General features: G+C 44.4%; 7 protein-coding genes, 2 long non-coding RNA genes and 1 pseudogene across 9 annotated transcripts; 4 read left to right on the forward strand and 6 right to left on the reverse strand.

The window, feature by feature from the left end:
- The first annotated feature begins 6,205 nt into the window (after positions 1-6,205).
- LOC124670394 lies at positions 6,206-7,141 on the forward strand. The gene has a single exon (XM_047206903.1). It carries the CDS (start codon positions 6,206-6,208, stop codon positions 7,139-7,141), a length of 936 nt encoding a protein of 311 aa, XP_047062859.1.
- A 553-nt stretch (positions 7,142-7,694) lies between these two features.
- Positions 7,695-14,054, reverse strand: LOC124674521 (NADH dehydrogenase [ubiquinone] iron-sulfur protein 4, mitochondrial-like). The gene is made up of 5 exons (XM_047210567.1): positions 13,853-14,054; positions 13,003-13,091; positions 10,794-10,923; positions 9,242-9,271; positions 7,695-7,961 (listed from the first exon to the last, which is right to left on the reverse strand). The coding sequence occupies exons 1-5, from the start codon at positions 14,015-14,017 to the stop codon at positions 7,899-7,901; spliced, it is 477 nt and encodes a 158-aa protein (XP_047066523.1). The 5' UTR covers positions 14,018-14,054; the 3' UTR covers positions 7,695-7,898.
- LOC124674522 lies at positions 11,333-11,632 on the forward strand. Its single transcript, XR_006993041.1, has 2 exons — positions 11,333-11,405; positions 11,482-11,632. It is a non-coding gene; the product is annotated as an uncharacterized LOC124674522 (long non-coding RNA).
- Positions 14,055-19,403: 5,349 nt separating the features above from the next.
- On the forward strand, positions 19,404-22,050 carry LOC124677316. Its single transcript, XR_006994018.1, has 3 exons — positions 19,404-19,566; positions 20,555-20,585; positions 21,635-22,050. It is a non-coding gene; the product is annotated as an uncharacterized LOC124677316 (long non-coding RNA).
- A 3,481-nt stretch (positions 22,051-25,531) lies between these two features.
- On the reverse strand, positions 25,532-31,004 carry LOC124676411 (A-kinase anchor protein 17A-like). The gene is made up of 5 exons (XM_047212482.1): positions 30,473-31,004; positions 30,248-30,392; positions 29,563-29,722; positions 26,431-26,604; positions 25,532-25,724 (listed from the first exon to the last, which is right to left on the reverse strand). The coding sequence occupies exons 1-5, from the start codon at positions 31,002-31,004 to the stop codon at positions 25,719-25,721; spliced, it is 1,017 nt and encodes a 338-aa protein (XP_047068438.1). The 3' UTR covers positions 25,532-25,718.
- A 2,640-nt stretch (positions 31,005-33,644) lies between these two features.
- On the reverse strand, positions 33,645-38,056 carry LOC124675263 (GDSL esterase/lipase ACHE-like). The gene is made up of 6 exons (XM_047211330.1): positions 37,858-38,056; positions 34,828-35,040; positions 34,576-34,745; positions 34,230-34,500; positions 33,841-34,135; positions 33,645-33,740 (listed from the first exon to the last, which is right to left on the reverse strand). Exons 1-5 carry the CDS (start codon positions 38,054-38,056, stop codon positions 33,867-33,869), a joined length of 1,122 nt encoding a protein of 373 aa, XP_047067286.1. The 3' UTR covers positions 33,645-33,740; positions 33,841-33,866.
- Positions 38,057-41,642: 3,586 nt separating this feature from the next.
- Positions 41,643-43,947, reverse strand: LOC124673626 (annotated as a pseudogene).
- A 52-nt stretch (positions 43,948-43,999) lies between these two features.
- On the forward strand, positions 44,000-50,523 carry LOC124676920 (SUMO-activating enzyme subunit 2-like). Its single transcript, XM_047212933.1, has 11 exons — positions 44,000-44,094; positions 44,248-44,337; positions 44,851-44,934; positions 45,037-45,255; positions 47,084-47,185; positions 47,740-48,183; positions 48,256-48,485; positions 48,718-48,811; positions 48,900-49,082; positions 49,242-49,339; positions 49,874-50,523. The coding sequence occupies exons 1-11, from the start codon at positions 44,059-44,061 to the stop codon at positions 50,166-50,168; spliced, it is 1,875 nt and encodes a 624-aa protein (XP_047068889.1). The 5' UTR covers positions 44,000-44,058; the 3' UTR covers positions 50,169-50,523.
- A 277-nt stretch (positions 50,524-50,800) lies between these two features.
- LOC124670444 lies at positions 50,801-51,474 on the reverse strand. Its single transcript, XM_047206941.1, has one exon. It carries the CDS (start codon positions 51,472-51,474, stop codon positions 50,953-50,955), a length of 522 nt encoding a protein of 173 aa, XP_047062897.1. The 3' UTR covers positions 50,801-50,952.
- Positions 51,475-52,020: 546 nt separating this feature from the next.
- On the reverse strand, positions 52,021-58,727 carry LOC124673627 (protein EFFECTOR OF TRANSCRIPTION 2-like). The gene is made up of 3 exons (XM_047209673.1): positions 58,611-58,727; positions 54,191-54,553; positions 52,021-53,229 (listed from the first exon to the last, which is right to left on the reverse strand). Exons 1-3 carry the CDS (start codon positions 58,695-58,697, stop codon positions 52,021-52,023), a joined length of 1,659 nt encoding a protein of 552 aa, XP_047065629.1. The 5' UTR covers positions 58,698-58,727.
- Positions 58,728-69,653: the final 10,926 nt, after the last annotated feature.

Here is a 69,653-nt window from a genome sequence, read left to right on the forward strand (position 1 = left end):
GCATCAACATTGCACTTTATCCACCCTTCCGCGGGTTTCATCCAGGTGTTATTTTCATTATTTTCCTTCAAGCTTGGGCCCTGTCTATGAACATTTCCTTGTGAAATTGTACCTTTTCCTTTCCGATCAGCAACAATATGACCTGCAGATATACCTTGAAACGTAGTGAGATAGTTTTGTAAAAACCGAATCGAATTATCCACCGAAGCCTGGCCATTATCAAAGATGATATTGTTTCTATGGTGCCAAGCCCTCCACCATAGGAACATCATTTTACTTCTTTGGTCATGAGTTAGGCTGTCCAGAAGAACCAAAACCTAGTCGGGACCGAGTGTGAATTAACTTTGATTCCGGTGGAAGATTCCAGGATTTTTCCGAGGCCTTGTCTCAAGGCAATAGCTTTTGTACAAACCATTGTAGCATGGTATCCCGTCTCCTCCTCCATCCCACAGATAGTACACATAGGCAGGATATTTGGAAGTCTGCGAGCTCTATTAACTTGTACAGCAATATTATTAGTAGCAAGCTTCCAAGTAAAGATTTTTACCTTTGGAGGCACATTTGTACTCCAAATGACTTTCCAAAGATTCCTATCACCATTTTGGCAGCTGCTTGAATTAGGCGGTGTTCCATTTTTCAGGTCGAGCGCAAGGTTGTACGCGCTCCTGACAGTGAACATGCCATGATTTTCAAGTGTCCAGGAAATAAAATCCTCCTCATCATAGGATGGTAGTCTAATACGTAAGACAACATCAGCATCATGAGGCATAAAGATATCACGGATAACATCTTCCTTCCAGGTGTGGTCATGGTTGTTTATCAATTGAGAGACTCTTCTTAACCGTGAGTTGTTTACATTAGTAGATATTTTCATATTTCCCCTTGGCACCCAGTTGTCTCTCCAAATACGTACTTTGGCCCCATTACCAATTCTCCACATAGCCCCTTTCTTCAAGAGCTCTAGGCCATGCATTATTCCTTGCCATCCAGGGGATGGGTTCTGGATAAAAGTTGTGTCCATTAGTTCCCCATCCGGGTAGTATTTTGCTTTCAGCAATTTCGCACAAAGACTATCAGGGAAGACAATCAACCTCCAGGACTGTTTTGCTAGCAGAGCTTGGTTAAAAAGATGGAGATCTTTAAAACCCATGCCACCTTGTCTTTTCCTTTTTGTTATTTTATCCCAGCTCATCCAGTGCATCCGTCTTCTCTCTTTTTCATCACCCCACCAGAAGTCTCTAGTTAATTTCATCAAATCTTCACAAAGCCCTTCAGAGAATTTAAAAACACTCATTGGGTAAGTGGGGATGACCTGGATAACAGATTTTATCAGAACATCCTTCGCTCCACTAGACGCATATTTTTCAGCATAGTCAGAGAACTTCTTTTTTAATTTCTCTTTAACCGGCTGAAATTTACCATCTTTCATGCGCCCTTCTGGCACTGGCAAACCTAGGTACTTTTCCTCAAAACCTATAGTTTGGATGTCCAGAATGGAAGCCACTACTTGGCTCGATCCTCGGAACACTTATTTCCAACAAGCAATGAACATTTACCAGGGCTTAGGAGTTGTCCTGTTGCCTTCTCATATTTGTTTAAGACTACTTTGACCTTGCTTGCTTGATCTGAGTTGGCTTCAAAAAACAACGGACTATCATCTGCGAACGAGTAAATGAGAAATACCGGGGCTTCGTCTGCACACTTTCAGCTCTGTAATTCTTCCTTCATCAATTTCTTTCTGGAGAAGTCTTGATAAGCCATCCGCAACAAAAAGGAACAGATAGGGTGATAATGGGTCTCCCTGTCTTAATCCTCTAGAGGGGGTGAATTTATTTAACAGCTCCCCATTGAATCTAACTGAGTAAGATACTGATTTGATGCAAGACATAATCCATCCAATCCATTGTTCAGCAAAACCAAGCTTTAGAAGTACATCTTCCAAATAAGACCAGTCAACTCTATCATAGGCTTTAGCTAAGTCTAGCTTATAAGCACAAAAGTTACCTTTTCTATCATTGCTTTTTTGAAGAGAGTGAATGCATTCAAAAGCAATCAATGCATTGTCAGTGATCATCCTCCCAGGAACGAAAGCGCTCTGGTTTGGTGCAATTATATCCTGAAGAATCGGTCTCAGCCTATTAACCAAACATTTGGAAACCACTTTGTAAATAACATTGCATATGCTTATTGATCTAAAGTCTCTTAGACAAACCGGGTTTTTCTTTTTTGGGATCATCACGATTACAGTATCATTAATACCCTCCGTCTCTTTGTTCTAAAGAATTCTTTTACTGCCTCAGTGATATCCTCTTTGAACACTCCCCAATGTCTGTGGAAAAATCTTGCCGGAAAACCATCCCTGCCAGGCGCTTTTAGTGGGCCTATTTTTTGGAATAAGGCAGTACCTATTTCTTCATCAGAAAAGTCTGCACATAATTTCTCATTAATTTCCTCTGAGATCCGAGGAACAATATCCTCTAAAATGGCTTCAGGTTGCACACCAGGTCCGATGTATATAGGTCTTTGAAAAATTGATTTGTCATCTCTTTCATCTGTTCCTTATCAACAATAACCAAGCCATTATCTTGTTGTAACTTTTCTATTTTATTCTTCTTCGATCTCCAGGTTGCTTTTCTGTGATTTTTTTTTGTATTTCGATCACCTTCTTTTAGCCAGTTTATTCTTGATCTTTGCTTCCAGTACACTTCTTCTTGTTCCAGTAACTTGTCAAGCTCCTTCTCAATATTTCTTCTTGTCTCTTGTTCATTATCAAAGTTCCTTAGATTTAATTTCTTCAGCTTCTTTCTAAGCTTCTTTATTCTATTGTTCACCGATCCAACTGTTCTTTTACTCCAGCTCTGAAGACAGTCCATCACGCCTGCTAGGTTAGAAGCCACTGCTCCCAGATCATGTGGTTTTGCGTGCTTCTCCCAAGCAATTTGTATTTCCTCCATGAGTGATGCCTCTGCCTCCCAAACCGCTTCATACCTTCTCGGGCGAGCTGAAGTATTTCCTCCTCCTTCCTGGTACATATCAAGTAAAATAGGACAGTGATCTGAACGAGAAGAAGTAAGGTGAGTCACTTGGCTTTGAGGGTAAATGTTTGTTCAGCTAGGAGTGGCTACTGCCCTATCTAGCCTAACTTTCACATTATCTTTTCCTTTTTGTTTATTATTAAAAGTCCAAGGCTTTCCACTGAAGCCAAGGTCATGGAGATCACAGTGAGAAAGTACTTCTCTAAAATCTAACATTTGCTTTTCATTTCTTTTCTTTTTTGATAAATGTTCACACTGCCACATGGTTTCATTAAAATCTCCTAACATAAGCCAAGGCAAATTCATCATTGGTTTTATCTTTTTTAACATATCCCACATATGATGTCTCATATGGGTTTTAGGCTCGCCATACACAAACGTGCACCTCCATTTTATTCCTTTTTTCGAATAAAAAACGGTTACATCGATAATTCTATCATTTATTTTAAAAAGCTCGACTTCTAACTCTTCATGCCAGAAGAGGGCTAGACCTCCCCCCTTCCCTTCTTCATGGTAGGAAACCACATGTTTCAGTCCAAGCCTCCACCTGAGGTTTTCAACCACATCCTTTCTTTTCCTATCTTGTTGAGCCTCATGGTGAGTATATATAGACGTACAGGGATCATCTTGGAGTGCAAGACAAGACACGAGAGTCCTATACTCCTATCTCTATCCTAGACTATCCGTTTATACGTACACGAAATATATCTCTAACACAAAGATCAAAAGTGAATTTTTGCGCATGTCTGGTCCGATCTGATTTTCAAAAAGAATTGTATGCATGAATGTGCGAGCGAAATCGAAATCCAGGGATCGATTAGTCGTCACATACTATGGTTGCAACTTTGCGCGCATGCAGCAGCAAGGTAGTAGCGCCATTAACGGTAGAGTCATGGCCATGGCTCGCAGCGGCAGCAGAGAGCAGACCCCGGCCCAGCTGTAGCGCAGCACCGCCACGGAGCCCTGCATGCCGTATCGCAGCGCGGCAGCGTGCTCCGCGCGCTCGCCACTCGCCGGGGCTGCCTCCCCCTGCGCCCGCCAATGGCCGCGCCGCCACTCGTCGCGCCTCCATCCTGTCCGCTCGACACGGCACGCAGCACTTGCCGCGCATGCATGCGCCAACGCGGCCGGGTTAAAATATCATCATCCCTAGCTATAGCTACCAGTAACTAGCGTCCAAAGTTTCGGTTCTCGGGTGGGGCCGGCCGGCCGGGGAAGAAGATGACCAAACAGTAGGACATGCACTGCTCCGCGTGTCAAGACCGACCTCGATCTGGCCAGTGAGGTTTCGTGTACAAAGGAGTATGTATCTACGGGCCGTATACAAGCACGTGACACGCCGGCCTGGATCAACTGTGCCAGTTACTACTGCTCTTCTAGTACGGTGTACTTCCACAGTACGTATGGGCTTTTGTCTAGATTATTATCTGGACGACGCATCTGACGTACGTATGCTAGCGTACGTCGTAGCTTGTAGGTACGCAATGTATGCGGTGCTCCTGTTGGCCACGTGCTAAGTGTGCTTCGTCACCGGCTTTAATTTCTTTGACGATATAGACGCAGGTGATGATCACGGCCGGATTACTCTCGCAAATTTGTACGTATGCATGCAAAGTCTATTTGCCTCATGATCATCGGCACGTGGGGATACATCCAAGATCCAAACGTACCTGTACTCTAAGCGGTCTCGCCGTTGCCGTTGGTTGTTCGTGAGCACATGAAGGTTATACTAAGGGAATCTCCAACGGCAGCCCGACGGTGAACGTCGACGAGGGCACGGCCGTAGAATGGGAGGATGAAGGGGATGAGGACGCTCTCCGACGCTGATGCGCGGTGATCAGGTCACCCTCCTCGAGTCCTTCCATGCCGCATCGCACCAGCGTGCCCAAGAGGCAACCGAGGAGGACATTGATGCGCGCATCGACCAGCTGTCCCGTCAAACGACGGCCATGGTGGAATGCGTCCGCCAGTTTATGACGCAAGAGTGACGCGCCTAGGCACTGCAAGCTTGCTAGGCGGCAGGAGCGAAAGCTCGCCAGCAGGCTCCCCTCCAATCTGCTATGGAGGGAGAATAGACCACCACCGCTTGCTAACGTGTTGTCTTCGTTGTCGTGCCGACGGCTAGGGTGGCCGAGCGTGTGCAGGAAGACATGAAAGCGTTGGCGGCACGTCAGGCAGCTAGGGTTACCAAAATTGAAGCGATATCCTTGACGCAGACGATGCAATTGGGGTGCCTGACTGCTACCCGCATCAAGATGCCGAAGAAGGCCGCCGCTGAGAGGATGTGACGAGCCAACGAAGCAGGCACACCGTGGTGTGCAAGGAGCGGCAGGTACGAGGGCCAAGGAGGCTCCGACGGTACCCAATCCTATGAGGACCAAGGCATCACAGGTGGGGTGGCAAGGAGCTACGGCAGTAGTGGCGTGTCATTTAGGTTTAGCTTAATTACATTTACATTGTAATGCATGTTAAGGAAAACAAAAATAACTACATACAGTAACACCACCAACTTGTAGCCATGGAAGGAAACGTGAACCGTACGTCCACCAAACCGCAAAGCCAGCCCATATTTGTGTTGAGAATGCGCCGAAACGAACCTATCCGATGCCCTAAGGTAAATGATATACGTAGACTGGGAAATTGAAGTACGGAGTAGATTAATTAACTACGTACATTACGGAGTAGATTAATTAAGTACGTACATTGTACCTGCACAAAACTCGTCGTGCAAGGAAAGTGGTGTGAAGTGCTTTGTGTGCTGCAGTAGGAGCATCCGGTTGGCGGCGAGTGTCGCAGTGTCTGACATGGTGACCCAACGACAAGCAGCCACGAGGCACGGCGAGGCGCGGTGCGGCGAACGCGGACCGCGCCGAAGCGGCCAAAAGCTCGCGCATGCACGCCCGCGCGCGGTGCCTCCCCCCGTTGCCCGCTCCGTCCGTCACACGCCTGACGCTCCTCTCACTGGACGCCGCTGGAACCCACGCCAGAGCAGCGACTCGCCTCCGCCTACGTGTCGGCCGCGTCCCCGCCCGCGAGCCCACGTACCCCGCCACTCCGTCCCACGTGCCCCGCCCCCTGCGCCCATCCGATTGGCCGCCCGCGCCTTCTTAACCCGGCCACGCCACCAGCGACCACCAACGCCGTGCTCTCCGCCCGTCTCCTCAGTCCCCATGGCCATGGTGCAGCCGGTCGACATGGCCGTCAAGGCCAACCAGATCCTCGCGCGCTTCCGCCCCATCGCGCCAAAGCCGGCCGCCCTGCCCACATCACCGGCCATCGACGGCGCCGCCGCCGTGGCCGCCAACAGCGTGCTCTGCCACCTGCAGAGCAGGCCGTGCCGGGCCCGCAAGCGAGGGCGCACGACCGTGCCGCCGGTCTCCCCGTCCTCGTCCGCCAAGAGGAATAAGAGGCCCGTGTACCCGATGCCGCTCCGGTGCGCGGCGGCCGCGGCCACCGACGCGGTGGTGGCCACGGCGACGAGGGCGCACGTGTCCGTCGCCATCCCACCCACTGCATGCATGTCCCTGCCATCGCTCTCGCCGGGTGCGGCAGGCGAGGACGACGAGGAGGAGGAGCGGGACGTCCCCGTGGAGCGCGACCTGCTGCGGAAGCTGCTGGAGCCCAAGGTGATCTCGCCGCGGGCGGTGCGCCCCGTGGGATCCACCATCCACATCGCCTCCATCGTCGTCCACGGCGCATGCACCACCACCGCCACCTCGAAGACGGCGGAGGAAGTGGAGGCGGAGCTGGAGGCCGACGCGCTCCCGGCGGTGGTCTCGGACTCGGGCAACCGCGTCCGCCTCGTCAACGACAAGTACAAGGAGATGGTGGGCGCGCCCGAGTGCCCCTGGCTCGGCGCGCTCGCCAGGAGGATCAGCGGCGAGGTTGCCCTTGTGGTGCCGCCCCAGCAGACGGACACCAGCGGGGGCTTCTCGTGCACGGCCAAGATCGAGTGGGAGCGCGGCGGCGGCGAGCGGGCGTCCGTGCATGCGGCGTGCGACGTCACCCGGCTGCACTGCGACTCCAGGGACTACATTTACGCCTGGAGGTTCCGCACCGCCGATGCGTCGTCCTCCGTCAGCAGCCACCGCTCCGGCGACGCATGAGACGACGCTGCTGCCGTCTGTACTGTACATCCTGCGTCGTGGACAACTTCAGACCCAACCAAAGTGCATATGCTATAGTAGATTAAGTCGCATGTTCTTTTGTTTTGTTTTAAGACTAGGTTAAGGGGAAGGTTAAGGTGCATGTTTAGCGGTGCTGGTAAACCTAGGTGACTGAGCTGTTTCCTCTTTTGGTAACTCCATAGGTTGCATGGCCAGGTACTACTAAAGTACATACAGATGATGTTGACTGGAGAATGGAAGGGAAAATATGACATGTGCTTTAGTGAATTGTACATCTGCTGGTGCCTTCTCAGGTTCTTGGTGTTCCATTTGATAACGACCGCTGATTGGTATAGGAGTGCAAAGGACAAGGCAGGATAGACAAAAAGCCTAGTCACAGACTGGCAGTCGGATCTGTCTCGCCTTCTTTGCGTGCAACCGGGGGTGACTGGCTAAGCAAATGTAGGTGTACACAATATAGCAAAAACTATTGCCAAGTTCTTTTGAGTGAGCAGGAACTTTCTGAAGTGATAAACACATGGTAGATGTTTGGTTGATCAGTTAACAAACATTTGATGATAAGATGAACATTGTGTTCGGTTACAATGCGTGCTTATTACACGTTTGATGAAGACATGTTCTAGCTCATATTGCACGACAGGGGTTGATCAAAAGCGAAAACAGTACAGACAGCATATGAAATGACAACATCTCATCACATTCTTCACACACAACATGCAAGTCCACGGCTCAGGGCTCAAGCTGCTTCCTCCGTCTTCGGGGGACCCTTCCACTTGAAGTTTTCTGCGTACGTTTTGGGCTGCATGATTCAACAGCAACCGTTAATTATGCTATACAGAAGACTAGAAGCATGCAAATATCTAGTGCACGACTGTAATCGGGATGCTCATTAATCTTGTTATCTGAATCTGATGTGTAATTTGTTTAAGCAGCTCGTAATCCTGCACACAATGACCAACAAAAACCTCAACTCTTTTTCTTTAGCTGAAAAGTCAAATCCTTGGGACCGTGAAAACAATGCCAAAACAGTGGTCTCGTTCTCAGTATGGTGTAGGTACATCAATTCAACCAGTACGGCAGCATGTACTGACTTAGCTTGTCCTCATCGAGTTTCTAGTAACTAAAAGATAAGGATCGATGAGGACGGTATAACTCTGGCCAAGTTCACATTCGTTGAACTAATAATGTTGAACTCTCCCAGTTCACATTCGATGTGTTTCTAATGTTGATGACAATTTTGGTTTTTCTCTACAAACAGCTGACTTCTAAGTTCTAAGTACCGAGGAAGGCCCCGAACGAAAGGCAAGCTAATTTACATGAAAGAGTGAAGTTCCAGCACACAGTAGACGTGAAAAATGGGAGCGTCACAAACCAAGCAACAGGCTACCCCCGTTAAACGCAGGATTTCCCTCCTCCTTGGTCATCACACCAATTTCCTTCGTGTCCCCCCCAGACCCCAAGTTAGTCCTCGCTAGTCATTACCAAGTTGGTCTTCGCCCATTACTCTTACATGTCCCCTTGCCTCTACATACGCTTAAGAAGCCCTTGCCAGGCTGCCAGTGGCACCATTACCCCCCAGTCCAAAGGTGGAAACACCCAAGTCACCGCCCTCACATCCAAGTTCCAAACATGTCCTAATTTCATCTCCGCTCTATTCCACATATTATAATGCATTGACATGAGTTGTCCTGACTAACAAGGATCACATCACTTGAGGAAATAATCACATTTAGTGCTTAGTACCAAAATCATGACCACTAACGTCTCTTATCAGAAGATTCACTTAATATCTTGCTTGCGACTCGATGTTAAGTACTTCCTATGAGGATATGTCTGTCATATCCGGTAAATCAATGCAGAAGACGTGTAAGAAGATTAGGAAAATTACAAATTCTATAATTAGGGCAAAGTACATGTAAGCACAAACATATTGAGAAGCCATAGTTGCAAGTATTATGCCTAAGCGAAGCAAAAAAAAGTGTATTTGGTTAAAAACTATGGACATGCAAGATATGAACTGTATAAAATAGGAAAATGCATTAACCAAGTCAAAATGAAGGATGTGCATGGGATACGAACCTTCAAAAGAGGTGTATGACGTTTCCTCAGCTGCAAAAAGTACATGTACATGTAAGTATACAGTTCCCATTTTTCCAAGAAAATAAATACAGAAGGCATATTCCAAAACAAACAAAAAACAGCACAGCTCAAGTTAACTGAATACTACACAATAGCCAAAGGAGATTCAACTCAACATACAGAATACTAAAAAACTGCCGCCTAGACGATTAAACGCCCATGTAAACATTGTGTTGAACGCCTGAACCCCACCGTGGCGATTAGGCCATAGTTGGCACATGTGTGGCTAGCCGATTGAACTTCTCACACACAACTCCAGTCGGTCCAAGCCGGACTAATGGGCAAAGAAAGCATTGGTAAAATCGTTTTTTGGGAACACTCGGGGTATTTGGAAGAGGCATGCAGTGAAACAGAATGAGCCGGCAGAGAGGCACCCACGACCATCTATGCCACCACCGCAAGAACAAAGCTGGCACAGCTGACTGCGATAAGACCAGAGACGCACCACCACCTCTGCTTCTGCTTCAACATGCTCCTTCGCCTCTGCTTCTGCTGACCAAGTCGAATCAAACTCCAGCGCTCTTGTAGTCTGCTCCGGTGCTTTGCTATTTATTTGTCAGTTGACTGCTTGCTTCTGCTTGTTTGGGAGTCGGGATTGTCAAATAGTGATTAGTGGCAGCTGGGTTGTGGTTTTTTTAGTACAGTGAGACTTGGTAGTTACGCATCTTTTAGTGTTTTTGGTAGCTGTACGGCCAACTAACAGCTTACCATCTAGATTGATTAATCGTCTGACTACCTCTCTAATCACAAGATAGAGATGATTGACTGCTCCGGCTAGCGCTATTTGGAACATACCAGAAATAAATTTCAAAATTGTTAAAGATAGCTTCACCTTAGTTTAAAAAAAATCATGTGAATTTAGCACCAAAACTTCCTCTGCCACTAAATTGAAAATGATACAGGTAGCTAACGGAGGTTTCAGAGAAGGAACATGGTCAATATTTGACTTTCACAGGCATAATCTATTATCATATGTCTAAGACATAAGGAGGATATGTTAATCAAAAGGCGTGTGACATAAGTGCTTAATTTCATGGCAAAACAGGTGAGAGGTTATTTGTGGAGAAAAAAAAATTCAGCTGACTTAATCGAGCAAAACAAACGAGATAAGAACTGTTCAGCAAATTTTGAAGGAGGCATCAATAGGTAGCAGTAGAACAATACTTGACCGCCTATCTATTAGGCAAATTAAGCTACCAAGAAATAAAATCCAGAATGAGAGAAAATTAAACTTCATATGTGACCAGTTTGAAATCCATCTCCATCTGTAGTTGATTAAATGTGCCTTAACTGGTTTGGAAACTTACCATGGGTTACTGCCTAATTTGAATATTCAAATTAGAGAAGAATCAAGTATCAAACTACTAGATGTTCAAAAGTGTAACCAAATCATGCTTTGCTATTTCCCAATATTCTCGAAGTTAACATCCTGAATAGGATATCTAATTTGTGACTTATCTACCAGAATACCAGGAAGGGGAAAAGGACCCACCACATATTCCCATCCGTGTTTTTCAGCGAATGCCTTTGCTGAGTCAGCACTGTCAAATGAAAGTCCAGCTTCACCAACATTAGCATACGGATCACCAGTAGATGTCCATCCCATTAATGGGTTCTCCCACCTATCATGAATTCAAATGTTAGAACCAGTTTGTCAGAAAAAAAAAGGAAAAAACCTGATATTGTTAGTTTGCTAACCAAAATCTAATTCAAAAAGACAAGAACAGAATAAGTGCACAATCCATGAACCTGAGCCATAGACAACCAAAAAAAAGGCACACTGCAGCACCTAATCAAAGAGACCTGCTTAATCGGAAATCGAATAAATCAGCTGTGATCTTCATGCTTTACAGGTTGCGACAATGAAAATGAAAGCAGCAAAAACAGCAACAGTTTCCAGCTTCTTGCTTGTTTCGTAACTTCAGATTCTACATGAAGTTTAAATTACGTTGCAATCAGCCTATTGGAGCATGCATGATCTACATTCCGCAGTGATAGAGCAGTCCTCATGTTACTTTAGTACTTGTATATACAAAGTATACAAGAGCTAGCGGTTTGTGAGAGATGATTCTAAGAATAAGAGCAGCAAGACAAGGAGCCCAATGTAAGTTGCATGGCTATTCTTCAATATTGTTTATTTATGAAATGCAACACAAATGAATAGCAAAACATCTCTTTAGGTGCAATCAAGACCTGGCGAAGATGTGGCGTTGAGGCTCAGGATGGTTGATCCAGTTCCCAAGACTGTTATTTACTTGTGAAATTCTGTTTGAATGTGTTTTTCCCCTTTTAGCAAGATATTACAGTCTAATTTTTTTTATTTTCGTTCAACTCATGTCATAGGTTCAAAATAGTCAGCCAACCAAAAACGATATTATATAATATGCACCAACAAAAGAATAGCCCAGCACAAAACCTAAACACATTTAGCAGAGGACGGCGCGGCAGGACGCGCTGGGTCCATCTAGTAACAAGTCAAAGAGCACAGTTAGAGGCTTCTAGCATCGAGTGTCTTGCAGAAGCAAACCCGATCACATAGAAAATATTATGGTACCACGACACACGATGAGATGCTACTTAATTGGGGACCTCAAGATCATGTCACATAGGTATTGAGGGCATTATAGACAACAATGCTAGAAGCAAGACGAACAGCCCTACAATAGTTGTGTGATGCCATCAAATGTCTACCCACATGGCATGGTAAGTGGATTGTAAGATGATTTGTCGTGCGCAGAGCACTTCCATATTATATCTATAAATATTATGTTTTAAGTACGACAAGTAAGAACCCATAACACACAGCACCTCTGAAAGGAAAATACAAAAAAAAAAAAAAAAAAAAACTTGTGGTACAAATGTAGGAGCATTAATCTCATTTCTTATACAGTTACAGATACAATAACATCTCTAATCACGCCTTTGCAGTTTTTGCATTGGGTTACCAAAGTGATGGTCTTAACCCAGCTGCGCTCGTTGCTGGTTTATTTCCGATTGGTATGATTTTTTGTTTATATTATATGGTAGGTTATGGTATTCACTTGCACTTGTACTTGTTTCAGTTGGTGCTGCACTTCTCGACCAGCATAATGTGCCTTCAGATCTGTGCACATTCTCCCCCGCTATTGTATGGTAAGAGAATATGCCAGATCTCAAGGCCATTTAATGGTTGAAATAGTGGGAGTTCACCTATGCAAGCACAGATCCACTCACGCGTATTATCAGAATGATACACCTATTGAACATTTGAACACCTGTGCTTCGCAATCACCTTACTATGACTCATAATGTTTTGGGTAACTTCTAATGAACAATTAACTTGATACATGGGCTGCTAGTGGAGAGCACATAAAGAATACCCCATGAGATATAAGAACATTCAGGGCTTAGTTACAACTACAGTCTAACTGCACAATCAAGCATGAGCTAGTAGTCCAGTATGTCAGCCACTAATAGTTCGGATTTTTCACAGCCCCACTTGAGCATTAGTTTGTGATTAACATAAGAAAATTTCTAGTTATGATCCGTTTGGAAGGTAGGTTTTAATGTAAGTCGAGTTTAAATACTTAAATTTAAACGAGGCAAATTGTTCAATTTCATGTCATCTTGATCTAACAACATGACACTATCAGAGGAATTCAGGATGCATATGGCCCTTTAGAAAGAACAAGAGAACCAACAAAGCAGAACAAGAAACATACTTTTGAGTTGACATGAAGTTGATTTTCCACCTCCCAACTTTGCCGGAACCTTGCTGAGATGCAGTCCTAGCTGGTGCATAGATTAGAACCTGCATATTCACAAGGATAAAGTGAATATCTGAAAAGGGGAGAAAAGGTTCAGATACAAAATTTGGCTCTAGCACCTATCCTCTGAAAGTGAATTTGAGAAATCAAATCAGGCATTTAGGATTTCGGATTTGGCACCTATCCTCCTGAAAGTTTATAACTAGCATATAAACCATCACACTGTAAGCTCCAAAATTGCAGAATTTCTGACCAAATACTGTTAACTCCAATTAAACATCTCAAAAAATTCTTGGAGACCCATCAAACTATGACTGTGCATAATGCACAACCAAAGTTAAAACTGTAGCAAAATGTAAAGCAAACCAGGATCCACTTATCCAAAGTTACAAAGCGCGAGAGTAATGTGGCCATTGCCACTCTCTACCTTTTTGTTCTCATTTTCTGCAGAGACATGTCTCTCTAATCAAATGCCCCAACAAAAATGGTCTAACACAGTGGCTCCAAATCGTCATTGGGTTGAAAATTTGGCACAATCTATGCGGGGTGGAACCCAACCTCCCACACATTTCTCACCACCATAGCCCAAACCAATTGAAATTTGTATGTACACTACTACCACTAAATTCGCATTTCTGTCAAGTCCGAAGTACGGACTCCAGCCACAACTAACGCATGGACCCATAACCTCAACACCTAACAACCTACAAAAAAAACCTTGAAACCCGAACATCTCGAGCGATGTCCGAATGGATCCACTAAATACTGGCCTATTGCGATGACAGCGAAGGCGAGGGAACGTTACCTTGCGGCGGAGGTGCTCCTCGGGGATGCCGGAGACCATGCCGATCTCCCCGGGCTTGATCTCCACGAGGGCATCGGAGGCCTCCGCGGAGAGCATCCGCGCGGGCGTCGGGGACAGCAGGGCGCGGCCTAGGCCGGGGACGACCCGCCGGAGTGGGGCGGCCATCGCGTCGGAGCCGCACGCCGGAGAGAGGTGGAGGAGGAAGGAGATGCACACCGGAGAGAGATTCGGAACAAACGGCCTGCGAATGTGCGCACCGAGAATATGACAGAGCCCATAATAGTAGAGGGAACAGGTCCATGGCCTCTGGGCTAGGTCATTGGGCCCTATGGATAATTGCCCAACAGGCTTAGCCCCATACAGGCCGACCTGGGTTTATATCAGATTAATTGTTCGTGCATTCTAAAAAAATATTCCTATGCATGATGAAAATGTTCGTATAAAGGACGTTCATGGTATGAATAATAAATTTTTATTATTGATTTGGGATCCAAGCTGTCCACTCTTTTTATTGTTTGATTTGGAATCCTTGAATAGCGAGGTTAACTCTTTAGCTTTAAGTAGCACGTCCATGTATTTCTAGATCTAAGCCCGGAAATATCTCTCTCATGTAGACAGAAGAAATCACATATTGATTGACCATGCATCGTAACATGCTTCGTTGTAAACCTGAAGATTACATTTTTAGAATAACCATACAAGTATAGTTTTTCACAAATAAATCACGTACATGCAAATAAAAATACAATGTTCAAGAAACATTCAGTATTCATGGATATATTGAAATATAATCACCTAGATGATTGCCTACGCATCATATTTTCAACATTCTCATCGTATGTAGTCGTAAAAAATACAGGTAGAGAGCATGCACGGCAATCTTATGACAGGGGTCGTTGTACACTAACAAGTTTTGGCCCGGCAATGTTTTTTAAATAGGTTTCGTAGCACGACTTAGTCCTATGTTAGGTGATCTACATTTACATGTTATGTTTGGTGTTCAAATAAACATTAACAACCCAAGTGTGGTACTAATACAGGCTTAGTGGTGCTAATTACCTAGCATTTCATGTTTGCAACTTTGAAACGGAGGAATAACTTGTTGTAGTGTAGCTGCTCGGCTGGTGCTACAACACCGGTAGCACCAGGCGTAGCTCCGCCACTGTTAACAACGTTCATATGGTCGAGAGCACGGAGAAACCTTTTTTCAAACTCGTTGCCTATATATTCTGCTATTAATGTACTTATTATTATTGCACTCACAAAAGAGGGGTGAAAAAAGAATACGAACTTTTAAGGAGGAAACAAGAATGAAAGAGCTATGTGATCTTTGATGCCATGGGGCATGGGCCATGGCATGCGCGCGTCAGAGGTGCTAGGCTGCTAACAACAACTATTCTTTTTTACAGCTGCTAGCAACAACCTTGGCATCCTCTGCAGAAACTTACATAGTCCATCCAGAAGCATTCCATGGAACCCTCGATCGTATCTCAGCTATCATCCAATTGTCGTACGTGGCAGCTATATCTCTTACAGTTACAGGTCCCGATCAATTGCTAATTAACAAGATCAAACATTAATCAACGGGTGACAGCGTCAGGCTCAGCGGTATGTAGCAAGAAGTCGCGTTGTTAATACTTTCATACTACGAGACTTTGAATAGTTGGCAAGGGCAGCTGAATTTTCCTCCCAACTTGTTCTCGCAGCCGTCATCTCATCCGTGTTTCGAGCACTTCAGTGCGAGTCTAATTTCCCGGGAATACTTCACATGGTTAAAGCAACGTAGTTTCGTGCTATTTCATTAGCAGTAACCTAGCTGACCGGACGGAAGATCCATGGTGATCTCACCTCAAAATCATTAGTCAAGATGGGGCGGTCACCACGTAAGGGAGGAGATGGTAATCCAAACGAAATGATGTGCGCGGAGCATAGCGAGCTGCTGATTTGTCTCCTCCTTTGACATACGCCAAGCAAAAACAGGTAAATTATCCCTACGTATGAATCACAGCCGCTGACTCTTTCAGGGGCTCGTGATAGTATAAAATCGACACGATAAGCTTTAGAGGGTCCACGGCTTGCACAGCAATCTAGTCTTACCGCGTCGTGTCTCCAGCCGCCGCTCGTGATCCGCAGCACTGCACAGGTATACTTGAAATACAACATCCTAGTAAGCAGAAAATTCATGTTAAAAAATATAGAGTTAAATACATGGGTGGTACGAAACATGCTGCTAATTTGTTGATTATAGAGGCTCTAACGGTAAGCTAGCCATTGATCGAAACCTTACATCGGTAGAAATTGAAACCGATGTCAAAGCGGTGTTGAACCAGTTGGAAGATTCTGGAGGAAGTAGATCATAAATTACTTATATTTACCAGGAGATAAAGGAGCTTAGTGGGTTTATTTCTAGCATTTATTTTAAGTTCATTGATAGACTAGCAAATGAGTCAGCTCATCTTTGCGCTAAGAATGATAATAATAATAGGAGAAGGTGTTTGTGGATTAATTATAAGCCACCCTTCTTAGAAAATGTCCTGTTGAAGGGTTGTAATCCCATTACTTAATCAATGAAGCTCCATTTGATCGCAAAAAAAAACTTGTCCTCGATGTGTAAGTACGGCAAAAATTGCAGAGTGGGGTGGGTAGGGTAGCTCTTAAACTTGGTTAGGGTGTAAAACGCCAATTTAGTCTAACCAAATAATTTACTGCCACGTTGGAGTGGTCTGGCAGTTTTTTTTTCGTGTAAACTTGGTCCGGGTGTACGTGGGGTTAACTTGGTCAGCATTGCATACGTATACTTAGAAATACAAAATCCTAGTAAGCAAAAATTTATATAAAAAAGTAGAGTTTAATACATAGCCAAGCACCCACAAACTTGTCATCGACATGCAAATACCTCCATAAACTTATAAAATGGGGTGCATAAACTTGTCCTCTATGTGTAAATATTGCCCAAACTTGTTCTCGATGTGTAAATATCGCATGAACTAACAAAGTGCGCTGGAGTAGGTAGCTCTTAAACTTGGTTACCATGTAAAACGCCAATTTAGTCTGAACGGAATAATTTACTGCCGCGCTGGAGCAGTCCGGCCTTTTTTCTTTTTCTTTTGCAGAAACCCCCGATATGAAGTTTGATTATGCACCTAAGATTCAAACTTACCTAATAATAAAAATTCAGACTTTGTGTCACCAATAAGGGATTCAAGGTTCAAAGCTTGAGATTGAAGGTAAAATGTAGCACACACTTCAAATCAAAAACCAAAAAAAAAGGTAGCAGAATCTCCTTTAAATTGTGGCCCTCCATCTCTTCTTTTGCAAGTCTACATTATTAGGCTGAACTTGAAGGTGTTCTACATAAGAAATTGTAATCAATTTCAGCACAAAGGCGATCCAGTACAACAGGTTCATCATATTTTGGAGGATCTTCCTATGCAAATTCATATTCTGAAATTCGTGTACAAAAAAATAGAGTTAATTACATGGGCCAGGCACCCGCAAACTTGTCCTCGGTGTGCAAATATCCTATAAACTTGCAAAGTGGGGTGGGGTGACCCTTAAACTTGGTTAGTGTGTAAAACGCCAATTTAGTCTGAACCTAATAATCTACTGCCATGCTTGCGTGGTCCGGCCATGTTTTGTGTGTGTGCATAAACCCATGATTTGAAGTGTGACTATGCACCTAAGGTTCAAACTACCTAATAATAAAAATTCAGACTTTATGCCACCAATCAGGACACAACTTGAGATTGAAGATAAAATAAAGTACACACTTCAAATCAAAAACCAATTTTTTTTAGCAAAATCTCATTTAAATTATTGTCCTCCATCTCTTCTTTTGCAAGTGTACATTATTAGACCGAACTTGCAGATGTTCTACATAAGAAATTGTGATCAATTTCAGCGCCAAGGCGATCCAATACGGTCGGTGCATCATAGTTCGGAGGATCTTTATATGCAATTTCATATTCTAAAGAAAAGGGAACTACGCACACATCCATTCGTCTACATCCACTTATCTCTCTTCTCAAAATCAAAACCTAAACTAATCTACCCACCTATGACAGAACATAACCTAACTCACCAACTAAATAACCCTAAACCGGCATGGATCATCTACCCCAAAAGCACACCTAAACCCCAATCGACAAATGCAACTCAAGGTTGTGGTGAGGGGAAAAACCATACCATAGTGAGGCAGCCCATCCTCCTTGAAGGGTCTTGGCCGAGTCTGAGTGATTGCATCACCACAAAATCGATGGCAACGCCCCACTCCTAGCCACCGACATGGATGATGTGGTTGACATCGGGGGGGAGCAAGGGGTAGATTAGGAAGCCCAACTCAAATTTTCTAGGTGGGATGAGAAGAAGGGTAACAAAAGAAAATGGTAAGAAAATGTGGACAATTTTAAGTAAGTATGCCGGCCAAAATACGGAGAGACAGAATATGGGTTTTCTCTAAGGACGCGGCTAATTCCCGGTCGATCTAGAATTAGCTTAATTCCTGGTCACCTGGTTTCACGTGTAATACACATCCATGTGTAATTCTCGTATGCACAAATCTAACAGTTGTCGAGTTGATATGGACTAACTTAATTTCCGGTCAACCTGGAATTAGCAAAAGGGTTTATCTAAATCTTAGTGTATTTCTGCAGTAAAACCAGGCCAACACCTCCAGCTTGGCATCAAATGTTAAATTCGGACTAACCTATATGTTTTTTTCACACCGCTAACTAAGTTTAAGGGCAGCTCCACCCCAATATGCAAGTTTACGAGGGTCTCGAGGACAAGATTATGGGTGCACCATGTATTTTTTTAACTAAAAAAGTAAGCAGAAACTTGGGTTACCGTCACCATAATCACGAGGGCGACGTCGTGATCCCGCGGCACCGCTCGCCCGTGTAACGAATGAAAATCAATGCGGACAACCAGTACACCGCTCAGGTCAGGATCAAGCTAGGAAGATTTGGAGTCAATTCTTCTTCACATGATGTTAAATTAACCAATCATTCTCTGCGAGCTCGACGGGCAACTAACAAGGTTGATGGCAAGAGGATCCGGAATCCAGATACGCAGTTAGTGTTAGGCACATGCACGTCATGGATTACTTGATGCAGAATCATCACACGTTCATATAAAAACTTCTCATACAATTCAGAAATACAAGCACGCTCTGTGAACATGGTCGGACAGGTCGCTGTTCTCTCTGAAGATTCTTGCTCTTTTGTTTAATCAATTCCTTTAGGCCTCGTTTGGTACAAGTGTATTTGCAGGGATGGGAGAGTATTATCCCGGCCCATTTTCGAAACCCCGCTAATCCCCGAAAGCCCATTTGGTAGAGGAGTTTTGGGCCAAAAATTCCCCGCCCATCCCCGATTAACCCCGTCCCCGACCCATTTTTTGACTTGGGCCGAATCCCGGACCTGGACCTCGCGTATTATCCCCGTCCTCGCTCGTCCCCGACCGAAACCCTACCGCAAGCGACGGCGCCGAGCGAGCAAAGCAGCGGGCAGCGGCGAGCGTCGAGCGTAACGGCGGCGAACAGCGAGCGGAGCGGTGGCTAGAACTGCAGGAGGGGCGGGAGAGGCGGAGAACCTTGCCGGCGCACGCAAGGATGGATCCCGCCTAGCGCTCCACATCAGATCGCCACCGTTCTTGGTATTTGACCGGCGACGCCACCTCCCGCCGGTCTTGTACTCGAGTCTGCATCCTCTCAGGTAACCCCCTTCTATTTCTCCCTCTCTGGTGCTAGGTCTGGGCGAGCTCTGGGAGAGAAATCGCGCTAGGATCGCAGTGTCCGACTGATCGGAGGCGGGAGAGGAATGGGGCAGGCGGTCGGGCTGTTGCGCTCCATTTCACCATCTATAGCCCGTATCTCCCTTTCCTGGACTCTTTTGAGATGCATGTGCACCATCTACAGCCCTTGGCGCACGTAATCCCCATCCATAGCTTCACCTGATATGGGCAATGTATGGCTTGGTTGAATAAATGTGGTACCTTGCTGCACAGTTGTGAGGAATTCATGCTATGATTTATCTCTTTTTGTATGATTGCGTGAGAATTTGGTTGTGAAATTTGGTCCTTTGTAACTGACTTGGGGCTGGGGATTCGTTGTGTTGAAATGGATTTTGATATTTTGAGATTAGGAAGTGTTTATGTTAATGGGAGTTACTGGTGTGTTAAGCTGTTATTATGGGCCAGATGTGGGTTTTGAATTCAGTGCACTTGCATCCAGAAAGAAACTCAGATAGTTAAGCTAGACAGTAGGTTTTGGGACAGCCCCCATTGCGCACATAATCCTCATCCATGCTTACTGCCCCAAGAAATAATTAAGTCATGGTGCCAAATAAGTTTGTCCTTATGGTGATATAATGATATTATAATGAATCCGTCTGTGAAATTTGGGAATTGTCATGTTATTAGAATTGATTTTAGCTACCAGAATTCAGTTATAAACTACATATGCAGATGTTTGCATTTGTACCTTCATGCTCTTGTGTTCACTGCTATGTGAGTAGTATTTCCGCTCTGGTTCCGGCGGCAACTAATTATCATCATCATGGTTAATATGTATAAACTCTTTTTTTGCAAGTTCTGTATATATACTCTCATGGTTAATTAACCTGGTACTAGTTGTATAACAGATAAGAGCAGTACTGTCTAATTGTTAGTTACTAAAGCTGATGTATTTTTTGTTTATGACAGGGAATAACAGAGATGTCCAAGTTACCATGAGGTAATATTTTGTGTTTTGCTTTCCTGGAAGCTAGAGTACAGCCACTAGTACTAGACCATTGAATATACGTTCCAGTACAAGTTACAACCTTCCATTATAATTATCATTTGCTAGTAGTATCATTAGTCCAGCACCACTATTTCCTGACATCTAGTACCGTTACTACAACTTACAGCTAGCACACACAATGTACTCTTGGTTTTTTTAGTTGATGGTTATGCTCGCAGTTGCTTATGTGCAGGAAGAGTTTGTTTGCCAATTACAGTAGTAGCAGGCTGTGTGACCTGAGTTCTTTATCACCATGTTGCTTGCGCTGTCATTCCTGACATCAAGGATCAAAACTATGTATCTTATTGTATTTTCCACCTGCCGTTTCTAATCTTTCCTGATAGTTACCTCAGTTAGTAAAATCTAGCTACAATATGTCAAGAAAATGAACTTGACTGGCAGGTGACCATGGTGCACAGCTTAGGTATAAATTGCTTTTGTTTCTTACCATGCTCAACTAGCCAAAGAAATTGTAAACTAAGGATATATGGTCACGGAAGAAGTGAGGTATTCTGAGCATCATCCTCACCAGCTTGAATAAATTTCACAAGTAGTACATTGGAGTGTGCATTTGTAGCCTGTAAGTTGCTATGTGTAAACAGCCACTGCCCAGTATTTTCATGTAAACAAGCATAGGTTTTTCTCTTCTACAAGTGTGACAGTTAAGGTTGCTCTCTTCAAGTCTCTTGCTTGAGGTTTTGCAGCAGAAACTCTTGGAACCAAAGAGCTGAAGCTTGAAATCTACTTTATGGTAATACTAAGAAGTAACGAAAACACATACTGTGCTTAGTGCTTAGAAGTTTTTTAATCATCCATCTTGTGTTTGTTTCTCCAAGCAGAAAGTGTATATCACTGCCATCTTCTAAGAAATATGTGCATACCATCAACTTATGCTTGTTCATGGAAACTGAAAAGTGAAAACATAAACTGAATATTCTTCTGCATTTTTGCATGAAGTTTCTTCCATGTGAAAATAATTAATCTGGTTCATTGAATTTCAGGTCAAGTTTCTTCTTCTACATTTGATCGGTAGTTATTTGTGTTGGACTGCAGGGCATCATCCACCCATCATTTTGAAATGTACCTGCAGCTGCTAATCGGCAAGTATGAGTTTGAACATGATGTATGCGATGCCTATGTGGTCTTGTTTTTGCAACGGCAATGCTTCCATGTAATCTGAATTTAGTACTTTTGTCCAGTCAGGGACACGTCTAATGTTAGGTAAATGGAACTTGTGATGGGCTTCATGTTATTTAAATCAACGTGTGTAATTGTTATTTAGATGGGCTTGTAGTATTTTTGTGACCTGAATCGAAAGTGGCTTCGTGTTATGACTGAATCTGAAGTGTCAGTTCAAAGTTGACGTGTGGCCTATGACATAAAAAATCAGATCTTTGCTAACGTTTTGTTGATTTGCCTTGCTAATTTTCATTGTTTTTGTGCACCAATCCCTGTAACAATCCCTGCAACAATCCCTGCCTACCAAATGAAAGTTCAAAGAAATGGGGATTAGGGATTTCTTGGGATGATGTTTTGTGGGGATTAGTGGGGATTGGGTGAAGGTAGGGGTTTCACCCAATACTCTAGAGTATTATCCCCACAAATCCCCACAAAAACTCTAGTACCAAACAAGGCCTTACCGGGTCAATCGTGGCAAGCAAGGCATGAAATTTGAATAGTAATATCGGGCACATCCATGCTTGACCAGGACATCGCCCCGCGGCCTCCATATGATCGAGTCGTCGCCTCCGACTTCCAGACCAGAACAACAACAGCAACTCAACGGAGCTAGAGCGAGGCAGACAGGTCCACGAACCTGCGAGCTGCTTCAGCTTCAAGTTATTCCCCTTTAAAAGGCCCTTGGTTCCTCCGCTGATAGAGAGTGGTATTATGCCAGAAGAAATGATGTGCTGTGGCACGGCCAGCTTCCAGGATGTCGACAGATGCGAGCTGAGCGGCCGTGGCGAGACGCCGAGGAAGGAGGAGAAGCCGGTTCATGTGGCCAAGGAAAAGAAGAAGCCGGCGGGCGGGAAGAAGGAGAACCCGTACGCGTCGCTCGGCCTGGACAAGTTCTCCACCGTGCTCGCGGAGCTCGAGTCCCGGCGGGAGAAGGTCCTGCGCCGCGTCGAAGGCGGCGGCGATCACGTCATGGTCCGGTTCGTGCAGTCCGGAGCCAAGGGCTGGGTGCCCATCGTCGTCAAGCTCCCGCCAGAAGAGCCAGCTGCCAAGGGCAAGCCCAAGAAGAAGTGCAAGCTCAAGTCAGCCGTGTCTCCGCCGCTCTCGCAGCCGTCGACGCCGCGGAGTAGCACGGAGTCCTCCAGTCCAAGAGGAGAAGTTGTTTTCGAGCACGCAGCAGCTGCGGAGACTCCGACTCCGGTGGTCGCTTCCGCGGTGCCGAAGAAGGTCGCCCCCGTACGGAGGTGGTCATGGGGAAAGAGGGCGATCAGGCCGAGCCAGTACTGGCCGCTCGCCGCGGTGCTGCTGCTGGTGAGCCTGGTGGTGTTCGGGAGGGCTTCCGCCATCTGCTGCACCACCGTTTTGTGGTACCTCGTGCCGATCTTGACCGGCGGCGAGGAAGGACAGGGCGTGAAGGCCGGTAAAGATCCTGTCAAGAAGGCGAGCGACAGGAAGATCGGCGGGAAGCCTACCTGGTCGTCGCTGCCTCCATCACACGGCAAGAAGAATAGCTCTGGTGCCAATGAGGTGATTTCACCCAGAAGCCATGCACATGGCCATGGGAAGAAAGGGTAGTTCGCACTTAGAAGAAACGGTTGTGTTGTAAATACTTGTCAAACAGGGTGGCCAGAAAGATCAAATTTCAAGGCTATCTTTTACTCCATTCTTTTCAGTTTAGGATGTTCCTGTTCTCAAATGAACTGACTGTAAATTTGTAATTATGAAGTTTTCATGTACACCAAGTCTGCCCCTTCATGTGTGGCTACCCAAACAAAGTGTTCAGCAGATTTCCGTAAGAAAGAACTGTTCAGCGATTTTCTTTCGAAAATGAACGGACTGTAAATTTGCAATTGAAGTGTTCATGTACACCAAGTCACCAAATCAGCCCAGTCATGTGTGGCTACCCGAATAAAGTGTTCAGCAGATTGCTGTAAGAAAACTGTTCAGCCAATTCGAAAAAAAAGACACAACTTAGGTATATTTCCGCCCGTTAAGATCTTCTAGATTCAGGCTGCTGGCATGTGCATCAGCATCGGCATCGGCACCTGCCCTTTTCTCTGCGGTTATCATCAGCATGTATCAGTGGGCAATGAATGAACGCCAGCATGTATGCTTCTAGATGCTTAACACCGACGAGCATAAGTCAACCATGTGTACTTCTAGATGCTTGAATGCTTACCATTTTCTTAAGGTACACAGAAAAAAGAACATTGTTGATTTCTTGCTTTGAGAACCGAGGAGATCTTCAATGGAAAGGGAATTTAGTTATGTTACTTATGTACCTGGGATCAACGTCATTCCACAACACCAGTAATACCCTTCAGTTCTCATACTCCTTTTTTTCAAGATAATGGAACATTTGGTCTCAACACAGTATGAATTGGACAATTGGTGTGTCGGTGTATATTGGTCACACTTGTGAAAAGTGGACGACAGTGGTTACCAAACTTGATACAGAGAGGACGCGATGCCAAAAAAAATTGCCCACGTTGGACCAGATGCATAATTGTGATTGATCAAATGAGCAGAAGTATTGGTGCAAATGAAGAAATTCTTACATAAGCAAGACTAATTTTGATATGATCCATCAGTCTATCTTTGGGTATCAACTAGGTACCACACTAGCATCAATAACTACAAATCAGCAATTCAACTAGAATGATTTTGCTGTTAGGCTACTGAGAAACTTTAGAAAATGAATAGGGTACAACAGGAAAGATACAACCAATTCTCCCTCTCCTCATGACATGTAATTCCCGATCTGTCATGTCTTTGTGGCTATGTGTCATCAATCCTGAATCATAACGGGAATATAGATGTTACACAATACAAAGAAAAAAAAGAGGAAGACAGAAAATAAATACTCCCTCCGTTCCTTTCTATAGTGCCTATAGATTTTTGGCATTTGTTTCAGAATATATTAATATCGTCGCAAAAAAAAAATGCATTAATAAAAGTTACAAGCTAAGCCCTGGAAAATGCTTACTAGCCACTACCTAAATACCTGTGTGTTGCTACAGAGTAATAATTTTTTTTCGCAAACACGTCTGCCAAACAGTATACACATGTACTTTTCAACTGCATCGTGTTATGCTAATGTATTCCTATTACCCTTTTTTGTCAAGCGTTTCTCTCCTACTTCCATTAACTTTGTTCTCTACCCTAGTTCTAATTCGTACATAATGAACGCCACCATGTATGCATCTAGATGTTAACACCCATAAGCGTAATTTAACCATGTGTACTTCTAGATGATTGAATACTTGCTTTGATTTCTTACCATTTTCTAAAGGTCCGCAAAAAAAAGAACTCGCTGTTGATTTCTTGCTTTGACAACCGAGGAGATCTTCATTTGAAATGGGAATTATCTACGCCATTCCAGAACACCAGTAATCTCTGGCATGAGTACGGATTATACACCGCAGTTCTCACTCTCGCTTTTCAGATAATTGGACTCAACACGGTAGATTGTAATGGCATTCATCCTACTTGGTGTGTATGTGTACATTGGTCACACTTGTGAAGTGGTCGACAGTGGTTGCTAAAATTGATAAAGAGCACGCCAAGTCAAAAATTGCCCACGCCGGACCAGGTGCATCTAGATTCTAGAATGGAACACAAGTGCAGAGTTTAGAAGTATAGTTGTGATTTGTGATTGACCAAATGAACAGAAATATTTGTGCTAATGACCAATTTCTTACATAAAATTTTGTTGTGCTCCATCAGTCTATCTTTGGATATCAACCAGGTACCAAACTAGCAGCAGTAACTACAAATCAACAATTCAACTAGAATGATTTTGCTGTTAGGCTACTGAGAAACTTTGGAAAATGAATAGGGTACAACAGCTACAATTTTCCCTCTCCTTATGTAACTCCTCATCTGTCATGTCTTTATGGCTATGTGCCGTCAATCCTGAACCACAATTGGAATACAGATGTTAGAAAATACAAAGAAAAACAGAATAATACAGGAAGGGAATACATTATACAGATCAGAGGAATGCATTAATATCATCGCAAAAAGAAGAGAAATACATTAATAAAATTTACAAGCTAAGCCCTGGAAAATGCTTATTACCCACCGTTAGACTAACCAATAGTACGAAAGAAAGAATAAATAATATTTCCTAACAAAAAGCATTGAAAGGAATTATGAAAAATTCGCAAAATGCACCCATATTAGCAAATTTACAAGTCGTGGTTATCCCAGTCTATGGGTGGCAATTTTACTCGAGACATGATTAATTCCATACATTTCTTTAATACAGGACAAATGGAGTCAATTATCCCTGCATCTGAACTTCTACAGAGATACTCATGTTTGATACGGCCATGGTGTCAAGTTTCCTTCTCAATATTGCAACACCTGATACTGCTATCTTGGATTCCCATGAAGATACATGTATGCATGTGAACTGACGCCTTGCCTAATATTCCTCATACGCATGTATCCTATTTGACGCATAGTGCAGAAGATTAATGAGCCATATTCTGATAATATATTTGGCAGAAACCATGCAGGAATGTTTCAGTTGCAGTGGAACATGGAGTCGTAGGCAATCAGGCATACCACATCAGAGTTGAAAACTTTTCGCACAAGACTTGACGGAGTAACTTACCCTGAATCTCTTCCTATGATCTGACTCGATTCGCGAGGTGTAATGTTTCTTCCTTCCATGTACCGGTGCATCTCTTTCTTCTAGTTTGGTCTGAGCAGGCTCGTATTGTGCATTACGAAAGAAACCTTCACTGTCCCAAGTCACTTCATAGTCTACTTTCAACCGTGATCCTTCCTTTAGAAACAAAACAAATGAGTCAGCTTTCATTATGCTTTCTAACAAAGAACACAGACACTTGTTAGATGACATTTTAAAGTATACTGTATAGTAAATATTAAGGCACATAAACTACTATCTAGTGATTAGAAGAACTGATGAAGTTTACACTCGACATGGTGACCCTTGAATAAAGATTGATGAATGAGTCAGAAGGAATATACCGGAAAATACAACGTTTTTATTATTTGACCAACCATCAGGAGAAGCAAATACAAGGGGTACACTAATTACTAAGACTGAGGAAGTCGCAATTAATGCAAAAACAGCTAATTGGAAAGCAATAGTCATATTTCTAATCCTCCAAACTACCATCAAATAAAGTTGACTACATATTTGATCCCTCACTTAACCAAAATTGTAAAAAAATACAAGAAGTAGGAGGGGTTTAATCATGAATCCATTGATTCTTCTCTTTAATTAAAACTTTTTTTTTACTTAACCGCTTTTTTTATTAGCATATGGGGGTGTTTTACGTAGAAATACTATTTTTGCTTATTTTGACGATCCACGATACAGAAAAGATAAAAAGGGTTCCGGAATTGTTAAATTTAGATATAGGACCCTAGAGGAAGAATATAGGACTCGAGAAGAAGACTCGGAAGACGAATATGAGACCCTAGAAGAGGAATATAGGACCCGAGAGGACGAATACGAATATGAAACCCTAGAAGACGAATATGGAAGCCCAGAGAACGAATATGGGAACCCATCTCTTTTATTTAACCATCATGTCAAAAATATTTCCTAAAAAATCATGTCAAAAGTACCAACAATGATAGTACCTTTTCTTATTCAACGAAAATCGATGGAATCATGCTTTGGTGACTTTGAATATTTGATATGCACTCGTGTCTGGCAAGCAATGTAATCTAAAAAGAATAAAAACAAGGACGAATATCGCGTGTAGATGTGTTTCGGGAACATCTCCGGTTCAGACTGAAAGACATCTTGCATCGAAGCTCAAAGTATGCCATGCATTAGTGCATCAGAGGCCACACTGCATGCAACTCATGCATCAAACCTGACGCTGCCGCAGGCGCTTGATTTACAAATCCAACAGGCAGCCATAGCCTTATATGCAGTCACAACTATGGGCAGTAAGATTTCCACCACGCTTCCAAGGAGAGCTGATAGAGCACCCTGTTACAGTTCACCAAGCTGGAAATTGCTGCTCAACATATTTCTCCATTAAAGAGTACATCTTCAAGAGGCCCAAGATGTCAATGTTGTGGCGGTGGAACGAAGAGGAGCCGTCGTGGAGTGCATGTAAGACCATGAATGTGTTGGGCAGTTCGCACATACTATTGTGGCAGAGTTCATGGATGGTTTCTAGGATCCTGACCTCAACGCCGAGCTTCCAACACTGTTAGTACCCCTCGACCGGCTCGTCATGTTATCAAAGCTATCATCGTCAAAGTAGGGTGTCATATTCATAACCTCGCTCGGACACAGGAGAAAGACAAGCAGAACTATAGGTATTATTGATGTGGCCTCGTGATGCAGCCAAAGGCATGATGAGGTGGGATGGTCACCAATCACAATTGGTTGCGGCATCGGGTCTTCTCATCCTCCTCTTCCTCCTACCCTGTCCAGGACATGGTTACAATCAGCATGTCCAACTCCAGCAAAGTTGTTGCGACAACACAATGAGCCAGTTGAGGACAGGGTGCTACCGACACTAGGGGATCTCAATGGTGTGTTTCAGATCGTCAAGAACAGCACAAAGCAATGCAAAAACAACATGCGCGAACTACGCCAGATTCGTGATCTTACAAACATTTCAGGACAGACACACGATGCTCCACCGTCGCAACCTTGAGGGCACCAGACAGTGTAACAACGAAGGGGAAAAGTCAGAGACTGCCACCAACGATGGCAGGCACCTAAGCAAGAACAGAAACAGGTTGTGTCTATGGAGGTATTTCCGGAGTTGCTACAGCTCAATAACGTACAGAAGGCCAGGCCCCCCTTTGGGGTCAAGTACATCGAGCAGCAGGGGTAGCGCCGTCTTTAATGCACGAGTTTCTTTTGAATGTTAGTGCACTAGTGCATGACATGTTTTCATCTCTAAAAGCAAGATGTTTCAAGCCATTGCGTACTGGAAAGGCCTTATGTAGTTCTCTTCATTTCAATGCGCTAGTCCATGGCATGTTTGAGCTCTAGAATCCAAGATAATTGCTTTCTGTATGCAACAAAAGTATGTAGGGTTATTTTGATTCTTTTTCTCCCTTCTTTATTAGAGTATATAGTTCCCAGCATGACTTATCAACTGGACCATGCACCACAAACTTCCGTTAAATGCGAAAAGGGCACTCTACCATACCAACACATAGATTTGACTTGACTTGAGCGTACAAGTACCACCACTTGGAATGCTTTTGACATGATTAACAGAAAATGTAGAGTTCATAAAGTTATTCCCTGCGAGTCGCTACGTCGATCTTTTTGCAAGGACCGACACATTTCAAGAGTAAAAAACTTTTAAGTTTTGCCCAGCCGGTGACTCTATCAACACAATTCATATAAATGTTCTTCAGCTGGCTCTCAGTTCTTGCACTAAATTAGGCGCTATTGGACCATGACATAGTTCACTATAGGGTTCACAAGACGAAAGTAACCAGACAAACCACAAATGGGTAAGAAAGTAACACACATAGATAATACCTGGCATTCTTATAGGTCAGAAGATGTCAGACATGAATAGGGCACAATATTGCCAAAGAAGGGCATAGGAAGGATGTATTCCATGCAACATTCCTACATTACCATTTCCAATATGCGGTACTAAAACATCAGCTGCCCAGTGATAAATAGATAGTGAAGCAGTTCATGTCATGTTATTGTGTTATGTTTGCTTGTATCAACAGAAGTGGAGAGTTCAGAAAAAACAAGTAATAGATAGGCAAGCTGTACCTTCTCTAATGAACGTCCACATAATGCCTTCATTGCATCGTGGAAGTCATCGTAACTCTCAAATTGCACCCACACCTTGCAATTAAGTCCAGATATGAGACCCTTATTAGTCTCATCTTTACTTGCTCCCAATTCATCATCATTAGAAATATTCAAGGTCCTGTAAATTGGAGGGAGATGTCAAGAAACTTAGAAGGATACAAGCGTGTTGTAGCGGAATCTCTTTAAGAACTCTATTGTGTAAACGCTATGGTATAAGACACATGAAACATGAAGTTGTCTACATGAAGATGCAAGATTCAATTGGTCATATAAATCATGAGGCTAAATATTCAACCAGGGTCAAATGGTTGTGTATTGGACGGCTAAAAATTGATGATGTGGACAATTGGATGACTGAAACGATGGATGATATGGATATCTTACATGTAGAGATAGACTATGTGTCCAAAACAGGAACAGGGAAGGTGCGTGAGAACAATTATGTACTGCATTCAAATCAGAAACCGCCAAGATGAACAAGCTGACTCAACAGCGTTGTCATGTTCTAACGAAGGTACAAGTTTAGGTGTCTATGCTTTAGCAGATTCCAACTTGGTTGCATTAATTCTTGTGGCCTGAAGAATTGTAGACCATTGTCGAAAAAATAGGTGCTAGAACATGCATCAAGAACAGCAAAATGCACCTTATTTTACCAAGCGCCGAGAAGATAGTGTGGGTGACCAATGTGGACGCCTTGGATGATATCCTCGTCTCGGCAAACCACCTGGACGGCACGCCTCGGACAAGAATCGTGTCTGGTCTTTTCGCTATCTTCCTCACCGGATTCCCTGAAACCAGCAACCCGTCAATCAAGTCCACCTATCAGCAAATCGAACCAGCAATGGCCAATACAAGGGCAAGCCCATACTGATACTATAGAGCTCGGAGGCGTAGAAATCCTCCCATGACTTCTTCATCGCCTTGAAATCGTCAGAGGCGGGGATCTCGACGCTCATCTGGTATACAACCCCCTTAAGGTTGAGCTCGATGCCAGCGAGCTTCTCGACCAGGGAGCTCCGCCACTGCGAGTACTTCTCCTCCTCCTGCTCTCGGGTCATCGCCTCGGCTTCGTCGCCCCCCTTGCGGTTGAGGAAGGAGAGATCGCGGACGTAGAGGACGCCGGAGGCGACGGGGTCCTCGCGGCGGCGCTTCTGCAGGTCGGGAAGGCGGCTGACGGATAGGTCGGAGTCCTGGAGGAGGGAGAGGGAGAGCGGCGGGTTGCGGAGGAAGGCGAGGAGCGCGGACTTGAGCTGCCACTCGTCGACGGGGCTGACGGAGAGGTCGGCGCGGGAGAAGGTGAGGAGCAGCTTGAGGCGCCGCGCCAGGGATAGGTCGCTCGGGAGGGGAAATGGCTCAGTCGGCCGAAGTGCGGCGATGGCGGCGGCGGTGGCGGCGGACATGGCGGCGCGGTGGCTAGGGATGGCGTCCGACTGCCTGGGTTTTGGCCTGCGCAGAGACTGGAGACGACTGGCACGAGGACCCGGTCGGATCTAAAATCAACGCCCGCGATTATCCCAAACACCCAAAGCTGCTAAGATGTACTCAAAAATCCTCATGGAGATGGTTTGGCACCTATCATTTGGACTGAATCAAACAATTCAATAATTCATTTTTGATTCTGAGAATTTGGCTGCCATGAAATTGTTATCATAATTTAATTAAGAAATTTATGGATGTCATTCCATATCTAACCTTGATTTTTATTGGTACCCTCTCATTTCTCTTGATTTGCCTAATAAAATGATATCATTAATTTCATTTCATTTTATTTTTGATCATTAATTTCATTTTGTTTCATTTTGTTTACGCCAAATGAAATGATGGATGTCAAACGAGAGAATCAACTTGTATGGCTACCACAGAATTGGTATTGGAATTTCATGGATTTCATATGATACCTAACCTTATTTTTTTCTTGGTACCCTCTTACTTCTCAGGCTTTGTAGAATGACTCCATACCATCAGTTTCACTTCATTTCTGCCAAATAAAATGATGGATGCCATCTATCATTTGGGATAGGAATTAAGGAATTTATTTGTGATTTCAATAATCAATTTTTTGACTGGCATGGAATTGGTGTCGGAATTCAATTGAGAATTACATGGATTTAAATCACATGCCTAACCTTAATTCCTATTGGTACTCTTATCATTTTTTGTGGATTTGCCAAATGGCATGATATCATCAATTTCATTTCATTTCTGGCAAATGAAATGATGGATTCCACGTTTTAAAGCGGTTTTAAGTGCGAGACGTGATCTGCTAGAACAAATATGCAGAACTCGGGACTTAGTACAAAAGTTGTACTAACTTAGTATTAAATCTCTGACACTTCTTATGGATCGGAGGGAGTACTAAAGAACAAATTTTATCTCCCTTATCCAAACTTGTGTTTCTCGTAAATTTTGATCACATATATATTCACTAACTAAACAACCCATTTTCTAGATGAAAGGCTCGATAAGAGTCCGAATTTAAATTAACGAAGCCACCACCGACGAGTAGAAAGGCAACCACACAACGTACTACAAGCATGGGAGCCAAGCTACCTAATCCATCATTCAAAAAGCTCCCTGATCTAACTGAAGCAAAGATGACATGAGTTCAGACTTGCGCCTGCAACACCTACAATGAGACATCGACAAAACGAAGGGATGACGGTAGGGGATACGTTGGTCTATCCCTGACAACAACATGGACAGAACGTATCTTACCAATCTAAATAACACATAGAGACACATATACTTCAACCACGCAGATCAAGCACATGTCCAAACTTTGAGTGCCATGGACATAGCAAACCTACTCCGTCGTTGTCCTATGATCGAGTTGATGATGAAGGAACAAGATCCCCGTGAGTCTATGGGTCAGGAATTACTTATTGCATAGTGTGGCTTTAGAGATTCCTGAAGTTTAGATTTGTTCATTCATTTACTCGCCGAGCCATCACAGGAAAGTGAAATTTTTGTTTCATTTTTTGAATACAAACTTGTTTGGAGAATTGATTTCTTATTGGATTGTTGATGAGACTAAGAATTGTTTATTGGTAATAGGGATTGAGTCCTCCATCTTGATAATATATGTAGTCATCTCAAACCATGATGAAGTGTGGAAGCCATACGTACACTGGGGGTGGAGGGGGGGGGGAGGTCAAAATATCACTCTCAGAATTTCACAAAAAAGGTTCTTGATAAGGGCGAGAAAAGGCAATCTCGGTTGAAAATTTCAGTAAGATTTGGGAAATCCCAATGTATTACGCTTCAGAAATAAACAAATCATCTTATTGGCAAAGACTTTTCTCTAGTTTGGTGGTAGATGGTGTAGGTAGTAGAGTGTAAGGTTTAGCGGTTCGAACCCTCCTCTCCTCGTTCTAGATTTTCCAAATATCTGAAAAGATAGACTTCAAATCTAGTTGAAATTGTTGATTTTTTATAGTCTCTCCGTCCTATGATTTCACAGGCCTAGGGCGTAAATCAGCCCAACATTGGCTTTGATTGATGCAGCTTCTGGATGTTCAGCTTCAAGTCGCTTGCACCTAAGTCGGTCGATCCAGCTCCAGCTCCTCCCTGATCTTGGCCCATGAACGAGACGCGTCCGCCTTCCCTTAGTCGCTCACAGGACTTTCTTGTGTTGATTGGATACCTGCCAATTTTGGGTGCAACACATAGGCTACCAAGTGGCAACATGTTTCATGCTTACCTACGGTGTCTGTACAGTTAACTTCTACAGATTGTCAATTTGTCATGTGATTCTTATTTCCCTCTCCCCACTATTACAAGGAATCAGTTAGGAGTAATGTAAAACTCAAGCATGCCTCACTTACAAAGCTAGCAGTAGTAGCAACCAAATGCTACCTTGTCTGGAGTACATTTCTAAAATAACAAGACTGGAGGGGGACTCCACCCCTTCTTTGTCATTAAGGTATAGGTGAGGATTCGAACATGGGGAATACATTTCTCGTTGGATTGTTGATCGAGATGAAGAGTTATTTATTGGTACCAGTACTCATCTCACACCATTATGGAATCGAGACCATACCTAGACTGCCAAGTGGCAACATGTTTCATGCTTACTCACTGTGTCTGTACCGAGAACTTCTACAGATTGTCATGTGATTCTCATTCCCCTCTCCTCATTATCACAAGGAAACAGTTAGGAATATTGTAAAACTCAAGCATGCCTCGAGAATGTAGGCTTACAAAGCCAGAAGCAGTAGCAGCAGCGGCGCGGCCAACCTGACTAATGATCCGCATGAAGTAGTTCACTGCCCTTTGCTCCGGCAAGCCTGCCTTAGCGGCACGGGTGGGTCCGATAGCGCGCCCCCGGCGATCTGATCGAAGACGAACTTGTTGGCAGCCTCAGTGAAGTGGACGCCGTCCCAGCTCACCCTCCTGGACGGATCGTCGCAGGGTTTTCCCAACACCACCCACGTCCCGTTCACCAGTACCTTCCCACCGCAACCAACCTTCGGGTCATAGTTATACGGGCCAGCATCGTGCCCGCAGCAGGTCAACAGAGGGTCATCGAAGCCTGCAAGACAGAGGCCGGCTTCAGCCATCTCCAGGATATTATGCTGCCGGCTGCTACACTACATACATGCAATTGTTCAGTCATGACACGTTACCTAGCTTCTTGGCATCGCTGATCAGCTTGTACTTAGCAGTGTACACGTCAACATAGGTGAACGCGGCGTCAGGGTAAGTTTTCCGCAGACGAGCCACGGTTTCCTTGAGCTTCTGGTTGAAGAGCTGCGCGACCTTGTTGTAGGTGACAGAGCATCCAACATTGTCCTTGCGCATGGCGATGTCAGGACGGCGAATGAGAGCGTAAGGCAGGCAACCTATAGGCCCTGTGCTGTGGATCCAGAAGTACTTTCCTCCGAGCCAGTGTATACTCTGCAGAACAATATCCAATCAAAACCGGCTGCCGAGCCAAGATTTGATCGCGTGGTAGTGATGTGTAAAATGTACCTGGATTATTGAGGTGAGCCTCTCCATGAGTTCAGGGATGGACGCTATGACTTGTTCGGTGCTCCTGTTTGCGAAATAGCCTGCGGTGATGTCGTTTTGGCCGATGTCGAAGGTGTAAAGTGCCTGGGAGAAGTACTCAGCCTTCGGCAGGAGCTCCCTGTAGATACCACCTACATGGAAAACAGAAAAGAAGAGGCGAACGAACATGAATCCTGGCTTCTGGGTTGTAAACTTTGGTTTAGTTGTTATCACCTTTGTTGTTGTAAACGAACTGGCTTCTGTTGATGAACTGTTCGAATTCCCAGGACTGAACGTCCAGGGAGATGGGGCTGAAACCAGAGAGGAACAGAGATGTGTTCTGTCGGCTGATTGTCGAGCCAGCTGTCGCGAAATTGGCGCCCTGCGAGAAGTTGCTTCCAATTGAGTTGAGGTACGCACTTAGGTAAGGTATTCCCAGATTTTCAACTGCAAACATCAAGGGAAAAAAAGAGAGTATTACACAGTAGAAATTTGCAATGTAGCAATCTACATAGATGAACTGTAATTTTTGTTCTAGCGATCAACATTACATTTCACTCTTTCAGATTAGTCTAAATGTAGAAGGAAGCTCCGACACTTTTATGCTTCCACCATTTTTATTACTTTCAACATTTTTTACTTGTTCTGCAGGTTGGATTTATTCCAGCCAAAAAAATAGCTCATAACAGCTGTTTCGATAAACAATTCTGATCATTCGCCACTGAATTCAGTGCTATCTATCTTCGTCTCCCTAAGCAACTTGTAGTGCAGGATCACCTTAAGCTAGTGGCACATTGCCATCCTTGATCCCTCAACCCCACTAGGAATGTTTAAAGCAAAGCATGCACACATGCACATTGCAGCACAAATCTCCTCCGCCTTTGATTAATGAATGGCATATATGGTAGCACGATCACGCTACGCACGTTTGTTCGTAGCCCCATATTTAGATACCTACCACTTCAAGCTTTCCCGGAGATAGAAGGCTCACCAAACAACTATTCCATTAATCTAGTGCGTTCTTTCTGTCCCTCCCCTCTCAAATCAGTATCGCATTGTTAAAAAAAGGAAATCAGCACCGCATTATTAAAAAGGAAAATCAGCATCTCATTATTGAAAAGGTAGATCAGCATTCCAAAAGCCAAAAGAGTAGAACCTAATAATATTATTCTCCAGCTGCAAGCCAAACACAAAACCCACCGGGTTTATTGTTCTGGTTGGGTCTCTGGTAACGTACTAACGTGTTAGTAATAAGATAGGTGATGCACGAGTTATGTTGTTTACACTGTTGCTATCCACTTTGGTGACATTTTGACATTTTTTGTAGCTGAATAAGTTAGGAAATTTGATGCGTGTATCGACTGAAGCAGTGGACGGAGGTGATCCTACTTATAATCAGACTCATCTTCATCCAATCCACATCCAACGGTCCAGATGACTGAGATCCAGTGACTTCGCTTAGTGAAGTCGCGCTGCAACTTTACCCCTCTCATCTCCATCCAATCCACATCCAACAGTCCAGATGACACAAAGACAAAAGCTCCAGCACTTACCAGGTTTGCAGCTCCAGCAAAGTGATGTCTGATTAGTGTACTTGAATGATTGTTCAATATTTTGCATTTCTTGCTGTAGAATTCGGATGCTCCGTTGTGACAACAATTCAATGCCAAATGCAACTGAATTTCGATGTCAAACATGTGAAATGCTACTGAATTGTTCAACTTTTGATTGCATATATGTTACTGTACAATCTGTTCAAGTTTTATTACAACATCAGTTCTTGATTTTTTTGTTACGGTATGTTCAAATCCAGCTGCATTCTGTCCTTGCTGCTGGGCTGCAAACCTGCCAAGTGCTAGAGATTTTCCTTTTGTGTCATCTGGGTCGTTGGAAGTGAATTGGATGGAGATGAGAGATGTAAAGTAGCAATGTAAAGTAGCAATGTAAAGTCACCGGATTGCAGTCCCTCAAAACAATTTTTTCTCCAGCGGGGCTAAACCCCACTTTCCACTAATTGTTCAATGGAAATACAAGAACCAGTCACTCAAAACATACCCGTGGCAATCGCATGGCAGTGGTTTAAGGGCTTCACCGATGCTTTGCGCGTGCAAGTTACTAAATGGATTTCTTATTGTACTAGCGTGGGCTAAACAGCTTTGCTAAATCTAAATGGGTTTCTTATGCCTGTTTTTTGTTTCGCAATGGGAGCTTAGCCCTGGCATCTGCATCAAAGTGATGCACACAGCCATTTCTTATGTCTAATATACTAGGAGAATCTTAACCGGCTTGAGTGCAGACGGATTCGAACAAAAAATGAAGATCTTGTGGGTAGGAAGCTAGCTAGGTAAAACGATCGATGGCGTGAATGGTCCCGGCCGATGGACATGGACGCATGGGGTGTCGCATCATTGCTTCGGATGCAAGCACAGCACGCCCGCCCGCACGGCAGGGCGGGGGCCAAGTGCAGATGGGCTGGCTATGGCCGGAACACCGCAAATCCGCAACGAAGACAAGCCATAGCCATAAAATAGCCTTTCAGTTGAGATATTCTGGAGCAACAAACATATCTCTGTCCGTGTTCTCGGAAGAGATAAAGTATTGTTCTGCTTGGTCCTTTCCAGTGACATCCCTTGTTTTTTACTCTACTTCAGTACTGAGTACTACTTCTTCCCAGCTCAACGAAAACAAAGTACTGAGTACTTCCAACAGAAGAACGGGCCAACATGGAGTGACAGAAAGTAAGACAAAGCCAAACATGTTCTAGTTAGTGACCTTTTCTTAGCTGTTTTCAGTTTGCAACTTTTTTTTCATGCGACAAGCAGTATTTTCTTCCTAACAAGTAGGAGTAGTACCGTCTTTTTCCCCGGGAACAGCTATTATTCCCTCTGAAAATACTTGTATATCTACAGTGTAGACACTATTTGTTGGAAGGAATTACTACTAGGGCTAACATTTATTGTTCCTGCAAGTGAAGGGGTCCGGTAGGTTTCGGCTTAATTAACACATGGGCCCTGCTATCGTGCAGCCGTGCCACCCGATGAACAGATCGAACAGGTAAAAAGTACTGTAAGATCAGAAAGAATTACCCGAAAGAAAACCAAAGATCCACTGAAGTACACGAGTAAAAACAAAGCAAAGGTCGACGCGCAGATGATAAGCGTGTGAACTGCAGTAACTCGACGAGCTTCTGACGCAGTAGTACCGAGTGAAACTGGGAGTGGTTCTAGCTAGCGAGTGATGGAATGGAGGATTGGAGGCACGTACCGATGAAGTCGACGACGAGGCGGCCGTCGCAGTAGCGGCCGGCGGGGCTGCCGAAGAAGGTCATGCCGTTGGGCGGCGGCGCGGCGCCGAAGGCGGCCGAGAGCCCGCCCGTGTCGGAGTTGGAGTCGCCGAAGTTGAAGACGGCCGGGAAGTGGCAGTCGGCGCCGCCCGCCGAGGCCTGCACTAGCAGCAGCAGCATCACGAGCGGCAGCAGCGCCGCGGTCCCGGCCATTTCGTGGGTGAGAAGATGGAAGTGGTGGGCGAGTGAGCTGGGCGAGTTGCAGCGGTGGTGGTGGGGTTTTGAGGCGGGCGCGGGTGGATCGGCAGATGGAGATGGGCGCTGGGGGCCGGGGCCGTGACCGATAGCGATAGGGCGACCGGTGAGGCGACGGCGGTGATGCGTGCCTGCCTTTGGAACGGTGTGGCGGTGGCGTGCGCGCGGCCGGGCGCTGTTCTGTTGCCTGTTGGACACTGTTGGTGGATCACGTAGGTACATACACGGCTGCCGGTCGGCGCGCGAGTCGTGCCCGTCGTGCGGCGCCGGATGCGAGGGGTGGGCTCGTGGCCTCGTTTCGCGGCGGTGGCTGCGCAACGTTCTGCATCTCTGCAAGTGGATTCATTTTTGGCATTTGGATTTGTTTCTTGATTCATGTTGAGTGGTAGTTGCAAGTGGGTTTTTTTTTCACATGCAAATGCGTTGCAACCAGGTTTTTCTTTCAATTCAAGTGGGTTGCAGCTGAGGAAAAACGTTGATATCATTTGAATTTGTATCGTGATTGATGTTGTCCAAGAGTTACAACTAGATTTTTCTAGTTGCAACTGAGTTTTTCAGCTACAAATGGTTTGCATGTGTAGTTTTTCTAGTTGCAAGTGAATCGTAAGTAAGTTTTTTTTCCGGTTGCAATTGGGTTGCCACTATGATTTTCCAATGGCAATAGGGGTGTGACTGAGTTTTTTTAGCTGTATGTGGGTTGCAGCTGAGAAAAATGTTCTTAGCCATTGCATTTGTGTCGTGATTCGTGCTAATAAGAATTGCAAATTAATTACAAATGACTTTTTTCTGCTTGCAAGTAGGTTGTAATAGTAAAATGTTCGGAACCGTTAGATTGTGTTGCGATATTTACTGGCTAGACGGCACTGGCGTGTTGCTCAACATCACAACGAAAAGCACAGAAAGCCCAAAGGATAGCAAACGAGGAACCCGCAAGCAAGAAATTGGTTGGGACACGACAACGATAAAGCAACAACATGTAAAAGGTTGGCCCTAGAACACATAAAAGCCTCGGTTAATAAGCAACTAGCGTCAACTAACTGAGATTTAATCGAGTCGCAAACACACCCACAAAAGCACCTACTTTGTTGCCATTCTTGTCATCAAATAACTATTTTTGAGCCACACCCCTCATTTAAGTGTAGCCCTTGAATTAAAGAAGATTTACTGAAAGAGGCTACTACAACCCAGAGACAAGTTTATTTTGAACTTGAACTTGTAGGCGTAGTTGGTTAAACCTTCAACTCCTAATCCTAATTAACTATGTTGATGTTTCATGATGTATATACTTATATCGATTTGGTATTGTAGATATTGATCAAGGTTCAAAATTTACCAACCAGGAAAAAATCGTGACTCACAAAAAATATCCAACATTTTGGAAATTTTGAAATTCTTTCAGATTTCAATCTATCCCCCCCCCCTCCCCCAACCTGTACAGAGTTGTTGATGGAGTTTCTAAATGTCTTACAAGAGTATTTAAAATATTTGAGAGGAGATACATTTTTCAATCAACTGGCTCCTACGAAAATGTTAATAGTGGTAGCTTTATTTATTGAAGGCTGAGCATACAGAGAAGCTGAAGAAGGAGGTGCAAGCTACGGCAAACAGGAGCGACAGATTCGCTCGTCGATGGGCATGGCTTTCACGTCCGGATAGGTGAGGTAGAAGGGGCAAGATACCCGTGTCCAGAACCTCCTCTAGGGGAAAATGCCAAACTTCCACGTCATGCCCGCCTTGCCGCCACCACAACAGCCCGCCGTGGCTCCATCCCGTAGGTTTCTTCGTGCTCATATTTCATATCATCATTGCTGAGCTTGGTTCATATAGGAGGAAAAATGACACTCAGCCGAGAGAACCTGGTTCGTTGCTCCCTTACATGGGCATGCCATCTCCGTTAGTACGTGGTGTACACGTTACTGGGTTTTAAACTCCACTCTTATCTACTCCCTTTGGTCTTTTTTAATTGACTCTGTACTAAATTTGAGTTAATTAAAATGGACCGGAGGAAGTACTATCTAGTCTACTAGCTAGTTAGTCCATAATCCCCGCCTAAAATTCCCACATTTCATATTCCTATATGTATACACACATACAAAGAACATCTATGTTACTTCTCTAGTTCTAGCTTAATATTATTCTTGTACTACCGGGAGGGGACGATACCATGAAGGGAGTTTAGAGGATCGATCACGCAAGGGCGACAACAACGGAAAAGGGCGGAGATACTGATGTATGTGTGCTGACCTTCATGCGGATCCTCTAGGATTTTCAGTTAAGTACCGGTTCAACTGATAAAAACATCTCGAGACGCTCCCCCTCTTCCCTAGGCTTGAATAACCAGAAATTTGAAGAAACTTGGCTCGCCGAAAACACGCTTTCAGTACGAGGCCAGCGTGCACTTCCGTAACACAATAAATCTTAGACATGCCGGCACATCCTTTAACTCAAGAGTCAGAAGCACACAGGAAGGATTATTTCACATTCATGGCTGCTGCGCACATCACCCACGGCTCTCGTCGTTGTCACGCCGTGTGATCTTAACCTCTGGTTCTTGACAAGGACTCATTTGGTTTAAAAGAATCTTAAAAGAATTTTCTCAAAAGAAAAAGAATTTAGAGGATTTTGTTCACTATATATATATTTTTTAGACCTCATTTTGTTTGTAGGATTTAAAACCATATATGGTCTACTTTCTGTATATTTCCATAGTGAAGTGTTTACTTTGATCCAACCTCATGAAATTTCGTTTTGTTTCTATGACATTTGTGACATACACACAACCCTTTATAAAAAACGGAAATGCATTTGTACACGCAGGTATGGGTATGGTAGCTATCATCGCCGTTGGTACTGCTTTAAGATCCGGAATTGCAAACAACGCAGTTTTCTTCTGCAGCCTACGTGCCCTGATGTGACATAAAGGTACATAGTGAAAGACCCAATACTGTTGCGATGCGACATAGTGACTCCTACGAATCTGGCACATCGATCACTCCAGACCATTATTTTTTCCCTCTATCCTCCCTAGCACGTGCCCAAGTTCTCGATAATTCCCAAGTTCATCTCTTCTTCTTTCTCTACAGCCTTCTCTTTTCTCGCGTTCATTCTCAGTTCTTTCTCTGCAGCCTTTCTCTTTCCTCCCGTACAATCTGACTTCTCTCTCCCTCCTTCTATGCCTTTCTCATATGGTCGCGCGCGCGAGCTCTTCTACCTTCTTGGCCGGGAACTATGAGATGCTGCTGAAGCTGATGGACAACACGGACGTCGGCGGCCGTGCGTCGAGCCACGAGACAATGCGGCCGACTTTGACGTCAGCGTGGTTGCCGCAACCGGTCCTAGCGCAGCAGCAGCCTCGGGAGCCCGACAAGCTTGACGGGCGAGGCCGGCCTTGGTGGCGCCCGCGAACCCGGTCAGCGCACAGAGCTTGGTGTTAGCCATCATCGCCACCATGGTTGCTGCCATGTGTTGGAAAATGTTTTTGCCTCAGACTGCAAAGGCACAGTGGAGCTGGTTAGCCTCCCACACTGAAGACGGTCACAACAATGAGCAGCTGCGCGATGCTGCAGAAGCCGATGTAGAGCACGGACGCTGGTGGCCGTGCGTCGATCCACGAGAGGATGTGGCCGGCATCGACGTCAGTGCGGTTGCCGCGTCTGGCCCTAGCGTCGTCGTCCTCACGGCCCACGTCTTCCGGCCGAGCACCGTCACATACGCTAAGACGATGGCACCGTCGACAACGCGAAACATGTTCATTATCAAGCTGTTGACGGTAGCCGGTGGCCTCGGTTTCGAGCAGGTTACTCTCGACGCTTGGCTACTGGAAGAATACCCGGAATGTGGCCTTTGTTGCCAACGGCACACATTGGAGAATCCGGGACCTCGAACTCCTGTCTCTTCGTCGCTGATATGGTCGTCGTACACGCCATGGCTAGACAGGCTGTGCACAGCGAGGAGGAACATGATGCCGAGGGCGCGACACGCACTGGCCGTCCACGGGTTGCAGGAGTGGGCGACGAGGCAGTCCGGCCGGCGCAGCAGGGCCTTGAGGTACTCCTCCAACAGCTCGGCCATCTTTTTCAAATGGACTTGAAGAACTTGTAGTACATGGTCATGTCGACCATCGTGTTGGCGTTCTCCAGCCCCTTGGGTATCCCATCTGCGGCCCAGGGAACTGGAGTCTGGAGCTCGACGGCGAGGCCCGCCGTGGTGGCGCCCTTGAAGGAGGCCCTGTTGCGCGTGGCGTTGACGGGCGTGGTGACGACTGTGACGCGCGGCCCGCCGGCGGCGATGAGGTGTGTCAAGTCTACCATGGGGATGACCGGATGATGTGGCCCTGCGCCACCATCAGCAACAGCAAGATGTGGCCATGCGCCGCTAGTGCTTCAGTATGTGTATGAGGAAGAAGAGAAAACTAACGAGCAATAGTTGCGGATAAGAAGATGAGGAGCGTTGAGTTACTGTACACACAATCGATGGATAAAGACCAAAGAGACGCGGAGACAGAATGCCAGAGAAGGGTAGCCTATACTAGCCTACCTAAAGTTACACTAGTCTCGAGGAACATTTCAACCGTGGGATAACTCGTGTACCCGTTCGTGCGAGTACAAAATCCATTCTCTATAAAAAAATGCATGTTTTTCTATGCAACACAACTAATTAGCATGTATCATACATTTTCGTGTTTTCAAATCCATCCCCTACATGGTTCAAGATGTCATGATATGTTGTTAACACCAAGGTAACCTTCATTAATATGAAACGAAATAATGACACGTACACAACTCATGACTCCCTAATATTTAGGATTTCTAGTACATAGAAATAAGATACACCATTTGATTTGCAGGATTCTCAAAACACAAGTGTCATGCCATCTCGATTACTATGCGACATGTAGATATAATTATTTAGGAGAGGTTGAATGGATGGACACTTCCATATTAAATATGATGCAGAAAATATAACAAAAAATACTGCAAAGAAACACTATGAACAAATGAAAAATATCTATGGTTGGATGTCTTATAAATCAAACTCATACATAGTTTACAAGAATTTGATCCAAGAGAAAACTAAATTTTCGAGTAGTCTGAGTAGATTCAAAAACCAAAGGATAACCATCGGTTTCCAAAAGGTCCCAGCAAGCACACCTTCCATAGAAACAAACGTTGGTGAGGAGAAGGTTGCAACGTTAGCACCTGGGTAAGGCGCAACATCGTCACATCAATGACCACCTAGGAAATTAAACGAGATTGACCACTTGACCACTATTGTTGTCGATGATAGGGTTGGCCCTCCTATAAGTATCCTAAGTGGTGGCGTTGCCCAGCGATGTTCGTCACACACTATCCGCTCACCAAAGATGGGGACGAACAAGGGGTGGCGGCGTTGGACAACAAGACACCTATTGAAGGTACCGTTGAACGAGTTTTCCTTGTCCGACATTCCAATGAGAACTATTGGGGTTTTCGGTGGATATGCTCTCATCAATCAATCGAATACACAAATAATGTAGAAGAACTAGATATGTAGGAAACTATTTCTTTTTGGCAGTTTGAGCAGAGTCAAAAGCCAAAGAGGTCAACCAGCCAGCAGTTCCCAAAAGGCTCCCAGCAGGGCCCACATTCCATAGATCCAAGCCCTAGAGCACACAATCCAACCGTACCGTCGTCCTGCAAGGCTGCAACCAGGCCTCGCAAGCGCAACTGACCACCAGCAGCAGAAGCAGAAGCAGGGGCCAACGCCGCGCGACGCCTCAATTTCCACGACGCTTCCTTCCCTTCCCTTCCCACACCCCTCCTCTCCTCTCCCCTCATCAAAGCCCTCCTGCTTCCCCTCCCCCAAATCGCCCTCCCCAAATTCCTTTCCCACCCAAACCAAACCCTCCAAACCTCCAAACCCTCGCCCCCGCCGGGCGCCCCCTTCCCATGGCTTCCGCCGCCGCCTCGGAGGAGGCCGTCAAGGTAAGCCCCACCGCCAGCTCCCCCCTCCCGGCCCTCCGCCGCCGGGGCTCGCTGGGATCTCCGCACCCCTTTCCCTTTTATTTCCCCCTTGCCCGTGGAATTCCGGTGGCTGATTCGGCTGGCCTGGCGCCGCCGCCGTCCCCTTTTGCGCAGGCGGCCAAGGTCCTCATGGTCGGGGCTGGAGGCATCGGCTGCGAGCTGCTCAAGACCCTCGCCCTCTCCGGCTTCACCGACATCCACATCGTGAGTTCGCTCTTTGCTACTTACATACATGACCCACCCCTTGTTGTTTCCTCGCTTCTTCTGTTGGCAGTATGTGCCTAGGGTTTGTTCGAATCTAGTTCGCGCACTAGCTGTGTGGGCAGCAGCGCGGTACATAGCTGGTATGCCACTCAGCTAGTAGCGGGATCTGTGATGGTGTTAGCGTTGACTAGAGCCTGAGAAATAGATAAGTGAACTGTTTGGGCCGCTACTCTGTCTATTGAAGGTTTTCCTTCAGGCTGCGCTTGTCTGCATCTGCGCTTGCTTGGTTGTATTGATTTTAGGACGCTGGCTGTCAATTGCTAGTGTGTGCGTCCTGTGTTACTCGAACCCAGTAGGCTCATCTCTTGGCAGAGAAGGCGTTAACTTTACAGTAGTTTCTTGAGGTACACAAGCGATTTTGAGATTGACATGGTGTAGTCCTTGTTGAGGTAACCAGCAGAAACCAATCTGATGGACAAACTTGTGATCTCTTCTGTTATTTCTCTACTGCAGATTGATCTGGACACGATCGAGGTCAGCAATCTGAACAGACAGTTTTTATTTCGGAAGACTCATGTTGGACAGTCGAAAGCCCATGTAAGTATATTTTGTACATGGATATATGATGGATATAGAAGTCCTGGAGACATTTTGATAAATGGCGCTTTCTTATACTGTTTCTACCACTGATATTGCCAGGTTGCTCGCGATGCTATTCTGAAATTCAGGCCAAATATCAATATAAAATCGTACCATGCGAATGTCAAGGATTCCGAGTTCAACGTCGATTTTTTCAAGCAATTTAATGTCGTTATGAATGGCCTTGACAACTTGGATGCTAGACGGCATGTGAATCGCCTCTGCCTTGCTGCTGAAGTTCCCTTGGTTGAAAGTGGGACCACTGGGTTTCTTGGACAGGTGAGGTGTTCAAATATCGTAGTTGTTGTTGTCTCTGTAACCCTTGTGCATCTCCCTTGTTACGATGTCTGTGGGTATTGGTATGTTGGTCTTTCTTATTTTGCTGGTAATACTCCTGTTGAAGTCATTCTCTGATATCAAGTCATTGGACCATGTCTATTTTTAAGGAACCCTTGGTAGTTTTTTTCTTCCTTTTGTTAGCAAGCCAGCAGTAATATTTACCTTAAATTTATAGCCTTCCAGTTGTACATTCTTTGTAGTCCTATCACATAGCTGAATGTATGGTCAGGACCATTGCACAATTACATGTAAGCACACACCTTTTGGGTGTAGGCAAGCTGAATGAATGAGGGAAACAAGGCGTCCTCTCCCACTCTCCCAGAAATGTACCTACATGTTTTTGTTTGTAGAAATTGTGCACAGTCTAAGTCAAATCTTCTTCCCATATAACCTACAGCAACTCATGGTAGCAGTTAACTAGCTATGATAAATTTTCCGTAACAGTTAATGTATGTTGTAGATGCGTTTGGTTAGTTGTATGCGTATTGTTACATTTTTAAGTGTTTAGACCATCAAGGGCCGTGCCATATTGTAGAAACTTGTACATAACACTTGTGCAATGAGCATGCCATATATCAGTTGTTAGCATGTGGCTCATGGGCTCATGTTGTCAAAAACCAAACATCTGTGTGCCTTGATTTATAATGCATACCATTTAGTGGAACCGTTACTCCTCAGTATAAAATGCCATATAACAGTTGTTAGCATGTGGTTCATGGGCACTTGTTGTCAAAAACAAAACAGCTGTCTGCCTTGATTTATAATGCATACCATTTATTGGAATCCGTTCTCCTCAGTATTAAATGTTTTTTTGTGTTGTTAACTGTGCTGCAGTGTTGTTTTATCCATCTAGTTTATTGGTACTCCCTCCGATCCCAAAAAAGAGTCGGACAGGCAAATTTACAGAAACACACTCAATCATTTTTCCACTTCAACCCGCACTCCACCTGTCTCTCCGCTCACCAGCACGGCACCCGCAGCTGCGCAGCCCCACACTCCCTCTCTCTTCCCAGCTCTCCCTCCCTCTTGCTCTGCCCCGCACTCCCTCTCTCTTCCCAGCTCTCCCTCCCTCTTGCTCTGCCGCGCTCCCCTCAGTCTCACGGCTGTGCTCCCCTAGTTCCCTCTCATCGCCGCGCCAATTTCTCTCGCATCGCCGCGATTCCCTCCACCATCCATTGGCTCGCCGTGCTCTCCCCAACAAAAAGGTTGACCTGTTGGTTGAAGCTGGCGACGAATCGCCAGATCCAGCGTCGGCGAGACTTATCCGGTGGCTACTAGGCCTGATGCGCCGGATCTGGTTGCCGCCAGGATGGACGCAAGGAACTAGCGCGGAGGTGCGGATCGAGAGCTTGGACTTGGAGGCGCATCCGATTAGCTGAAGTTGGTGCACGGAGTTGCAGCTGGAGTAGACTAGTGGAGTTACCGAGGTGCAGCTGATCATCCGAAGCAGATCGAGTAGATCAGGGGAGCTGGAGGCGTGTATTGTGGAGGCGGGCGAGATGGGCGAGCAATCGTGGAGGAGAGCGTGCTGGGCGAGTTGTTTCTGAATCAGAAGAGAAAGAAGGGCGTTGTGCTTCTTTTGCTAACTTTAGAAGGGGTTATTTGTAAAAAAGCAATTGTACTATGAATCCGACACTTTTTCCGGATCGGAGGGAGTAACACATTTAAAATTTGAACAACCTACAGATGCTGACTGTACTAGTCAAGGAGTCTGCTAAATAGGTCAAGTTGATATATCACTAAAAGTAATTGCCATTCTACTTTGCAGGTTACTGTTCATGTCAAGGGTAAAACAGAGTGCTATGAGTGCCAACCCAAGCCTGTCCCGAAATCATATCCTGTCTGCACAATTACAAGCACTCCATCAAAGGTTCCTTTTCCACCTCTACCATTTAATTTTTTTGGCTGCTTTTCTTATTATAATTATAATATTAGTTTATGTTCTGGCATTTTCCCCACAGCTAAGTATTCTGTTGTTTTGCATTTTTTTTAAATGCAAAACTTGTTAAATCTTGGAAGGATTGCTTAATTAGTATTCTTTCCGTATTGAAATATTCATGGCCTTACACCCCTGTAACCTTGTTTATTTTGAAAATGTGCTCGTTTATTTCGTATTGGGTCATTAGATTAATTTGATTGAACCTTACAAGAAAAGGAATTCCAACTGGGTGCTATCCGACCTACTTATAAGGGCATGCCAATATTGTATCATTTATTTATGTATGTTACATATCTTGGAATCTTCAAAATGCGAGTTGCATGAATTCATGTTTTGTTTGTTTTGGTAATTACAGTTCTGACATGGTTAACAATCAAAATTCAATTTTTTTAGTAGTTTTGGTGACATTTTTTGGAACACAATAATATTTTACTGTTGCTTCTCAGTTTTTAATGCTGGCAGTAATGATTGATTTCCTTCTGTAGTTTGTTCACTGCATTGTGTGGGCAAAGGATCTGCTTTTTGCAAAGCTGTTTGGTGATAAGAACCAAGACAATGACCTTAATGTGCATTCAAAAGATGGCAGCAGTTCAAATTCAGATGTATTTAAAAGGGATGCTGATGAAGATCTTGATCAGTATGCTCGGAGGATTTATGATCATGTATTTGGTTACAACATCGAAGTTGCCTTGGAAAATGAAGAAACCTGGAAGAATCGGAAACGACCAACTCCGATATACAGCAGAGAAGCATTACCTGAAGAAGCTCTAAAGCAAAATGGTACCTCAGGGGACTGCACAAAGGAGCATGAGGAACCATCTGCTATGGCGTCTTTGGGTCTTACAAACCCCCAAGAGATATGGACTCTTGCTGACAATTCAAGAGTGTTTGTGGAAGCTTTTAAATTATTTTTTCAAAAAAGAGAGAAGGTTTGTTTGTAATATGTTCAAGTTCTTTGAACTAGAAATTTGTTCTATCTGATCGAGGTTTTCTGATTTCAGGAAGTTGGGAACTTGATTTTTGATAAGGATGACCAGCTAGCAGTTGAGTTTGTTAGTACTGCAGCTAATATCAGAGCATACTCTTTCGGAATACCGCTGCATAGCCTTTTTGAAGCTAAAGGTGTTGCTGGGAATATAGTTCATGCTGTGGCAACAACAAATGCTATAATAGCTGGTCTCATCGTTATCGAAGCAATCAAAGTTCTCCGGGGTGATTATAAGAACTATAGGTACTTAACTTCCTTCCATCTCTTTGTTTTCGATAATGTTTTCTACCTAAGATATCACAGTTCAGTGTGCCTATTTTTCTGGATATGGTAGTTTGGAAGGAGTGCTTCTGATCTTACTTTTGTAGATTTTAATGTCATTTTCTAGCATGCTATCATCTATTATACTAGTTGCTGTGCCTTCTGCATCAGTAATACAAAAGCACTGTAACCACATTGTTTGTCCTTTTTTCAGAATGACATTTTGTCTGGAACATCCTACGAGGAAGATGCTCTTGATGCCTGTAGATCCTTTTGAACCCAATAAATCATGCTATGTCTGTTCTGAGGTAGTTTGTGATGTCTATGATATGACATGCTTACATGTTATTCCTCTTTTTTGGTTCTGACCTGAAACTAAAACTTAATGTGCGTCAGACCCCTCTTCTGCTGGATGTTAACACTAAGGAGACAAAGCTTAGGGAGGTTATTGACAAGATTATAAAAAGCAAACTTGGAATGAACCTCCCATTGGTAATGATCGGTTCTACACTTGTTTTTGAGGATGGTGATGGCTTAGAGGAAGATGAGGCTGCAAATTATGCTTTAAACCTTGATAAGGTACTACCCTCGAAGGCTCATAGTGTTTCTTGTTCAAGGCAAGGGCCAAGGGAACAACACTCCTTGTCATTTGTTCCATTTTAGCGTGTGGGTGGCCTTGTAGTAACGAATTTTTCAGTACAGTTTATTTATTAGCTTCGTGTTGATCAATTATTACAGGTCTTGGCTGAACTTCCAGCTCCAGTAATTAATGGTACGAAGCTTACTGTTGAGGATTTCCAGCAGGAGTTATCGTGCAGCATTAACATCAAGCACAGGTATCTGTACTTTCACTATATTGATGTTATTTAAAAGCCTGCTGTCTTCTTTATGGGCCAGACGTGTCAATCGAAACTCTTCCTTAGCTGTATGTTTGTATGGATGATGTATCACACAATTCTCAAGTTCCCTGTGCCTTACATGTTCCAACAGCCATTTTCAAAAAGATTGGTTATGATGGCTTTGGTGCAACAGCAAAGTAGACAGATGTAGATGATTAAGTGCTAGCTTAGAATCTGCATATAACATGTATGTTACATATTTTTGGTAAATAAAGCTAGGAGATGATGGTTGTAGTCTCAGAGTGCATGACGCAAAAACTGCTGTTGTTTTACATGGTGCTTCAACATACGGATTAGTTCGAACATGCATTTTTTTTGAGTCCTCACTTAATATCACACTTCAAATACATGGATATATAGTGTTTAATGTCCAAACCGAACCTGCATGCTGTAATTCTGTCGTATGCATAGAGTTTAATATTATGTCAAAGGGTGAAAGGGGAGAACTTCATTATTTAGTTATCCATGCAGGGAAGAGTTTGACGAGGAGAAAGAGCCTGAAGGAATGGTTTTATCTGGATGGTCTGCTCCAGTGGAGAAGCAAGCCAACAGCAACGGGGCGAACAAATCTGCAGCTTCTTCATCGAGTGCACATGACACTGTTGAGGATATATCCGCTAAACCTGGAATGAAGCGTAAGCTGGATGAAATATCGGAAACAAAGGAAAATTGTGGTGCATCCACTAGCGCTCAGGTTGTTGAGGACGATGATGACTTGACGATGTTGGATGAGGACCCAAAGCTAAAGAAAAAGAGGTCGCTATAGAAAGCCATTGCATCTTACTGTTCCAGAGATAACAGCTGTCATGGCTAACACATTGTTCCAACGTAGCATCTTTGGTAACTTATCTATGCGGTGATGTTAGGGTGATGATATTGAGCCACCAGTGACTGTAAGCAGGGATTTTTTGGCTTTAGATACCGCGTCATAGGAATGTAATTTGTAGTTAAGCTTGTAGGCACATGAGCAACTAATGCCCTGCTGACAGTCAGCTGTGAGGTTGCACTTGTGTTCTCTCAAGAAAGGAGTATTTTTGTTATCATTTTTGTTGATTTCTGTTTGTAATCTACCGCTAATTTGTTCTAGTGGCCTGGAAAGGAAAACCTAACTGTATCCAGTATGGTGCTGAAGATTCGCTATTGTGCTAGCACTGAGCCTAAACTGACGTTTGATTTGAGCGTCGATTCAAAGAAGGAAAATTTCCAAACTAGGTTGGGATTGTCCTGTCAACTTTCCAAGCAGCAAATAGCTGGACTACCATTTCAGTGTGCTACCGCAAATCTCCCGACAAACGAGCAACTTCCATCTCATCTTGCAGAAGCACAATGTAGCTCAAGAAAAAAAAGAGCACAATGTCAAGCAGGACGGCAACAATGTGCCTCCAAGTAGATTCCAAGTAGATTCATGAAAAATGCGACAAAATCAGATCGGCAGTTCAAGAACAGAGAATACATCCGCACAAGGAAAGCTATAATCCCGACGCCTCAATCCCGTATTTGGGCAAGTACACCTCAAGAAATCGAACATAGGAACCAAATCAATCAATCAATCAATGGAGGAAAATCCGCGCTAACTTCCGGCCGCCTCCCGTCTTCCCGAGGCCTTCCAAGAACGCGGCGCCCCTGAAGTGCGAGACGAGCGCGCAGAAGGCGATCCCGAGCAGGACCGCCGCGAGCCGCCGGAGCCCGTTCATCCTCCTCCTCCTCGCAGTCCCCAACACCGCCGCCCAGATGCCGAGCGCCTGGCCCAGGCCCGACGCGCGCCAGGCCTCCGCGAGGGCGGCGAGCTTGTCGCCGAACGCCAGAGAGAGCAGCAGCGCCGCGACATCCTCGGCGGGCGACTTCCGCCTTCCCCTCCGCCCGGGCCGGCGGCCGCCGAGGGGGCGCAGGCGCGGGAGGAGGCGGCGGAGGGAGGTGGAGACCAGGCGGCGTACCGGCGGAGGCGGGAACACGATGGGCTTGGCCTTCGGGCGCCGGCCGCGGCGGCGACCGCTAGCGGAGCCACGGCTGCAGGTGATGGCGGCGAGGGCGAGCGGGAGGTGCGCGGGCTTGGGGAGCTGCGGCGGGAGCATCGCGCGAGCGATGCGTGTAACTGCTGCGGAGGGGAATGGCGTTCGTTTCCCGGATGTGGGATTTTGATTTTGGAGGCTACAAGTAGGCGGAGGCGCAACGGCACAAGGATGGCGTCTCATCCGCAGGACACGTGTCTTCTCTCTGCAAAACTTGGAGGTATTTGTGTTTTGGTTTCTGTTCAAATTTACAGTAATTTGCTACTCAACGTCTTCAGCTACGTTTCAAATCTCGTGTGCACATATACATGAATGGATTTGCAAAGTAAGCAGAAATCAACACTTGTTCAGGCAAGAGAGGGTGGTCACAGACCCAATTCCATAGTTCTCCAAAATTCTATCAGCAGACCCAATCCATACATTCATAGACCTCCAAAATTCCATGAACACAGTTACACTTTCTTTGCTTTTGTATCTATCATCAACAATGTTGTGTACAAGCAACATGAACAACAAATCAACACCTTCTAAAATGGAATGAAATCCGTATAGTTTCGAAATCTGTAACCGATTCCTATTACAACAACAACTGGGTCCATGAAACAATGTTTAATGTTCTGTGGATGGTGTAGAGGCGCAGCACGCTCTTTGCCCCTTATGCAGCGCGCATCGCTTCCTCCCGGCAACGGGCTGGCTCTTGCAAGGTGAGCCATCCGACGCTCGAGCGCCACAGATACAGGACCATACCGAGCTTCTGGGAGGTGGTGCAGATGAAGCGCTGGTGACCTCAATTTCTTCGTGCTCCTCGCATCTTCTTCTTCCTGCCATCGGTGCCAGTTTGCAGTACCCATTATCTGTGACAGCTCCACAAATGGCTGCTACGTCATCGTTTGCTACTCTTGTCTGGCATCCTTGGCTCCTCGAGGATGGTGCGCCAGATGACTTCTGTGCTTTCAGCAGCTCAAACCACTTCCTTCCAGAAGGCTCATCTTCCTGGGACTGAGATTCAGCATGAGAGGTTCCATATGTTCCACCTTCTCTGTGAGCTTCTTCGGGTTTCAACTCCTTCGCTTCAAAGCTGTTCCTTTGCAGTGATGATTCATTCGCATTTTTGGACAGAGTTTTGGACCGGGCTCCACAGGTTTCCCATGCTTGATCTGGCTTGCTTGGATTTGCAGTTAGTTGTGGTATGGATTCATCAGCTGGAATAACAACTTGGCAAGTGTAGCTAGAAGAGGATACTTTGCAACTCTGTTTGACTCTGACTCTTCTACCTTTGTGCAACTCACACCTCTTCCTCCCTTCCAATGGATCCTCCAAACAAGTAGAACCATCCTCTAGTGTTATTCCACAGACAGAGTTGGATTCTTGCATCGGCGCAGTTCTTCGTGTTATAACATCGATCTTTTTCACCTTATATCCTCCAGTCCTTCTATGTGCTTGGTTGCTACCAGGAGTACTGGCTTGAGGTGTGCATTTCCGGTGAATATCAATTGCCTCGTTTAAACTGTCACAAGAGTTAACTGAACGAGGTCTGAAGCCAACAAATGTACGGACTCTTGGGAGCATAGTTTTCGTACTGCCAGATGAGATGCCAACAGACCCACTGCTGGTGATCTTTATACCTGCTCTCTCTCCAAACACTTCCTGCTTAAAGTGACGTACTCTGCTAAGAAGAGATGTTCTATGGCTTCTCTGCTCTAATTTGAGGAGTATTTCTTCACGGCGACAAGCACCATTCTGTAGCTTGTTCCATGCATAATCAAATACTCTCAGCAGCTGACCTTCAGTCTTCTCAGCTTCTTTTTTATCACCCATCTGTTTTTTCCACAGTAGAGAGGAGACATCAGGACAATGTGACGAGTATATTGTCAACATAAATAAAAACAGAATCACGACACTAATGACTACAGATAAAAATGACACCACAAGATTCACAGTTGATCCATTATGTTTCTATAAAAGCTACTGAGAAGCATTGTTCAGGGATGTCCCTTCAACCATCATTCTTGATGTAAGGTGTACCATACCGACCTTCAAGCACTACTTATGAAATAGGTGAGGTAAATATTAGCATGCAAACAAATTCATGAACAGTGTGCAATTAAATTAGGTGCCCGTTCATGAATAACCACATGCTGCATGTACATTGCTGGCTGCAGTTTTTGTATGTGGTGCTGAAGGAACCACTGCAGGAAGCAGTGAAAAGAAGACTAGAAATTTAACAGATGATCATGGATTATATAGTATGCCACCAAACAGTCAACATGTTGACTGTATAAACCAGAAGCAATAGTAGATGCTAAAAAAATGTATATTCAGCAAGACATCTAAAATGGACTATGAAGTGATATATTACTTTTTTCACTTTAAAACATGCAAATGTGAACATCAGCAAGAACAAACTAAAAAAGGATGTCCTGGACAAGATATCAACTAAGCACAATACCAAGTAACTACTCTCTCTGTCCCATGAAAGATGTCTCAGATTTGTCAAAATTCGAATGTATCTCAGACATGTTTCATGGGATGGAGGGAGTACTATGGGAGGTTAAGCTACTGTTCTTGAAACCTAAATCACACGAGAACTTGCAACCCTGACTGGCATATTCTAAGAACTCCTCATACAGATCAATGCAATACTTGTACTTGTGAGTATTTTACATGACTCATATACGATACATTATTAGTGTGTTAGTCACTTAGTACACTTGTGCAGTCCAGTTCAACAACTCTTTCCTCGCCAGAATAACTGGAAAACAAGCATGAAAACACTTACCGACGCACATCGAAACATGACAGAGTAACCTCTGGAGAACACCTCCCTGAACAAGCCAGGTCCCGCTGCAAGCATGTTTATCTCAGTTTTACCAACAGCAGCCAGTGGATTCCCAATGTCTAAGTGCGACCCTGTCCGTCCATACTGCTGGAGCCTAGCCCTGACATTATCAGCCTGCCCGAGGTACACCACAACGACGACACTTGATCCATTTCTGCGAGCCCTGACACCATCATAGGAGGATATTGCAACGCCCAACTCGTACAGACCAGGGAAGTTATCCGGGAGGTTGCGTGTGTGGTATCTCTGGACTCCCTCCTTGCCGGCGGAGTGGTCCTCCCAGTCTGACGGCCCAACAAGAACCTATGAATAGGATAATGCAGAAGCAAATTAGGCTAGAACCAAGAATCCAGGATTTCCAATAAAAATTACAGGGAATAGAAGGAGCTCTGTTTTGGAAAACTGTACAAGACTTGAAGCAGTATAGATGGAGTGAAAACAAGGAAAGAATAGAACAAGCCCCAAAACGATTATAGTACTCTCCTAAAGTGTGACCAAGCGACCAAGCGTCAGTAGATCATCTCGCACAAGAGCGCAAACGCTCTCCAGCGAAATCGGCACTGCCATCAAAGATCCTTTAGTTCCGCTCTTCCAACAGATGCCAAACAATATAGGCAGAAACCGAGATCTGATCATTTTTTTCGAAGTCTCTTGCACCTGTCAAGCTTTTCCTTCCCCAGCCGCCAATGGAGAAGGAACTGAGAGCGATGCCAGAGACCTGAGGATGGGAGACGGCAAAGACTCTCCAGAGTTTGATCACTGAAACAGCAAGGACCTTGGTGTGGCCCACCCCTCGACATCAGCCTATCAGGGGTGCAGATGCGACTCACAGAAAGCAGGCAAATGAAAAACCTCACTTTCATAGGAAGTGATCGGTATACAGCAGGTTGATACAGCAGGTTGACCTGCGGGAGCTGGAGACGCTTTTCACTGAAAGAGAGGTGTGGGAGACAATCAAGGAGATGCCCGGGGACCGTGCGCCGGGGCCAGACGGGTTCATAGGAGCGTTCTATCAGCGGGCATGGCCGGTGATCAAATCTGACATCATGGCTTGTGTTTGGAAGCTGGGTGTTGGCGATGGCAGGGGATTTGCGAGGCTGAACAGGGCGCTCATCACGCTGATTCCCAAGAAACAGGATGCGAGGGAAATTGGAGACTTCAGGCCTATTAGTCTAGTACACAGTTTTGCTAAATTGTTCTCCAAATTGGTGGCGAACCGGCTTAGGAGCAGATTGAGTGAGGTGGTTAGCGCGAACCAGTCAGCTTTTGTCAGAGGAAGATGTCTGCATGATAATTTCTTGCTGGTGCGACAGGTAGCCAGGAGGATTAACCAGAGAAGGCAGACAGGAGTTTTACTCAAACTTGATCTCACACGGGCTTTTGACACAATGTCTTGGGGATTCCTTCATGAGGTGCTTCGCGCGATGGGCTTTGGACCGCTTTTCACCAAATGGATCGCATTGCTCCTCTATACAGCCAATACCAGGGTGACTGTCAATGGAGTCCCAGGCAGGAGATTGCAGCACACGCGAGGTTTAAGGCAAGGAGATCCGACGTCGCCAATGCTGTCTGTGCTGGGTATGCAAGTGCTAACTTGTTTGATGCAGAAAGCGGTGGAACATGAGTTGTTTAGCAATTTAGCGAATGTGTCGGCGATGCAAAGGATCTCGATATATGCGGACGATGTAGTCCTGTTCTTCCGCCCCCACATTCATGAGTTACAGGCAATCAAGGAGCTGTTGTACATCTTTGGAGAGGCATCTGGGTTACAAGTTAACTACAGGAAAACTTCAGCGACCTTGATCATAGGAGAGGAGGAGGATAAGGTGCGCACCCGGGAGATGTTGGGTTGTCAATGCGTGGAGTTTCCGATCAAGTACTTGGGACTCCAATTGGCGTTGAGGCCTCTAACGCGGGCGCAGTGGCAACCGATGCTAGACGCGGTGGTGCGGATTGTGCCGGCTTGGCAGAGAGGTCTGATTGACAGAGCGGGGAGGCTGACGCTGGTCAAGACGGTTATGTTGGCGAGACCAGTACACCATGTGCTCATGATTTTTGAGTCGCCGAGTCAAGTCAAGTCGCCGAGGCTGAGACTCGTGACTTGGTGACTTGACTCAGCGACTAGGGCTGGTATAGTCGCCCCAAGTCGCCTAGCATATACTAGCAGTTTTTTCCATCTTTGTAACATCAAACTTGTAACAGCAGACAACCAATTGATGCATGTGAACAAAGTTGGCCTGTCAGCCATACCGGCCAGGCCCAACACGGCCCAGCTAGCCCTCTCCCAGCCTCACCCCTCACTAAAACCTAATCCCATCAGCAATCCTCCCGCACCCAGCCTCAGCCGCCAGAAGCACTCCCGTACCCAGCCTCGCTCGAGTGGTCGAGCCTCTCCCCTCTCCTTCCTCTGCGCCGCCGGCGAGGAGCAGCCCCTGCTCGAGCATCTCCCTTCGAACCATCCCCTTCCTCTGCGCCGCCAGCGAGGAGCAGCGGCACCTCGAGCCTCTCCTCCGTAGCTCTGCTCCTTTCTCTCCCTGTACTTCTCTTTCTCTGAAATCTCTAGGCAGAAGCGACTGGCGACTAACAGCCGCCGCTGTATAGTCGCTGTTTAGTCGCCAGCGAGCCAGCAAGTCGTGCGACTCGCTCCGTGAGTCAAGTCGCCTGCGCGACCCAGCCACGCCACGCCGACTCGGCGACTATACGGCGACTATACAGCGACTATACGGCGACTCAAAAACCATGCATGTGCTGGTGGACAACCCACCGGGGTGGCTCATTCAAGAAGTTATGAAGCATATCAGGAGTTTTTTCTGGGTTGGACGCAAGCACAACACTAGAGGGCGATGCCTCGTTGCGTGGGAGAACGTATGCAAGCCGACTCGGCTAGGAGGTCTTGGAGTGAAAGATCTAACGCTGCAGGGGCTGGCTCTGAGAGCCCGTTGGGAGTGGCTGCAAAGAACTGATCCGAGTCGACCGTGGCAGGGGCTACAGCTCACGCCGGACAGGGGAGCGATCGAAGTGTTCAGAAGTTTAGCCAAGATTTCTGTTGGATCGGGAGAGAAGGTTTTCTTCTGGTTGGACCGATGGATCAACGGGAGGTGTGCGGAGGATATCGCGCCGCTAGTCACGAAGGCGGTGCTGCCCAGAAGGAGGAACAGCAGACGGGTGTCAGATGCTTTGCGGGACAATGCGTGGCTCACTGATCTCGGCGCTGATCTTTCGCTCGAGGCTTGGGCACAGTGTGTCAAGTTATGGGAGGAAATTGACCTGGTACCAAGGAGGCCACAAGATGAGGATGAATTTGCCTGGATCGGGGCGGCGAATGGTGTTTACTCTGCTAAGGACACATACCGTTTGCTCTGTCAGGGTGGCCTGGAGTTTGGCCTGCATCAGGCAATCTGGAAATCGTTTGCCACAGCCAAGTGCAAGATTTTTTGTTGGCTGGCGTTGAGATACCGTTTGTGGACTTCGGATAGGCGACAGAGGCATGGGCTGCAAGATCAGGTGTCAGTGTGTTTCACATGCCTCCAAGATCAAGACACGGTTGATCACATCCTGATGCGCTGTCCGTTCGCGAGACAAACTTGGTTTGAGTGCTTGCTTGCTGCGGGGCTGAACATAGTGGAGCCAAACCGGGACTGCACGTTGCAAGCTTGGTGGGATTCCGCTAGGAAGCTGGTGCACAGGAGAGACAGGAAGGGCTTCGATTCTCTCGTCATGTTAACCGCATGGATGCTTTGGAAGCAACGGAATGCCCGTGTGTTCAATGAGGTGAGGCAGCAATGCAATGTGCAACAACTGGTGACCCGGATCAAGGAGGAGTTCGCGCTGTGGAAGCTTGCTAGGAGAGGAGCTGGAGATTGGATGCCGCGAGAGTAGGCTTAGGTGTGAGTTGTGTGGAGTTGCCGGCCTCGATGTCCGCATCTTGGCGTCGGTTCTTGTAAACAATATTGCTTTCTTCTATAAAGATTTGGTACGCTATTGGCGTACCCTCGAAAAAAAAAAACCTCACTTTCGGTTCAGCTCTGATGCACCGAATCTTGGCAAGATCAGGTGCAGTAACCTTCCCCCAAACTGAGCATCGTAGGAACTCTTTGCAGAGTAGTTATTTTGCAGACCAGGGAAGTATTCCAGGACTCAAGGAGATCGAGTCAGGTGTGTCCAGCAAAAGGACAGACTGAATTTTCTCCCATAACAGCAGAAATCGGTCCAATTCAATCTCGTTAGAAATCCAAGATTTCCAAATTCGACCCTAGAATCAGAGGCGCGGGACGACGGGACGGAAATCGCGTGGACACGCAACTACGTTCTAATTAGGAATACTGTTAGCAGATGGCAGGAGAGAGGAGCGCACACGCACCTTCCACGGGGAGAAGAGGGAGTCATGCTTGGTGCGGGGGCAGTCCTCCCGCTTCAGCCTGGCGGCCGCGACGGCCGCCGCAGGCATCGCTAGGCCGCCTTAGCCTGCGTGACTCTGTCCTAGTGGTAGGTAGGCAGGCTCAGCGCCGCCGCCGGCCGCATCGCCGCCGGGAGGGTGTATTTCGAAAATCTCGGCCAATTTTGACTGGGCGGGCTATCGGCGCATTCCGACCCTAGCCGTGGGTTAACACGCGGTGGGGATCGGTCCAGCCGTTCGCACCCGAGTAAATTAAAGAGCACGATTTCATTCATCTAAAACTAGTACCTCTCCAATTCAAATCAATTGACTTAATGTTGTCTAGATATAAATATATCTAGATATGTTTTATCTCTATATACATGCGTATCTAAATAAAATTAATTCAATTAATTTAAATCGGAGAGAATAAAACAGTTCAGGTTCAATACAAGAATTAAACTTTCAACCTCAAAACCTCCCAGCATGTCAAAGCACCTGACATAAACCTGGCACCCAGATACATGCGACAATGAAAAATTTCCGTGACGATACTTTATTTCAATACAAATTATTTTGGTGACGCCAAATAGTAGTCGCAACGGCCTAAATATTGGTAGCTAGAAACACGTGCAACAATTTAAACTATTCGTTGCGCCACTCTAATCGATTTGCTATTTCAACAAAGTTTTGGTTTGGTGGCACGAAATAGCTATCGCAACGGCCAGAATGTTAGTGGAGAAAATCTAGTGCGACGATGTAAACTCTTTGGTGGCGAAAGTCTATTTTAACAAAACTTTTTTGGTGGCGCCAAGCAGTTACCACAACATGTGAATAAAACAGGTAGTCGTGGCGACTGAGACTTGACGCAACACTATATTTACTGTGGTAATAACCTATTGCTACGTTAAAAAAATACGGGAAACAAAAAATACGAGCATTAAATTAAAATATTCAAAACCGTACGTACGTACAATATGTATATTCATACAAATCATAATTCTCATAACTAATATGGATCATAATTCTCATAACCATTATCGTATGTATCCTAATGTAGATGATGTAGAATCCAGTGCAACAAATTATTTCCATTTCCATTTCCATGTCCATCCTGCAATCAAGAATAAATAAAAGTTAAGTTCATGTCCATAGCTAGCACATATTTGTTGTTTGTTTAAGTTGTGAGTCAACGCAGCAAGAACACATGGTGAAACATAATAAGCAGGTGCAACAAGACTATAGTGTGGGTGAAGCCAAAACATTAGTTGTGAGTCAACGCAGCAACAACACATAGTGAAACATAAGAAACATGTGCAGCGAGGCTATAGTGTGGGTGAAGCAAAAAACAGTACGTACTAGTACCAATTTGTACAAGTTTGTGACTTACCAATGCTTTAAATATTTGAGAACCCTATAACGTGTTGTGCACATAAATCATTTTTCTTAGCAGGGCTCTGTACAAGTGTTGTTTACAGGTTTGGACTAATATTTTCTTTCTGGTTTGCGTTCTTAACAATCTGCGAAAACGATGTGCACTGTTAGTAATGCAAGTAAACAACTAAATCTTAGGAGTTTGCAAGCATATGACTATCATCACCTGAATTGTTTGCATTTTCTATCTTTTAATCTGTTTCGAGAACTCTTGAAATTGTGACTGAAACTTTGTCATCAAGTTTTTTCTCAAATTACTGTCTTGAGGTTTGTTCCAATTCCATCATTCTTTCAGTTTCAGCACGCTCTTCCTTAATCTCTCCTCAAGGTTTTCCCTGTCAGCACACTCTAAATTAATCTTCTTGTCCATACTATCACGTTCATCTTGTAACTTTTGTTTTAATTCTGTGTTCTGCTGGCTAAGCTCAGAGTTTACCTTTGGGTCTCTACCGTAGCACGACCTTGCTCTTCAACCTGAAACTTAATACTTTCAGAACTAGTTGGCAGTTTGGCCATGTATCCAAATCCACGAGGCTGCGATGACTTGCATTTTACCATTTCTTTATATGCAGTCTGGAAAATATTGATTCTTTGTTCAACTGAAACTGGATCTCCAGTTTCATTTTCTCTATTTTGAATGTCTTGACATGCTTTTTCCTAATTACGAAAAAACATTCCCATCAGATGAAGAACCATACACTATGAACAACAGTAAATAAGTTTAGAATAACTTCTAAGTCAGTATACTCACGTAAACTTTTTTTGGACTCTTCGGTAGTCTATGATCCATTCTTGGTGTGAGTGATTTCCAAGAGAGCAATACAGTCTGGCTCTTCTCCAGTTTCCAAATTTCTCTGCAAGTAGTGTAACAATTATATGCTACAAACATTAAAGCACGGTGAGCAGCAAGCATGTAGAGTGAGTATGCTCATACATTCTCAAAACTCAGTTGAGAGTAGGACTTTGATCCAGCTCTGTGTTTTGTCTTGAGTCTCTTACGGTTATCGGAGTTCTTTTGGCTGAGTTTTTACACATTCAGTGATAAAAAAACGAGTGAGACAAATCATTTCATGATAGTACAAAATTCACAAACTGTGAGCATAGAGATAACCTTAAATTTCTGATCAGTGCCAAAGTACTGAAGCATCCATTCTCACTCTTCCGGTTGTAAATCTTCTGGCAAATTCACATTCTAGAATCATCTGTTTTGTATGCCTTGTAAGTGCAGCTTAGAGATGCTCGCCACCCTCTGTATCGCTCTTTCACAATTTTTAAAATTTTCTCTGTTGTTTCTGGTGTATCTTCCAAATCATATCTATCCTGCAATGTGTACAAGAAACGGATAAACTTTAGTAGTTCATTATGGACGAAAAAATAAGACAACACATGTGAGAAAGGTTGTACACACCAACATATCTGCAACTATGAGTCGATGGACGTCTAGGTGAATATCCGACCACATCCTCACTCCAATAATTGGTAACATTTTTTCATTATGATAGCCACGTCATCCTCGAATTAACGGTAGTTTATTCCTATTGCACCGCCTAATTTATCAGAGAATGCAATATTTAGCTTTGCAGATCCATTGACATGACGCTTCTTACTAGCTTTCGAACCTTTTAGTACACCTCACCCTTTCTTCTTGGGTCCATCAGCGCCTACAACCCATAATATACACAAAAAATTGTAGTATTATGTAGTACATTGTAAGAAATGAGGACACACATGTAAAAAAACATACACAACTCTGTAGGCGTTGACAGACCCAAGAAGAAAAGGGCGAGGTGTAATAAAAAGGTTTGAAAGCAAGTAAGAAGCGTCATGCCAATGGATCTGCAAAGCTAAATATTGCATTCTCTGATAAATTGGGCGGTGCAGTAGGAATGAACTATGTTCATTCAAGGATGACGTGGTTATCATAATGAAAATAAGGTTACCAATTATTGGAGTGAGGACGTGGTCGGATATTCACCCTGACGTCCATCGACTCATAGTTGCAGATATGTTGGTGAGTACAACCTTTCTTACATGTGTTGTCTTATTTTTTCGTTCATAATGAACTACGAATGTCTATTCGTTTCTTGTACGCATTACATCATAGATATGATTTGGAAGATACACCAGAAACAACAGAGAAAAATTCAAAAAATTGCGAAAGAGCGATACAGAGGCTGGCGAGCATCTCTAAGCCGCAGTTACAAGGCAAACAAAACAGATGATGCTAGAATGTCAAATTTATCAGAAGATTTACAACCGAAAGAGTGGGAATGGATGATTCAGTACTTTGGCACTGATCAGCAAGGTTATCTCTATGCTCACAGTTTTTGAATTTTGTACTATCATGAAATGGTTTGTCTCACTCGTTTTTTATCGCTAAATGTGTAGGAACTCAGCCAAAAGAACTTGGATAACCGTAAGAAACTCAAGACAAAACACAGAGCTGGATCAAAGTCCTACTCTCAACTGCATTTTGAGAATGTATGAGCCTACTCACTTTGCATGCTTCGCTGCTCACTGTGCTTTAATGTTTGTAGCATCTAATTGTTGCACTACTTGCAGAGAAATTCACAAACTGGAAAAGAGCCAGATTGTATTGCTCTCCGCGAAATCACCCACACCAAGAATGGATCATTGACTTCCGAAGAGTCCAAAAAAGTTTATGTGAGTATACTGACTTAGAAGCTACTCTAAACTTATTTATTGTTGTTTATCGTGTATGGTTCTTCATCTGATGGGAGTGTTTTTTCGTAATTAGGAAAAAGCATGTCAAGACATTCAAAATAGAGAAAAGGAAACTGGAGGTCCAGTTTCAGTTGAACAAAGAATCAATATTTTCCAGACTGTATATAAAGAAATAGTGAAATGCAATTCATCAACTGCCAACTAGTTCTGAAAGGATTAAGTTTCAGGTCGAATAGCAAGGTCGTGCTACGGTAGAGACTCAAAAGGTAAACTCTGAGCTCAGCCAGCAGGTCACATAATTAAAACAGAAGTTACAAGATGAACGCGTTAGTATGGACGAGAAGATTAATTTAGAGCGTGCTGAGAGGGAAAAACTTGAGAGGTTACATGAAGAGCGTGCTGAAAGTGAAAGAATGATCGAATTGGAACGAACCTCAAGACAGGAATTTGAGAAAAACTTGATGGCAAAGTTTCAGTCACAGTTTCAAGAGTTCCCCAAACAGATTGAAAGACAGAAGATGGAACAATTCAGGTGATGATAGTCATATGCTTGCAAACTCCTAAAATTTGTTGTTTACTTGCATTGCTAATAGTGCACATCGTTTTCGCAGATTGTTAAGAAGGCAAACCAGAAAGAAAATATTAGTCCAAACCTGCAAACACCAGTTGTACAGAGTCCTGCTAAGAAAATAATTCCTATGCACAACATGTTACAGAGTTCTCGAATGTTTAAAGCATTGGTAAGTCACAAACTTGTACAAATTGGTACTAATACGTACTGTTTTTTTTTTGCTTCACCCATACTATAACCTTACTGCACCTGCTTTTTGTATTTCACTATGTGTTTTTGCTGCGTTGACTCATAACTAATGTTTTGGCTTCACCCACACTATAGCCTTGCTGCACCTGCTTCTTATGTTTCACCATGTGTTGTTCCTGCGTTGACTGACAACTTAAACAAACAACAAATATGTGCTAGCTAGGGACATGAACTTAACTTTTATTTATTCTTGATTACATGATGGACATGGAAATGGAAATGAAAATGAAAATAATTAGCTGCACTGGATTCTACATCACCTACATTAGGATACCTACAATATATTTGAGTTTCATTTGATGCATATTAGCTATGGGAATTATGATTAGTATGAATATACATATTATACGTACGGTTTTGAATATTTTAATTCAATGCTCGTATTTTTTTGTTTTCCGTATTTTTTAATTTTTTTAACGTGGCAATAGGTTATTACCACGTTAAATGTAGTGTTGCGTCAAGTCTCAGTCCCCATGACTACCTGTTTTGTTCACATGTTGTGATAACTGCTTGGCACCACCAACAAAAGATTTGTTGAAATAGACTTCCGCCACTAAAGAGTTTACATCGTCGCAGTAGATTTTCTACACTAACATTCTGGCCGTTGCGATAGCTATTTCGCGCCACCAAACCAAACTTTGTTGAACTAGTGAATCGAATAGAGTGGTGCAACGAATAGTTTAAATTGTGGCACGTGTTTCTAGCTACTAATATTTAGGCCGTTGCGACTAATATTTGGCGCCACCAAAATAATTTGTGTTGAAATAAAGTATCGCCGCGGAAATTTTTCATTTTTGCAGTAGTTTGTCGCTTCAATTTTTTTGGCCATCGCGATAACCAGATTTTTTTCCTCACGATTGAGTTGTTTGTGGTCAATTGTTTTTTCCACGCGTATAAGGTTTGTTGGCATAGTTTCTTGCCACAAAATAGAAAGTGGCAAATAAATTGGACTATTCCAACGAAAGAGCATGTGCAACGAAACAGCTCCGTTGACATAGTAGTCACTCGCCATGGTTTGGTATTTGTTGCACTAGAGCTATACCCAGAAAAAGGTACGATTGCATTAGGTGAGTTCCGCCACAGAAAAACGTGTGGCAATTTCCCGCATTAATGGTTGCAAAAGACCAATTTATTTGCCACGAAACTCATTCCGCGGAAGTAGCCTATTACCACGCGTGTAGTTTCAACGATGCCCAAGGAACGGCGTTTTGATGCAAAAGGTACCTATTGTGATGATTTGGCACTTATTTTCACGATTTAAAGCTCACGATGCTTCATGACGATCAAAAGATAGGCATAAACATTGTCATGCATGAGCCGATACACTAATGGTGCCAAGGAGACCATGAGTCCTAAGCGTTAGTACTTCCTTGGTTGTTGACCTCTAAGCTCAAAGATAACAAGTTAGAAGATCAACAAACCTTGCATCCATTTTCTTGATCTTCTTCTTTTGCTCTCTAGCAATTCCTTCATCTCTCGCATCATCTTGTTCTTCTCTTGAACCCACTTTTCTTGGTTGTTCACCTTCTTATCTTTTGCTTCAAACCTTGACCCCATTTTCTTTATCTTCTCCTCTTGCTCTAGGAATGCCTTGTCCTCCCACTTGAGTTGGGCGTGTAGCTTGTCGTTGCTAAGTATCTCGTTGGTCCAATTAGTGTCAAGGTCCCTAATAAGAGTCTCTAAGTCCTGGAAGTACCGACGCTTAGGTTTCATGGTCTTCTTGGCACCATCCGTGTAGTCAAAGGCCCCCTTGTCATCGCGCCTCCCAAAGTATTGTGAGTAGTAGTCCTTGAGCTCATAGGAGTGGTGTTTGCAGAGACGTCCTATCGGCTCCTGCATGATGATATTGATGCCTCTCTTTTGATTTCCGTGAAGCAGCTTGAACTATGTCTTCATTTGACTCACGCCCATGTTGCATAACTCGATCAACCACAAGTCTTTCTTCTAGAAATTTGCCAGCTAGATTCCCTTGATGGCAGGGATAGGTAGAGATAGCGTGTTTTCGATGTTGAGAAGACAAGCCCCAAAGTAGGTGCCCTCGAAGTCCTCGGTGGTGCTCTCGCTGAAGCTAGTAATCTTTATAATCTTTAAGTTTGAACGAGAGAAATTAGAGACAAATGAGGGAAAGAAGGGCATAAAATAACTTAGAGATAAAAACAACTCGTAACAAATAACTTAGAAACGAAAGGCAACTCCTAAATTTTGTAAGGGTCTTCGTGCAATCCTAAGGTCGTTCCTCGTGCACCTAAGGGCAGTACACTGCTCTCATACCATATATATTGACCTCACCTTTTAATGTTGCAAATCCATGTACATTAATGCTAGTTCCGGATCAAACTGCTAGCACCCACAATTACAAGATGAAATATCAAGAAACAAATATCTTTTATTACAACGCATGATAAAGGAAAAAATAACATAGTTTCATTACAACTTGCATGCTTATAACTAGCACTCATGCAGAGTTTACAACGGTAAAGTAAAAAAAAACATGGAGCCCTCTTTCTTCATGATTCAACATGCATACATGTTTAGCAAAGACTCATGACCAGCAATCTTCATTCTTCTTAGTAACCTGCAGACATAAATGGTCAATACTTTAAATGTAATGTCAAGTTGTCACTTTTTGGTGGAAACATATGGAGCCTAACATTTTCATGATTATTCGGCTGAGTGAAGTTTGGCTGATTTGTGGAAAACAAGTTTTATCTTAACTTGTCCAAAAACTTCTGCTTTTTTAGAAATAATACTAAAGACGCACTAGGTCGTTATTTTCTCCAAAATAATTCTAAGGATATCATTAGTTCACGCAAGTGCCCACTGCCCATTATTGAACCCATCAATTTTTTACTTAAAAAATTAGGATGAGAGAGACCTTCTAGACAACTCTAGGTAGAGTCGCTCGTAATTGTCATCTAGGACACGGCTAAGTACTTTAATTTTGACATTTAGTAGTGGTTGTACACTTACCCACATGACTCAATAGGTTAAAGTTTCATAACTTACTTGGGCAAGACAGAGCCCGTATCTCTCAAAACAATCTCACTACACAAAATATAGTGCAGAGTATTAGTTTTGGCAAAGTTAAATTTTGTAAATTTGACCAAGTGCATATAAAAGAAGTGCTACCAAAGCTAGGCAACAAAGTCGAATCCCATGCCGCCTGTCTTAGGACACGAGCTCCACCAACCTAACTTAAAGCCTATGAACCTAACACAAACCCTATGAAAATTGACCAAAACAAATATAAATACAAACTTCTAGGAAAATTCTTCAAGAAGGGTTTGTGAGACTTGCATCGATTATGACGAGCCCAATTATAGATTGATCTCTAAATTTTTATCTCCAAAGTTGAGCTTTGAGCCACCCACTTTAGTTCCTGCACGACATAAGTGCGCGTTGGCATTGCCATATCTTGTTTTTCCATGGGGCGTGCGTGTAGGTACTTGTTATCAAAGACGGTCACACTCATCGATCCCTCTACCGTCCAATGATGTCTCGCCAACTGGATTTTGCTAAAGTAGATGTTGGAAGACGAAAACATCATCTATTCATCTAGCATCGTTAGAGGGCATGTGGAGGTTTTTCCCCGACGGATCTCGTTGGATTTGGTATGTGTTCCTTCTGATCTATGCTTCTCTTCATCGACGATGGATGTTGCTCTCGTGCGTTTTCTTTGGGGCCTTCCTTAGCACGACGACTTTCTGTCTGTCTACTAGAATAAGCTCTAATACGACAAGCTTTGCCCGGCTTCAATGAGAGAGGGGTGAGGATGGTGGTGTGCCTTGCCTTCGGCTTGTTCGAGTGCTTGTAATCGTCGCTAGGTGGTCCAATGACCTTTTTGGATATTTAGCACTTTTGGGTTTTCTTGTAATGATGTTGAGGATTATGAATAGACCGGTGAACTTTTAGCATAAAAATACATGTAGCAGTAGTGTTTTGACATTAAAATCGTCACATTTCTCCTGGCATTGTGGATTATAAATACAAACAGTTAATTTTTTTCATCCCGTGCTATCTCTTATCAATTTATTTGAATTTGGCGGCATCACTTTATTCCATTATTTTCACTGCCTTTGCAGCTGAACATAATACGATAGTTCTGTTCTTGAGATGGGTTTTACTCTTGTGGAACTTTGGAAGCATTGGTCCACACTCAGCTTCCATTGCCTCTCACAATGGGCTGCACCATGTACCGTAGACATTCCACTAACACTCACGTGTAAGGAATATTTTGCGAATTTCATAAAAAAATACAAGAACAGATCAGAGGCACTGAATTTTGATTGCATGTTTTCTGCAGTCTGTACAAAGCACGGTGCAACACGCAAAACAGCCATGTCGTCACATGAGCGGCTCGTCGACCAAGCAGCAGCAACATAGCGCGGTGAAACTGCAATATCACACAGGAAACTGTCATGAGGAATTGATGTCTCCTCGTAGCAAGGCTGAAACTAATTTAGGGCGTGGCGTTAGTTAGCATCTTACAATCCTAATACGAAGCTGGTCGTGGACGCCGGAGGGTTAGGGGGCTCTTCCTCGTTCTTCGATGGAGGCGTCATCGATCCAGACGGTCCTGAAATTGCGAAATAAGGAAACGGCAACCTCTGATATGATTGGATGTTTGTTCTTTTTTTTAAAAAAAAATCTGATGAAAGTTGTGAATTACATGTATAGGCAGGAACTTGTCGCAAAAAAAAAAAAGTATAGTCAGGAACAATGCTTGTGAATTGTGCGCGTGAGAATTTCAGTTGCATTGCATTCGCAGATAATTCTCTTCTTTCGGCACAATTTGCAAAGGTGGGGAAACAAATTAATCCGAAAATGTTACCTTCTTGGCCGTCGTGATGAGAAATGTCCTGATGCTGTTGCATTCTGCGATGTCCTTAGTGTTGTACAGAAACAATGAATGAAAATTTCTCTGAATAAATTGGATGAGAGGGAGATGATGAATTGTGTCTCAACAAATGGAATGGCGAGAGAATTAGTTATCTCTCAATCTCTCAGATAAGGAAATGTGAAGAGATGATGAGAGATTGAGAGGACGGATTATCTCTCAACAGATGAAACGAGAAAGAAAACCAATCATCTCCCAATGGATCGGGAGGTGGTCTGGGTCGCGGGGGACAAATTATCGATCTCTCTGATTGAGAGATGAAATGAGAGAGAGAGAGAGCAGGTGGTGGAGATAGGAGAGATGCTAGATCCAGAAAAATCTTCTGGACGAAGCAATCCCTTTCTTCAAAGCAATGAGTCCAAAAATAGATCGTAGATGTAACGGCGTTGCATTGAACACCAGGTAAGTTTCATCTGTCGGTTACGTCGTTTCCTCGCCTGGCGTTACGACAGCTGCTTGAGCTGTCAGCAACTCCAAATCAGCTCCGCAGCTCAGGTTTTGTTTTTTTGCTTCTAATTTGGGACAGAAGTGAAAGAAACGGTAGCACTCTGTCCCCGCCGCTTATGATGCAGACTGCAGATGCGCACCCAACATAGGCGGTCCTCATGGTGTCGTGACAATTATTTGCACTTTTACGGCGAAACGTGCGTCCCTCATGGTGCTTAGCCAATGCTTCGTGTTCCTCCGTCCGTTGGATGTGAAAAAGCACTCTCTCTTTCGTGGATGTTTCTTCCTTTTCTGATTTTTTTCTCTTCGTCTGTGGGTAGCGCATGTGACTTTCTTCTTAGGTGTTGTTCTTATAACCGACAAAAATCGGGTCGATGAGTTTCTGGTGGTGGAATGTGGGGGCACCCCGCACCCCAGCTTGAGATCAAGGATTTGAGTACCCGTATGAAATAAAAACTCATAGAAGGAATGAAAATCTCGGAAAAATGAGTTGGGACATGAAGTTATAGGAGAGGGGGAACATTTTTTTCCTGATAAAAGGCATGTTATTATTACTTCTAAAAAGATTAAGTATCACACGTGGCCTTTGCATAATTAGAATTAGGATGCACATAGACGCAAACCAAACTCCAAAAGTTGCTAACGTGAAACGTCTAAGGATGAGGTGATCCAATCTCCAAAAGTATGAACCTCCGTAAATAAGTTGTAGTTCTCCACTCGTTGTAGAGATGACCATGAACGGAGC

Source organism: Lolium rigidum, chromosome 7, assembly GCF_022539505.1.
Source record: "Lolium rigidum isolate FL_2022 chromosome 7, APGP_CSIRO_Lrig_0.1, whole genome shotgun sequence".
NCBI classification, from domain to species: Eukaryota; Viridiplantae; Streptophyta; class Magnoliopsida; order Poales; family Poaceae; genus Lolium; species Lolium rigidum.

Coding starts and splice junctions, on each gene's coding strand:
- LOC124670394 (XM_047206903.1), top strand. CDS start 6,206: ATGGCCATGGTGCAGCCGGTCGACATGGCCGTCAAGGCCAACCAGATC.
- LOC124676920 (XM_047212933.1), top strand. CDS start 44,059: ATGGCTTCCGCCGCCGCCTCGGAGGAGGCCGTCAAG. Junction 48,812..48,899: donor CATGCTATGTCTGTTCTGAG/GTAGTTTGTGAT, acceptor AATGTGCGTCAG/ACCCCTCTTCTGCTGGATGT. Junction 49,340..49,873: donor AGCATTAACATCAAGCACAG/GTATCTGTACTT, acceptor TTATCCATGCAG/GGAAGAGTTTGACGAGGAGA.
- LOC124673627 (XM_047209673.1), bottom strand. CDS start 58,697: ATGCCTGCGGCGGCCGTCGCGGCCGCCAGGCTGAAGCGGGAGGACTGC. Junction 54,554..58,610: donor CCCTCTTCTCCCCGTGGAAG/GTGCGTGTGCGC, acceptor TCCTATTCATAG/GTTCTTGTTGGGCCGTCAGA. Junction 53,230..54,190: donor TCATGTTTCGATGTGCGTCG/GTAAGTGTTTTC, acceptor TGGAAAAAACAG/ATGGGTGATAAAAAAGAAGC.
- LOC124676411 (XM_047212482.1), bottom strand. CDS start 31,004: ATGTCCGCCGCCACCGCCGCCGCCATCGCCGCACTTCGGCCGACTGAG. Junction 30,393..30,472: donor CTCCGAGCTCTATAGTATCA/GTATGGGCTTGC, acceptor TGCTGGTTTCAG/GGAATCCGGTGAGGAAGATA. Junction 26,605..29,562: donor GTGGACGTTCATTAGAGAAG/GTACAGCTTGCC, acceptor TTGTTTCTAAAG/GAAGGATCACGGTTGAAAGT.
- LOC124670444 (XM_047206941.1), bottom strand. CDS start 51,474: ATGCTCCCGCCGCAGCTCCCCAAGCCCGCGCACCTCCCGCTCGCCCTC.
- LOC124674521 (XM_047210567.1), bottom strand. CDS start 14,017: ATGGCCGCCCCACTCCGGCGGGTCGTCCCCGGCCTAGGCCGCGCCCTG. Junction 10,924..13,002: donor AACTTCATGTCAACTCAAAA/GTATGTTTCTTG, acceptor AATTCATGATAG/GTGGGAGAACCCATTAATGG. Junction 7,962..9,241: donor GTCATACACCTCTTTTGAAG/GTTCGTATCCCA, acceptor TGAATCATGCAG/CCCAAAACGTACGCAGAAAA.
- LOC124675263 (XM_047211330.1), bottom strand. CDS start 38,056: ATGCTGCTGCTGCTAGTGCAGGCCTCGGCGGGCGGCGCCGACTGCCAC. Junction 35,041..37,857: donor CCTCGTCGTCGACTTCATCG/GTACGTGCCTCC, acceptor TGATGTTTGCAG/TTGAAAATCTGGGAATACCT. Junction 34,746..34,827: donor GTTCGTTTACAACAACAAAG/GTGATAACAACT, acceptor TTTTCCATGTAG/GTGGTATCTACAGGGAGCTC.